Source organism: Oncorhynchus tshawytscha, linkage group LG03, assembly GCF_018296145.1.
Source record: "Oncorhynchus tshawytscha isolate Ot180627B linkage group LG03, Otsh_v2.0, whole genome shotgun sequence".
Lineage (NCBI taxonomy): Eukaryota > Metazoa > Chordata > Actinopteri > Salmoniformes > Salmonidae > Oncorhynchus > Oncorhynchus tshawytscha.
In genome coordinates, this window is record NC_056431.1 from 6,756,880 (window position 1) to 6,826,639 (window position 69,760).

The 69,760-nt window shown below is 44.5% G+C and overlaps 5 protein-coding genes across 11 annotated transcripts; 1 reads left to right on the top strand and 4 right to left on the bottom strand.

The window, feature by feature from the left end:
* Positions 1-1,545: 1,545 nt before the first annotated feature.
* On the bottom strand, positions 1,546-5,937 carry LOC112226001 (zinc finger protein 426). The gene is made up of 2 exons (XM_024390181.2): positions 5,569-5,937; positions 1,546-2,952 (listed from the first exon to the last, which is right to left on the bottom strand). Exons 1-2 carry the CDS (start codon positions 5,762-5,764, stop codon positions 1,934-1,936), a joined length of 1,215 nt encoding a protein of 404 aa, XP_024245949.2. The 5' UTR covers positions 5,765-5,937; the 3' UTR covers positions 1,546-1,933.
* A 473-nt stretch (positions 5,938-6,410) lies between these two features.
* Positions 6,411-8,557, bottom strand: LOC121841336 (zinc finger protein 227-like). Its single transcript, XM_042308765.1, has 2 exons — positions 8,268-8,557; positions 6,411-8,084 (listed from the first exon to the last, which is right to left on the bottom strand). The coding sequence occupies exons 1-2, from the start codon at positions 8,461-8,463 to the stop codon at positions 6,940-6,942; spliced, it is 1,341 nt and encodes a 446-aa protein (XP_042164699.1). The 5' UTR covers positions 8,464-8,557; the 3' UTR covers positions 6,411-6,939.
* A 462-nt stretch (positions 8,558-9,019) lies between these two features.
* On the bottom strand, positions 9,020-11,272 carry LOC112226009 (zinc finger protein 567). The gene is made up of 2 exons (XM_024390193.2): positions 10,984-11,272; positions 9,020-10,783 (listed from the first exon to the last, which is right to left on the bottom strand). The coding sequence occupies exons 1-2, from the start codon at positions 11,153-11,155 to the stop codon at positions 9,555-9,557; spliced, it is 1,401 nt and encodes a 466-aa protein (XP_024245961.1). The 5' UTR covers positions 11,156-11,272; the 3' UTR covers positions 9,020-9,554.
* A 3,144-nt stretch (positions 11,273-14,416) lies between these two features.
* dedd1 (death effector domain-containing 1) lies at positions 14,417-34,871 on the top strand. Of its 5 annotated transcripts, XR_002949669.2 has the most exons (8): positions 14,417-14,528; positions 14,695-14,825; positions 17,767-18,305; positions 18,470-18,598; positions 18,733-18,879; positions 32,090-32,477; positions 32,689-32,801; positions 32,917-34,871. XR_002949669.2 is itself a non-coding variant. In XM_024390225.2 (7 exons), exons 2-6 carry the CDS (start codon positions 17,819-17,821, stop codon positions 32,775-32,777), a joined length of 1,191 nt encoding a protein of 396 aa, XP_024245993.2. In that variant the 5' UTR covers positions 16,973-17,067; positions 17,767-17,818; the 3' UTR covers positions 32,778-32,801; positions 32,917-34,871. The 5 variants fall into 5 exon arrangements, 2 of the variants coding, with proteins under 2 accessions (XP_024245993.2, XP_024246002.2); XR_002949668.2 differs by lacking the exons at positions 14,417-14,528; positions 14,695-14,825 and adding an exon at positions 16,973-17,067; XM_024390225.2 differs by lacking the exons at positions 14,417-14,528; positions 14,695-14,825 and adding an exon at positions 16,973-17,067 and having other exon boundaries at positions 32,738-32,801.
* A 1,280-nt stretch (positions 34,872-36,151) lies between these two features.
* Positions 36,152-40,574, bottom strand: LOC112244824 (proteoglycan 4-like). Of its 3 annotated transcripts, XM_042320124.1 has the most exons (7): positions 40,364-40,525; positions 39,920-39,974; positions 38,217-38,360; positions 38,073-38,114; positions 37,807-37,989; positions 37,229-37,672; positions 36,153-37,082 (listed from the first exon to the last, which is right to left on the bottom strand). In XM_042320124.1, the coding sequence occupies exons 3-7, from the start codon at positions 38,297-38,299 to the stop codon at positions 36,455-36,457; spliced, it is 1,380 nt and encodes a 459-aa protein (XP_042176058.1). In that variant the 5' UTR covers positions 38,300-38,360; positions 39,920-39,974; positions 40,364-40,525; the 3' UTR covers positions 36,153-36,454. The 3 variants fall into 3 exon arrangements, with proteins under 3 accessions (XP_042176057.1, XP_042176058.1, XP_042176059.1); XM_042320123.1 differs by lacking the exon at positions 39,920-39,974 and having other exon boundaries at positions 36,152-37,082; positions 40,364-40,574; XM_042320125.1 differs by lacking the exons at positions 37,229-37,672; positions 39,920-39,974 and having other exon boundaries at positions 40,364-40,570.
* Positions 40,575-69,760: the final 29,186 nt, after the last annotated feature.

Consider the following 69,760-nt stretch of genomic DNA (forward strand, 5'->3'; position numbering starts at 1 on the left):
TGAGTCCCATCTGGTCCGTCAACATCTGGTCTGTCAAGTCTACAACAATACAAAGGACTCATGTAAAAGTCAGGATGGACATACACTTTTCATAAACCCTTAAAACACTGGAAATAACTTAAACTGTATTATTTTGCGTGAGTTGTAATACCAACATAAATCATCACACACACACACACAATAATGAGTTCTGGTTCCTCCAGAAAAGTCCTGTACCTCGGGCCTAAAAGAGTCCAGCCCGGTAAAGGAGTTCAGGGAACTCAAGTGACCTTAGTCACGCAATGTTTGTCCGTTCATACAAGTGTAGCGTAAACCCAGTATCAATCAAAATAACAATTTTACAACACCTATAAAACGTATCAAATCTTAAGTCCTTAACTACAACTAACTACATAAATCATCACGGTATACATCACACCAAAACAAATACCGTATACAAAAAGGTCGTGGTCAGTCAGACAATCCAATCCGACAACAGATCCCCCAGCGGAGAAAGGCCACGAAGAACAACGGAGAGGTGTAGTCCAACAGAAGCAAAGAGTGGATCCGATCCTGTGTAAACTTGCTAATAGGCTACAAAAGCACACTTTTAAAGGCAACAAAACAAACGGAAACGTAACTGAGGGTTGAACACATCCTCGTTCGTGTCTCCATCACAATCCCACTTTTGCGCAGCTGAGGCTGGCAATTTAATTAGTAATTAAAGGGGAAGGACCCTATTGGAAGGAGAAGCACTGAGACGGTTCAGACAAATTCAGGGCCGTCACAACCTGAGCTAAGGAGTGTGATTATGTCAATGAGATTTCTGTATTTCATTATCAATACATTTCTTAAAATATGTTTTCACTTTGTCATTATGGGGTATTGCGTGTAGATGGGTGTGAAAAAATTAATCAATTTTGAGTACAGGCAGTAAACCAACAAAATGTGTAATAAGTCCAGGGGTATGAATACTTTCTGAAGGCACTGTATTTTATAGAAATAAAGCCAGTAGATTGAGAGAACGACATGTTTTAATGCACCTCTTGTACGGTCTGAAACCCTCTCCCTACACAGGGGACAACTGCCATGTTGTCAGGAGGTTTTTCAGCGGGTTGTCATTATGGTTTCTCCCTCTGGTGAATGTTCTTAGACCTTCTAGGGGACTTCATCCATTTGAAGCATTTAGCAGCAATCAAATCAAATCAATTTTATTTTTGTGACACGCTTTGTAAGCAACAGGTGTAGACTAACAGTGAAACATAATTGCATTGTCTTACCCAGAGCAACTTACAGTCAGTACATTCAAAACAGGTAAAACAACCACATATTAACAGTCACTGCATGTAAAAACTTTCCTCAATAAAGCGGCTGAGTGAAACATGTATCACAAACCAGGTCTACAGTCAGTATTTTCTACACCAAAGTATTCTGTGCATTGTCATTATATGTCCTCCCAAACTTCCAGTCTATGCAAAGCCTCTGCCAGCCTTCTCTTCCATGTGAAATCTCATGCCAGGTTGACTGTGTCACGATCGTCGTCAGGGAAATGACCGGACCAAGGTGCAGCGTGGTGAGTGTACATTTATTTTTATTAAGAATGTATCCAACAAAAAATGACCATAACGCTGACTTGGGCTATACAGGCCACAAACATAGACAACTACCCACAACTAATGTGGCAAAAAAGGCTGCCTAAGTATGATTCCCAATCAGAGACAATGATAGACAGCTGTCCCTGATTGAGAACCATACCTGGCCAAAACATAGAAACAGAAAACATAGAAATAAAGAAACTAGAATGCCCACCCTAGTCACACCCGTGCCTAACCAAAATAGAGAATAAAAGCCTAGCACCCAGGGTGTGACAGACTGGGTCACGCCCTAGACTGGGTGCTAGTGCTGAAATACATGTCACAAAGATGGCAATGATATGGTTTTCCCAAGTGGATCTTCATGTGTAGTTTCCGGTGATAATTCTGCTTGAATCCTTGGCCACAATACTGCCCTTATATGCTTCCACTCCTGTATGAGTCCTGATGTGCACTGTAAGATCAGGGTTTCTGCTGAAACATTTGCCACAAACAGGGCAGCGATGTGGTTTCTCCCCAGAGTGGCTCTTCATATGCACAGCCAGGTTTCCACTCTGACTGAATCCTTTGCCACAATGATGACAGCGAAACGGCTTCTCCCCTGTATGACTCCTCAAATGCCTTTTCAGGAAAGCATCCCAAGCAAAATATTTACCGCAAACATGACAACACTTTGCTCCGATGTGAGTTTGTAGGTGATCTATCATATTTTCTGTGGACTGACAGAATTTTCCACACACACCACAAAGATGTTCTTTATCCTGTGTGTGGGTTTGCACATGATTTAATAAAGACGCCATGGAGTCAAATTGCTTTCCACATACCTTACAACTAGGAGCAGCATCCCAGCTTACACTGGGTCTCGAGTGTGATTTTAGATGGTTCAATTTCCTGTCCTTAACACTATGACAACTTTGTCCTTTTACTGTCTTTGTTCTCTTTGATTTGAGTGGCTTTAACATTAGACCTGACAGAGGTCCTCCACACTCCATCCTGTCAATATGTCCTCTGTTTTCACTCTGAGCTGCAGAACACTCTGTATCTACTGCCGAGAAGGGCTGTGGCTCTCTGGTTGGTTCTGATACACCATAGTCTTCTACATAAGGTTCTGTTTTGATCTGTTCAGTTGAGGTGCTGGGTAGAGAGTATCTCTCTCCATGTGAGGACTGAGTTGGGTCCTGATAATAGCTACTTGATACACAGCCGTAAGAATTGATAAACTCATTGAAATGATTCTCTTCCTCCTGACTGGTCCTTGGTTCATCCTGTTCATCTTTCATCCGTGTGGGTTCTGGGTCCTTCTGCCCCAGACTGGGGATCCACTCCTGCTGCTCAGGGGAAACCACCTCATCAGACACAGTGACAGGGAGCTGCTGTAGGTCTGGAGAGAGGGATGAAATAGAAAACTCAAGAGCTGACTTGACATACGCAGCTAACAACAAATGTTCCCACAACTTTATTTGAATATTTCCTTAAGCGTCTCATTCAGTCATTAACTAACGTTTTCTTAGGAATGTTCCCGGGATGTACAAGGCATGTTTCCAAGAGACCATTCCCTTAATGTCAAACAGAAAGTAATATAAATGCCATAGACATGTTTCATGGGAATGTTGCAAGAACATTCATGTCTCCAGTTTTTGCTGGTTAGGAGAATACTCCATCAACATCCCACCAAACATACACAGACCATGGTTGCCATGTTCTCAGAACATGAAATATTAATGCTCGAGACATGTTTAATAGGAATGTTGCAAAAACATTTATGTCCACAAAATAAAATGTTTTACACATCACGTCTTGTTACTGTTGCCCAGCCAATTAAGGCCCTGATTGGTGAACCACTGATTGATTGACAACTCTTTGGCTGTTGGCAAGGTTAGGGATACTCACACACACACAATGCTTTTAACATACTGTGTTTTCAACTTCCATATTTGACATACATGATTATATTGTGCATGTTCAATTAATCAGTAATTATTATTCAACATGTCCACACCTGGGATTTGAACTCTCAACCCCTTAATTCACAGTACTCCAATCTTCCTGCTACGCCATCATGTCTGTGTAAAGTAGGCTGTCTGTTAATCTGATTAGTCTCTTATCTTTGATTTTTTATTTACTTATTCCAGCAATTTAAGGGCTTTCTCTATAGTTGTCTAATATTGATGGGTCATATTAACCTGTTTAAATGATACTTCTGAATCACTATGATCAATAAAATATTTTCTTTAGTGTACTTTTAACAGAGATTTACTTCAAACACTGGTGTGTTGTAACTGTTGCCAAATAATGACTAACATATTGCTAAGAATGTGAGAGTAGGTTGCCTCTTCCTGCGGGTCTCAAACCAAGGCCACTAGCACCAATGAGGAACAACCTAACGACTGTCCCAATTAAGGTTATTTCTAGGACAGGGCTCTCCAACCCTGTTCCTGGAGAGCTACCCTCCTGTAGGTTCACTCCAACCCCAGTTGTCACCAGCCTGATTCAGTGTATCCACCAGCCAATTAGGATAAGTCGGTATGCTAGATTAGGGTTAGAGTGAAAATGGTAGCTCTCCAGGAAGAGTTGGACGGCCCTGCTCTAGGGCATGTGCTCATTGGGAAAGGGAGATACCTAGTCAGTTGTACAACTGAATGCCTTCAACTGAAATGTGTCTTCCGCATTTAACCCAATCCCTCTGAATCAGAGAGGTGCGGGGGGCTGCCTTAATCGACATCCACGTCTTCGGCGCCCGAGGAACAGTGGGTTAACTGCCTTGCTCAGGGGCAGAGCCACAGATTTTTACCTTGTCAGCTGGGGATTCGATCCAGCAACCTTTTGGTTACTGGCCCAACACAAACCAATAGTTAGGCCCTGTCAAGAAGAAACCCCAACCCTCCTCCCTAGACACTTGTGTAGACCTGAAACAACGTGATATGTGTAAGCAATAGGGTGAATGAACGTTTAAGTAACTCTCAGTTCTGTTAAAAGTACACTCAAGAAAAACATATTGATCCTAGTGATTGAGGAGTATCATTAAAACAGGTTAATATCCCCAGCAACACTACATAACAATATAGAAAGCCATTCAATTGTTGAAATAAGTCAATCAAATCAATGAGAGAATAGTCCAATTAACTGATAACTGACACGGGCATGGTGGTGTAGCAGGAATATCTGATTGCCGTGAACCAATGGGTTGTGAATTCAAATTCCAGGTGAGGAAATGTTGCATAATAATTGCTGTATAAATCAACATGCACAACGTGATGATGTACGTCAAATGTGGTAGTTGAAAACAGTGTGTTAAAAGCACTGTGGGTGTGTGAGTAACCTTAACTTTGCCAACAGACAAAGAGCTGTGAATGGATTACCAATCAGGGCCTTGATGGGCTTGGCAACAGAAACGTGATGTGCAATGATTTTTGGGGGGAGAACGTTTCTTTCTGGACAAATCAGGCGACTGCTGACAACTGACACACAGAAATGTTATTGCAATGTTCACATGAAACGTGTCTAGAACACGAATATCTTAAATTCCGAGAACTTGGCAACCATGTCCTGTGTATAATTTGTGGGACTTCGTTAGAATATTCCCCTAACCCTCAGAAAACCGGACACATAAATGTTTTTGCAACGTCCCATATAGCGCGTCTAGAACATGCATGTTATATATTCTGATAACATTGTAGCCACGTTCTTGATAAGATCTGTGTGACATTAAACATGGAATGTTCTAACTTTAACATCAAAACATGCTAACGGGTTCTCAAAATGGTTTTGCTAACATAGATATCATGTTTCCATAACTAACGGAAAACTGGACAAACAAACGTGGGACGATTACGGGTGACATCAAAATATATATAAATCCTCACCCTAGAATTGTTAGCCGGGTTTAAGATTGAGTATTCTTCTTACAGACATTGGAACTATCTACACTCTCAACATTTTATTACATTGATAGCTTATCGTCACTCATATTAAACGAATGTTGAAAATACAAACACACCTTCTTGTCTATGTAACTTGTTATCTGGCTTAGTAAGGATATCAAGCGTGATCAGTAGACGCCTGTTCTCCTCCTTTGTGCGAGAAACCTCTTCCTGGTACTCTGCTATCGTTTCTTCAACGACACCAAATATCTCATCAGCTGCCGCTATCAATCTCTGGTTTAGAAACACTCTCAATAACTCTATTTTAGACATTTGTACAGAAGGAACGTTTGCTAGATAGCTACTAAGTCGAAAAAATAAAGAGCGCTGATGCAAAGCCAGAGGGTTTCACTCTCCCCTAACTCTGTCCGAAACTAGGCCAACGCGTTTATATGGGCTTATTTTTGACCCAAGGTTGTCGCCTACCTTCCCACTGTAAGGGCGGAGACATGAGCATCTCTTCATTATGTAGTCTTTGTGCGTGCACGGCATAATACATTTTGCTCTATCGCCACCTGCTGGAGCGGAAAGCGCAGGTCGTGAAGCTCCTGCAGTTTGCACCAGAGTTGATTCTAATTTTAAGAAGGATACTGATTACTGGGCAAAATGAATTATTCTCTTGTCATTGATCAGATTGTTTAAGTATTTCCCAATCTATTCTCCAGTGTCTGTATATTGTTATTCTAGCCCAGCACATAGACCTACATGTAGTAGACTGCAGAGCTGGTGGCGCTGCTACAGCACTACTGGTGCAAATCTGAAGTTTAGATCAATCATTGCCTCCCTAGATCACTAAAGTACACCAAAAATAGAATACACCATACTGCTATCACTAATCCAACATTCTCATGTCTGCAATTAATTAAAGGAAGAGGAGAGGAGTGATGTATTTCAGAGGAATAAAGAACTTGGAGAACTACATGTTTAACACACTTCTTGTATTGTCTGAAAGACTCTCTCTACACAGGGGACAACTGCCATGTTGTCAGGAGGATTTTCATCAGGTTGTTATTTGTGTTTCTCCCTCTTGTGAATGTTCTCAGACCTTCTAGGGGACTTCATCCATTTGAATAACACAAGTATATGGCTTCTCTTCTGTGTTTAATTGGACTGTTGGAGTACTGTTCTTGCATTTACATTTTGGTCATTTAGTTGACACTCTTACCCAGAGTGACTTACAGTCAGTACATTCAAAACAGGTAAAACAACCACATATTAACAGTCACTGCATGTAAAAACTTTCCTCAATAAAGCGGCTGAGTGAAACATGTATCACAAACCAGGTCTACAGTCAGTATTTTCTACACTAAAGTATTCTGTGCATTGTCATTATATGTCCTCCCAAACTTCCGGTCTATGCAAAGCCTCTGCCAGACACTGCAGTGAAGTCTTCTCTTCCATGTGAAATCTCAAGCCCGGTTGACTGTGTGCTAGTGCTGATATACATGTCACAAAGATGGCAATGATATGGTTTTTCCCATGTGGATCTTCATGTGTAGTTTCAGGTTATAATTCTGCTTGAATTCTTGGCCACAGTACTGGCACTTATATGGTTTCACCCCTGTATGAGTCCTCATGTGGACTTTAAGATCAGGGTTTCTGCTGAAACATTTGCCACAAACAGGGCAGCGATGTGGTTTCTCCCCAGAGTGGCTCTTCATATGCACAGCCAGGTTTCCACTCTGACTGAATCCTTTGCCACAATCCTGGCATTGATGTGGTTTCTCCCCTGTGTGGCTCCTCATATGTAAGTTTAGGTGTCCACGCTGAGTAAATCCTTTGCCACAATCTTGACAGTGAAACGGCTTCTCCCCTGTATGACTCCTCAAATGCCTTTTCAGGAAAGTATCCCAAGCAAAATATTTACCACAAATATGACAACACTTTGCTCCAATGTGAGTTTGTAGGTGATCCATCATACTTTCTGTAGACTGACAGAATTTTCCACACACACCACAAAGATGTTCTTTATCCTGTGTGTGCGTTTGCACGTGATTTAATAAAGACGCCATGGAGTCAAATTGCTTTCCACATACCTTACAACTAGGAGCAGCATCCCAGCTTACACTGGGTCTCGAGTGTGATTTTAGATGGTTCAATTTCCTGTCCTTAACACTATGACAACTTTGTCCTTTTACTGTCTTTGTTCTCTTTGATTTGAGTGGCTTTAACATTAGACCTGACAGAGGTCCTCCACACTCCATCCTGTCAATATGTCCTCTGTTTTCACTCTGAGCTGCAGAACACTCTGTATCTACTGCAGAGAAGGGCTGTGGCTCTCTGGTTGGTTCTGATACACCATAGTCTTCTACATAAGGTTCTGTTTTGATCTGTTCAGTTGAGGTGCTGGGTAGAGAGTATCTCTCTCCATGTGAGGACTGAGTTGGGTCCTGATAATAGCCACTTGATACACAGCCGTAAGAATTGATAAACTCATTGAAATGATTCTCTTCCTCCTGACTGGTCCTTGGTTCATCCTGTTCCTCTTTCATCCGTGTGGGTTCTGGGTCCTTCTGCCCCAGACTGGGGATCCACTCCTGCTGCTCAGGGGAAACCACCTCATCAGACACGGTGACAGGGAGCTGCTGGAGGTCTGGAGAGAAGGATGAAATAGAAAACTCATGAGCTGACTTGACGTAGTTAGCGAGGCTTACAATAATAATCTTATTACAGACACTGGTTTTGTAACTAGCTAGCTACACTCTCAAAAAGTAAATACACATTGATAGCTTAACATATCTCATATTAAACGAATGTTGAAAAAACAAACACACACCTGCTCGTCTATGTAACTTGATCTGTGGCTTAGAACGAATATCCAGCATGCTCCGTAGACGCCTGTTCTCCTCCTTTGTGAGAGAAACCTCTTCCTGGTACTCTGCTATCGTTTCTTCAACTACACCAAATATCTCCTCAGCTGCCGCTATCAATTTCTGGTTGAGAAACACTCTCAAGTACTCTATTTTAGACATGTTTTTATAAGGAACGTTGTCTAACTAGCTAAGTTAGCCAGCTAGCTACCAACGTAAACTAAGTCAAGACAAAGAGCGCTGTCAGTCTCTGCGTGTACGGCATAATACGTGTTGCACTGTCGCCCCCTGCTGGAGCGGAAGACGCGGGTCGTGGCGTTCCTGCAGGTGGCGCCAGAGTCTGCTGCTTTTTTTCTTACCTTTATTTTACTAGGCAAGTCCGTTAAGAACAAATTCTTATTTTCAATGATGGCCTAGGAACAGTGGGTTAACTGCCTGTTCAAGGGCAGAACGACAGATTTTGTAGCTTGTCAGCTCGGGGATTTGAACTTGCAACCTTTCGGTTACTAGTCCAATGCTCTAACCACTAGGCTACACTGCCGCCACTGTCCTCTTTTGAGAAGAGGACATTGATTACTGGGCAAAATGAATTCATATCTCGTCCTTCATACTACTAATTACTGATCAGATTGAATAAGTATTTCCCAATCTATTCTCCAGTGTCTGAATATTTTTATATATTTCCTAGAAATAAAGAATGACAGTAGATTTAGTGTATGAGATGTTTTAATGCACTTCTTGTATTGTCTGAAAGACTCTCCCTACACGGGACGACTGTCACGTTGTCATTATGTTTTCTCCCTCTTTTGAATGTTCTTCTCGTATCTTCTAGGGGAGTTCATCCATTTTAAGCATTTAGCAGCAATCATTGCCTTATGTATGTTTTTTTATAAAACAATGACACGGTTTCTCTCCTGTGTCAATTTAATTTCTTGCATTTCCATTTTGGTCATTTAGTTGACACTCTTACCCAGAGTGACTTACAGTCAGTACATTCAAAACAGGTAAAACAACCACATATTAACAGTCACTGCATGTAAAAACTTTCCTCAATAAAGCGGCTGAGTGAAACATGTATCACAAACCAGGTCTACAGTCAGTATTTTCTACACTAAAGTATTCTGTGCATTGTCATTATATGTCCTCCCAAACTTCCGGTCTATGCAAAGCCTCTGCCAGACACTACAGTGAAGTCTTCTCTTCCATGTGAAATCTCAAGCCCGGTTGACTGTGTGCTAGTGCTGATATACATGTCACAAAGATGGCAATGATATGGTTTTTCCCATGTGGATCTTCATGTGTAGTTTCCGGTGATAATTCTGTTTGAAGCCTTGGCCACAGTACTGGCACTTATATGGTTTCACCCCTGTATGAGTCCTCATGTGGACTGTCAGATCAGGGTTTCTTATGAAACATTTTCCGCATAAACGACAGCAAAATGGCCTCTCCCCTGTGTGAATCTTCATGTGTGTGTTCATATAAGATTTACTGCTGAAACATTTCCCACAAACAGGGCAGCAATGCGGTTTCTCCCCAGAGTGGCTCTTCATATGCACAGCCAGGTTTCCACTCTGACTGAATCCTTTGCCACAAAACTGGCAGCGGTACGGTCTCTCCCCTGTATGAATCCTCTTGTGCGCTGTGAGATCTGGATTTTTTCTGAAACACTTGCCACAATCAGGACAGCGAAACGATTTCTCCCCTGGGTGAACCTTCATATGATCATTCAGCTCAGCACTCCCAGGAAAAAATGTACCACAAACATGACAAACTCTAGCTCCAACGTGGGTTTCTAGATGATCTAACATACTTTCTGTGGACTCTAAGTGTATTCCACACACACCACATAGACATTCTTTGTCCTGTGCATGCTTTCTTGCATGATTCACTAAAGAAGCTAAGTAGGAGAAATACATTCCACAAAATTTACAGTGGATATAGGCACTTTGTTTTCTTACTGTCTGTGATCTCTTTGATTTCAGTGGCTTTGAATCTGACAGAGGTCTACTCTCTTCCCCTTTGACACATTTTATGTTTTTACTCTGAGCTGCAGAAGACTCTGTATCTTCTGCAAAGAGGGGCTGAGACTCACGGGATGGTTCTGAAACTCCATTGTCTTCTGCATTAAGTTCTGGTTTGATCTGTATCATGTTCTGTTCAGTGGAGGTGCTGGGTAGAGAGTAGCTGCTCTGTTCAGTTAAGGTGCTGTGTAGAGAGTAGTTCCTCTGTGCAGTTGAGGTGCTGGGAAGACAGTACGTCTCTTCGTAGTCTTCACTTTGGGTTTCATAAAGAAGTGAGGACTGAGTCAGGTCTTGGTGGTTGGAGTCATTTTTCAAAGATGACTCTAGTTCCTCCGGTTCCTCTTTTATCTGTGTGTAATGTGGGTCTTCCTGCCCCAGCCTGGGGCTCCACTCCTGCTCACAGTGTTGCTGCTCAGGGAGAACCTCCTGTTCAGATACAGGGTGAGTGGGCTGTTGGATGTCTGGAGGGAAGGATAGAGAATTAAATAAAACATCTAAAACGTTAACATTACTTGTATTCTAGTTAGATAGATAACTATTTCGATAGATACTAACATAGCTAGCTAGCTACATTGGTTTTGGTTGATACAGCATGACATTGACCACTTGACACATGCAAAGAACGTTTCAAATATAACAGCTAGCAGCCTCAGTCACACACCTATTCTGTGTAATAGTATATCTGGTTTAATAACTACATCGAGCATGCTACGCAGACGGCTGTTCTCTTCCTGGTACTCTGCTATCGTTTCTTCAACGACGCCAAATATCTCCTCAGCTGCCATTGTCAATCTCTGGTTGAGAAACACTCTCAATAACTCTATTTTGGACATTTTTAGAGGAGAAAAGTTGTGTCAGCTTGCTAGCGGATAATCACAGGTACATTTATAACAACATAGCGTAGACACCGTATGCGTTAAACAAAGGAGGACGTTCCTTTGAGCACAGCGGCAAACACATTTTGCACTATCGCCACCTGCTGGAACGGAATGCGACTTCGGTCTTTCAAATTCTTGTATTTTTTTTCTCGTCCAAAAAGCTTATATGGGAAGGGGAAACATAGTCAGTTGTATGGGGTCAATTTCACGCATATGTATTGATTCTAAATAAAATAAAACATGAACATTTAAAATAAAGTTGAGAATGTAAACATTATATTTTCGAGGACGGGTGAAATAATGGATGTTGAAATCAAAAACCAAACAATTGAAAGCAAAATGTATATAATTATAAACACAAATAAGACATGGTTCGCCAAACACCTGCACCGAAAGTTGTCCAACAGGTAAACCTGTCTGTCATGTTCATTGATTAGGTTAAAACGAACCGTCGCTCCAAAACTAGCGGACCAATGGAGACTCATTGTCTAGGCCTCCCTCTAAACCACGCCCTTCAGGGAAAAATAATGCCAAAATTCGCAATCGAAAAGACTGGCAGTGAAAGCAATGTAACAGACATCGAAAGCAAATATACGAGTAGCGTAACCAAAAGGTAGGCAAGAGCGTAGGCAAAATGGATTCAATAGGGTTGGTTGCTGGGAAAGTTGAACCGAAAACGATTTTTTTCATTCGTTTTCAAATATATATATATTTTTATAATTTGTCATAGAGTTTTGCTCTCGCTTAAAAATTATTTGCTTACACGTTTTTGGGTTTTGCTTTTGATGTTTAAAATAATTCTATACATTTTGCTTTCAATTGTTTGGTTTTTGATTTCACCCGTCCTCGAAAATATAATGTCAAATTCTCAACTTTATTTTTCATGTTCACGATTTATTTTATTTTAAATTCAACACATATGGCGTGAAATTGACCCCATACAGTTGCACATTTGAACGCATAGAACCAAAATGTGAATTCCCCATTTAACCCAACACCTCTGAATAAGAGAGGTGCGAGGGGCTGCCTTAATCGACATCCACGTCATCGACACCCGGCCCTTACGAAAAAAGATTGCAGTCAGAGTGCAGTATACTGCAAATACTGCGTCCACAATAACAGCTTCTTTTTTTTTTACTGCAGAAATGTTGCCTGTAATTGCAGTTAGAGTGCTGTATAACTACAGTCCAACTGCAGTTATTCTGCATCCAAAATACCACAGTGAATTGCAGTTACTGCACTTTCAAAACTGCAATCATTTTTTGTAAGTGGGGAGCAGTTGTTGGGGGTTAATTGCCCTTCTCAAGGGCAGAACAGCATATTTTTCCACCTTTCTGGCTCAAGGATTCAAACCAGCAACCTTTTGGGTACTGGACCAACTGCTTAACAGCTAGGCTACCTTGTTTTTTCAATCAATGAGCTGTATAATGCTTCTTATTTTAATAGGTCTGTGTTGCCCCTGGATACTGCATTATTCCTTTTCTTAAATGTACACCCTTTTTCTCCCCAATTTCATGATATCCAATTGCGATCTTGTCTCATCGCTGCAACTCCCCAACTGGCCTGGGAGAGGCGTAGGTCGAGTCATGTATCCTCCGAAACATGACCTGCCAAACCGGGCTTTATAACACCACCCGCTTAACCCGGAAGCCACCCGCACCAATGTGTCGGAGGAAACACAGTTCAACTGACGACCGAAGTCAGCCTACAGGCGCCCGGCCCGCCACAAGGAGTTGCTAGAGCACGATGAGCCAAGTAAAGCCCCCCCGGTCAAACCCTCTCCCAACCCGGACAACACTGGGGCAATTGTGCGCCACTCTATGGGATTCCCGATCGAACCCGGGTCTGTAGTGACGCCTCAAGCCCCTGGATACTGCTATCAATCCTAACCATCTCAGGTCTATGATTACAGGAGGACACAATAGGCATATTCTTCATCACATCCTTATGGGCCTTGGCCATTCCAGAGCCATGTATTTAGAAAATCTAAATACATGGCTCTGGGCCTCACTATAACCTTAAAGGCAGCATATACTAAAACAATCTGCTGTACACTAATTGTTAACACTCACACTTTGTGTCCATCTCACCAGATTACACAGCTTCTATCAGTTGCACCTTACTGGCGGCATAATTTCAGCTTCTGAGGGACAACTACGACACCATCCTCACAGCCAAGAACCAGATCTGGATCCAAAATGATGCCTTGACTTCAACTCAAACTGAGCTACAGAAAATGAACAGCTATGAAGGCTGTGGTTAAGGACCAACTGGAGAGAGACTACATGTAACTTGTCGCGTCCAAGTACCAGTCAGAGAGGCAACACAGAGACCTTGCTGCTTCTCATAACCAATTAGAAAGAGAGTATGAAGGCCTACTGACATCCAACAACAAATTGAATTGCAAAAAAACTATAGACCTGACAGCATCTAAAAACAACTACAGAGAGAGATAAAAGATCTCACCTGAACCAGGGAACGGTCACAGAGACAACACCTGAACATCAGTGCAGCTTAACGCCTCGATCACACCAACGCGTCATTGCATTTTGGTACACCAGAAGTACATTAATTTCCAATGGAATGCTGCGTTTGCCTTCCAGCATTGTAGAGGCAGTTGTAGTGCGTTTTGTGTGGTGCATACGGTGGATTTATCCAATACATGCATCAAACTGTATGACTAGACGGCTCGACAGAAATGGTAGCAGAAGGTAAATGTTGAACTTTTGTTGCAAACATATCCAGATGATGCTGCGTACCATTTTGCACAAACACACTGTTGTTGTGATCAAAGCTTTATGACCAGTTGAGGTGAGAGCATGTGAGGGTCGCAGAAACTAAAAACCAACTTCAGTTAGATCTCATAAGTTTCTCTGAAACTGAGGAGATTTTGAACAGAGACTTTGTTGTCACGGTGAGGTATAGGGATCCCCTTCAGAAGATGCCTACAGAGCTGGTCAACTTCCTGCCTGTGGACCGACACTGTCCACTCAGAGACCAGCTCACCCAAGGTCAGCAGTGTCTTGATTTATCTGTCCTTCTTCTATTTCTATGCACTATATACTGTGTGTTTGTGCAATATGCATGAATATGTTCTTGTGTATGTGTGTTTCTGTATGTTTGAGCATGTGGGTGTGCAATGTGCATGAATGTGTTCTTATGTGTGTGTTTGTGTACATCATCGCCTCACACACCTTGTCTTAAGGCCTGGAAGATCCTCTCCTCCAGGTGTTACTTCTTCTCCACTGAGAGGAGGAGCTGGAGCAGCGGTCGGGTCGACTGTGTTCAACAGGGCGGAGACCTGGTGGTCATTAGTCCAGAGAAACAGGTGAGAGACATTGTATTGGAGATGCGCAGAGGTGGGTTAGATCTATGATGCAAGGTGGTTGGGCCCCAAGACAATCTTTACTCTAGTATTAATACAGGATATAAAACGCATAGATTATGGGCATTGGATGTGTAGAAAATCAGTGTATCTCTGTGGAATCCCCCAGGTAGAAAGAGTGCTGTGAGGGGAGAGAGTGTGTGCCTCCACCCTCAGAGAGACCAACCCTTCTCGGAGCTGGAGAGAAGAGACCTGCAGCATCATGTCTGGATGGATCTGTGAGAGCCCAGCGCTCATACGGTCAGAATTTTTTATTTTTTATTTTACCTTTATTTATTAGGTAAAATTAGGGAGGTAAGGCAATAAATAGTCCATTGTGGCAAAGTAATTACAATTTAGCAATTAAACACTGGAGTGATAGATGTGCAGAAGATGAATGTGCAAGTAGAGATACTGGGGTGCAAAGGAGCAAAAAAACAAACAAAAAACAATATGGGGATGAAGTAGTTGGATGGGCTATTTACAGATGGGCTATCTACAGGTGCAATGATCTGTGAGCTGCTCTGACAGCTGATGCTTAAAGTTAGTGAAGGAGATATGAGTCCCCAGCTTTAGTGATTTTTGCAATTCGTTCCAGTCATTGGCAGCAGAGAACTGGAAGGAAAGGCGGCCAAAGGAGGAATAGGCTTTGGGGGGTGACCAGTGAAATATACCTGCTGGAGCGTGTGCTATGGGTGGGTGCTGCTATGGTGACCAGTGAGCTGAGATAAGGCAGGGCTTTACCTAGCAGAGACTTGTAGATGACCTGGAGCCAGTGGGTTTGATGGCGAGTATGAAGCGAGGGCCAGCCAACGAGAGCATACAGGTTGCAGTGGTGGGTAGTATAGTTGGCTTTGGTGACAAAACGGATGGCACTGTAATAGACAGCCTCCAACACTCTACTCAGCAAATTGGATGCAATGTTACAAATGACATCGCAGAAGTCAAGGATCGGTAGGATAGTCAGTTTTACGAGGGTATGTTTGGCAGCATGAGTGAAGGATGCTTTGTTGCAAAATAGGAAGCCGATTCTAGATTTAATTTTGGATTGGAGATGCTTAATGTGAGTCTGGAAGGAGTGTTTATAGTATAACCAGACACCTAGGTATTTGTAGTTGTCCACATATTCTAAGTCAGAGCCGTCCAGAGTAGTGATGCTGGATGGGCGGGCAGGTGCGGGCAGCGATCGGTTGAAGAGCATGCATTTAGTTTTACTTGCATTTAAGAGCAGTTGGAAGCCACAGAAGGAGAGTTGTATGGCAGGTTAGTTAGGAGGTTAGTTAACACAGTGTCCAAAGAAGGGCCAGAAGTATACAGAATGGTGTCATCTGGGTAGAGGTGGAGCAGAGAATCACCAGCAGCAAGAGCGACATCATTGATGTATACAGACAAAAGAGTCACCCCGAGAATTGAACCCTGTGGCACACCCATAGAGACTGTCAGAGGTCCGGACAACAGGCCCTCTGATTTGATACACTGAACTCTATCTGAGAAGTAGTTGGTGAACTAGGCGAGGCAGTCATTTGAGAAACCAAGGCTGTTGAGTCTGCCGATAAGAATGTGGTGATTGACCGAGTCGAAAGCCTTGGCCAGGTCGATGAATACGGCTGCACAGTATTGTCTCTTATCGATGGCAGTTATGATATCTTTTAGGACCTTGAGCGTGGCTGAGTTGCACCCATGACCAGCTCGGAAACCAGATTGCATAGCTGAGAAGGTACAGTGGGATTTTAAATGGTTGGTGATCTGTTTGATATGTTGGCTTTCGAAGACCTTAGAAAGGCAGGGTAGGATAGATATAGGTCTGTAACAGTTTGGGTCTAGAGCATCTCCCCCTTTGAAGAGGGGGATGACAGCTGCAGCTTTTGCCATATAGACACACAGAACACATTTATATGTAGCCTTAAAATCCTCCAATAAAATAAAACATTAATTCTCGATGGGACGTGATTTCTTGTGGTAATAGCATAGCGGTGCTGGTCATAGTACAAAGTGAAAACAACAGGATATTTATTAGATATTCCGGGAAAATGATCTGATAGATCACTATACTGTCATCAGCAATACTGCCTCATTCACATTCTTCATGTATAAAATGAGTAGGTCTGACAACAGCATCTTCGTCTCTTCGCTACCTACCCACTGTTGTCCTCCTCATCATGGCGGTAGATCACTGCCAACATGTCTTAAAAAAGTAAGAAGTAAGTGCAGTGATTGGTTACTGCCTGTTGTTGTTCGACTGCCAACTCTGCGTGCGAGACGAGGCGTATTCATTAGTGGATTCAGTTGCAAAACGTTTTGCAACGAAAACGAGTTTCTATTGGATACATTTAAGCAGGTCCCTCCCCGCTTCGTTCCTGTTCCATTTTTTCTGTTTGCTTCCGTTTGGTTCCTAGAGCAAACGGTTTCCGTTTTGCAACAGACAACACGTTTTAGAACCAAATCTGACTAATGAATACACCCCAGCTGTGTTGACAACATTGACCATCTTCGAACAACGAAGGCGAGTTTCACAAAATAACACATTATTTAGCTTGTTGCAACGATTAACAATATTATATTGACAATGAATTACCGCCTTTAGTCTTTACATGTATTTGAACGTCTTGATTCATCTTCATGGTATAGTCAGCTGTTGTCGTTGCTAGCTAGCGATAATTTCGTAGCTAACGATGGCTATCTAGCTACCCAAATGGTTCTTCCAGCTGCAACTAATTATTTTGATGTTTCCATCTAGCTTGCTATCAACTCGAGAAATGTAGCTATGTATGAGGGACCATCTCTATTTTGGACCGTTTTCAAGGGCTGTCAATCTAAATGTAAAGTGCCGTTTTTTTTTCTTCTAGCAGTGGAACGTCTGTTACGTAACGTAATTTGTTGCACTGTCAACACAGTTTGAACTTGCAAGGCATGGTGGCTCGGCGAGATCTCGAGCTCTCTAACGTAGCTTCAACGAAAACGAAGTAGCTTTGTGGTTCACACCTCCACATCGGTTATTATTAGACAGTTGCTTGCATTTTCAAGCCTGTAACTGTCCATGTCAATATCGTATGGTCCATTCGCGTTGTGGCTGCTATCTGGCTTGTTATTTGATAACCTGATAAACCTAGCCAGTGGTTTATCCTGTTGTTTAGTTTGACATTTTGAGTCATTACTTCATTGCTACTCACATTGTCTAATTAACTTTATTCTTATCACATAGAAACGTCTGGCCAAGGTGCATTGGGAAAGGATAGCCAGCTATCTTGTTAACAATGGCAACCATGCGTCGTCCAAGGTACTCTCTCCGAGACTCTCTGTATTGGGATGAGACTGAGTGCCTGACGTACTATGGGATGCTCTCTCTACACGAGATGTTTGAAGTTGTCGGTTCTCAACTGACTGAGACAGACGTTGAGGTGCTGTCGTTCCTCTTGGATGAGACCTATCCGGCCGGAGGGCACCCCTTGGACCCAGCTGGCTGGACCAGCGAGCCCGGTGAGGAAGACCCTGAGGCCAGTAAAGGAGTCTCCCCCAGCCCAGTGCTCCTGGAGGCCTGGCGGCGGTTACAGCCCAAGGCTCCTGCTTTGGCCTGCCCTACCGCTGCCCGCCACAAGCCCAAGAGTGGGCTAGAACTGCTGCTGGAGCTGGAGAGACGTGGGTACCTCAGTGAGGGTAACCTGGAGCCCCTGTTGCAGCTGCTGCGAGTCCTGACGCGACACGACCTCCTGCCTTTGGTGTCCCGCAAGAAAAGGAGGACAGGTAATGGACTGTAACAGAGTGCTGTTCATAACTGGAAGCCAACATGCAGTAATAGAGACAATGTTGTCATAATCACCTGTAGGCCTACTCCTCCCAGCTGTGTGTTATCTGCCTGTCTGTCTACACTCTGCTGTGTCAGTGTCTGACCTTAATCTACCTCTCAGTATCACCAGAACGTTTCAGAGTGGACTACGGGACAGAGGACAAAAGACAGGTGTGCACATCTGGACTGACTGACCCCTGTGCACAGACAGAATCACATGACGAACACGCCACCCAGCAATGGAGGGGGGGTAAGCTACACTCCGGTACAATCTGTGCATGCCTGAACTTGTCTCTAAGAAATGTCAGTGACTGTTTCTGAAATTGTCTGGATTTGCACCAGTTAAGCATTGCTGATTGACTGTTTTTTGTGTCTGTCTAATAGGTGTTGACTCTGCCAGGCCAACGCCTGCCCCCCTACGGAAGAAGAGGGGTAAAGGCCGCCGTTGGACCAGCAAGCCCACCTCCCACAGAAGAAGAACGGGAATCCCTGAAACTCCTCCCCTACCTATACCTGAGAAAGTGACCTGCGGTAAGACCCGCCTCCATGTCTTTCTCTTTCTCTCTAGTTTCCCTTCCATCTCTCTTTCTCTATTTTCTTTCCATCTCTATCTTTAACCCACTTGCTCATTCACCACACTCTCTCTGGGTTCCTCTCTTGCCATCATACATGTGTCTGAGTCTCTCTCTCTCTGGCTTACATCCATTTTCTATCTCACTTCTAATGAGAAGCTGTAAGCACCATCACCCCAACAGCCCTTAATAACAGTGATGATACTAAACATCTCTGCCATATCAGAATGTCCCAGTCACCACCTTGTCTCACCAGTAAGTTTAAACTTAATGTCCCAGTCACCACCTTGTCTCACCAGTAAGTTTAAACTTAATGTCCCAGTCACCACCTTGTCTCACCAGTAAGTTTAAACTTAATGTCCATATCAAGCAACCTTGACTCCATGTCAGTCAGAGCCGTGTTCATGTCCTCACATAAGATAACGACTTCAGTTTGCTCCCTCTGCTCAGCTTATACCCTGACCATAAGTTGACCGTCCCACCGTTGCTGGTTTGAGAATGGTTTGCATGGGCCTCCTGGGAGATCAAAACTATCCTGCAGGCATGTTGGCCTGAGTGGGCTGTGCTGTAACAATACTGTCAGAGCAGAGCATGTGTGAATGAGTGACCGCTCATCAGTAAATACAACCCATACTGACTGGCTGTGTTTGACCTGACTTAACCCCTCAACCTGGTCATCATATGCTCTCTGTGGTGGTCAAACTGTCTCACACTCAAACATTATCACCAGGGTTTCAGACAGCGTTTTACACACTCCCGGGGACTTTGATTGTGTGCCCCCTGCTACACTAACAAAAATAACCAGAAACTGAATGAAATTAAATCTATCTGGTCTGTTATTTCGTGATGACCGTAGCACAGAGGGGAATTGGGTTGGCTTGCCTACAACTCCTATCTATTAAATATACTATGCCTATGTCAGCCATTGTCTTCACCATTACCCACTAGTGTCTCAAACTAAATAACCATCCAGCCTTAATACTTGCGCTTTACCTATCCTGGCCATTCAGATAATGGGGAGGAAACAATGGAAGGAAGCCTCTTGAGACTATTGAGATGCACCCTGAGAGGAATTCACACACCCAATGCACAGCAGTGTGAGTCGGAGTTTCTGTCTGAGCTCCGCACAGCACAACAGTGTGAGTCAGCGTTTCTGTCTGAGCTCCGCACAGCACAACAGTGTGAGTCAGCGTTTCTGTCTGAGCTCCGCACAGCACAACAGTGTGAGTCAGCGTTTCTGTATGAGCTCCGCACAGCACAACAGTGTGAGTCAGCGTTTCTGTCTGAGCTCCGCACAGCACAACAGTGTGAGTCAGCGTTTCTGTCTGAGCTCCGCACAGCACAACAGTGTGAGTCAGCGTTTCTGTCTGAGCTCCGCACAGCACAACAGTGTGAGTCAGCGTTTCTGTCTGAGCTCCGCACAGCACAACAGTGTGTGAGTCAGCGTTTCTGTCTGAGCTCCGCACAGCACAACAGTGTGAGTCAGCGTTTCTGTCTGTGAGTCAGCGTTTCTGTCTGAGCTCCGCACAGCACAACAGTGTGAGTCAGCGTTTCTGTCTGAGCTCCGCACAGCACAACAGTGTGAGTCAGCGTTTCTGTCTGAGCTCCGCACAGCACAACAGTGTGAGTCAGCGTTTCTGTCTGAGCTCCGCACAGCACAACAGTGTGAGTCAGCGTTTCTGTTTGAGCTCCGCACAGCACAGCAGTGTGAGTCAGCATTCTGTCTGAGCTCCGCACAGCACAACAGTGTGAGTCAGCGTTTCTGTCTGAGCTCCGCACAGCACAGCAGTGTGAGTCAGCGTTTCTGTCTGAGCTCCACACAGCACAGCAGTGTGAGTCAGCGTTTCTGTCTGAGCTCCACACGGCACAGCAGGCTTAGTGTAGTTGTAGGACATGGCATTTCAATGTGGCATTCAACCTTAGATTCACAAGCGTGTTATGTTTCAATGGGACATTTCGGCATCAACCCACAAGCTCCTTAAATGGAACAATTTAGTCTGTTCTGTGCAGACCAAAATAATGTGAGAGCTGCCTTGCTCTCTTGTGACAATACTTGTGGGAAAAATGTATGATTTCGACCTACATACTATAGCTGCCACGCATGGTTGGAATGCTGCCTCGTAATAACTAGCCTGTGGTCCAGACTGAGGCCCAGGGGAAGGACAGTTAGAGTGTAGAAGACAGTAAACCACCTGTCTTTCACTTATACGTCTGCTATACACTTGTCAGCCGAGCTTGTCTTTCTTCTTCATATAGCATAACTACTAGCCTGGTCCCAGATCTGTTTGTGTGATCATGCCACTGCTTGTCACTCATTTGGCATGACAACGAGTGGAATGGTATCTCAAACCGACTGGTACCCAGGCTACATAACTACTGCTTGTGCTATCCCTTTCTCCATTTTTCTTCTCTTACTTTTCATCACCCCCGACATATCTCCCTCTCTTTCACTTACCCAGTTTTTTTCAGCTCCTGTTCTTAAGAACCCTGCCTGGTAGGTCTCCTGTCTCTTATGTTGGTAGTACTGTCTGTCTTCTCCGATCCCTAACAAAGTTTAGAGAAAGTCCCACTGAATTTCTGAATGTGTACTGAACATAAGTTGAATTGATAGCCTCTCACTTGCTGACATCTTCCCAGACCAGGGTCCGGTTTCCCAAAAGCATCTTAAAGCTAAGTTTGTTAGAACCTTTGTAGGACCATTATTAAATCTCAGAGCTGTTTCCCAAAACCTTCGTTATTAACGTTACTCTTGTAATCTAACGCCTGTCTCAGACCACTCATAGAACAGCGAAGTGGTTCGTTAGATGCTTTTTTTGCCCTCCCGCGTCACTTTACACACAGAAGAGCTCCGCTAAACATAGAATCACATGGTCTATCTGCATCTGTGACCGCTGAAAACTTACCAACAAAGTGGACAACAAATACAAAATTGACAATGTCTTTGCAATTGATACAAACAAGCAGCTTGGTATAAATTTAAATATATATATTTCAATCATTTATGGAGTTCTATTTTGCTACTTGTAATTGTGTCTGTATATATTTCATGCCTAATATGTGCAATGATGTGGCAAATCTTGATTATCACATGTTTTATATAACTAGGCAAGTCAGTTAAGAACAAATTCTTATTTACAATGACTGCCTTGTTCAGGGGCAGAATGACAGATTTTTACCTTGTCATTTGTCATCTCTGGGATTCGATCCAGCAACCTTTCAGTTACTGGCCCAACTCTCTAACCACTAGGCTACCTGCCGCCCCTAATGTTAAGTTAAGATTTGAATGGAGAAAGCTGATCCGAGGGCAGCGTTGCCTTTCTTTCAATACTATCAGTATGGACACAAGCCTCAACGACCCACGTGGTGAACGTTCTCTCTGCGCGGTGTTTTTGGAAACATGTTACATCTTTGGCCGTTATAGGAAAGATGCATCGTTAAAACACTCTGAAGCCTAAGTTCAATCGCTATCAGGAAACCGGGCCCAGGTCAGTAGGCCCTTAGCCCTTCCAGTTCTGTTGCTGTATCTAGCCTACCTGACAGCCAACTAACCCCTCGTACTGTGGCTATCCCAGACACAGCCACTCCCACAGCCTGACACGTACTAATGAACGATACTGCTTATTTATCAACATGATCTGATTTTAACAACTTTTCGCAATCCATGAAGTCTCTTCTTCAGGGAGACAAATATGTTTATGATTTTCCACTGGCTTCGTAGCGCTCCAACATAACACTGCAACCCTTTCAAATGTGCCATTTTGTCCCCGTCGATCAGAACAGCCTTCTCTAAATCAACTGCACTAAGTGCCCAGTGATCAAACCCTAAACAATCTACCGAGGGATACCTGCCCCTTGCCCTCTGCAGTAGCCTTGCCCTCACAGTCCCAGCCATGTACCATACACAGTGTTGTTGCTTTGCCTCTGAACATGTTGCTGTCTTGACTCCGCATTTGATCCCCACCAGGTTGACTCAGGATTGTGACTCAGATCGAGTAACCTAGAGAGCGGACCTAGAGAGCGGAGAGAAAGGCTGGACAAAAAAAAAAAAAGTCTGGTCTGGCCTTTCACTCTGTCCGTACGATCTGCAGTGTGTGCTCACCTCAGTCGCTCTCTCTCGTCAGTCTGGCCCGATGCCCAAGGTAAAAGAGGCCCTCCCCCTTAGAACGAGGGGGGGCTGCCACTCTGCTCTGTGTTCAATGCCTGTGTATTATTCTAGCTATCCTGTTCCTCCTTACCCCATTCAGAAAAAACAGAATGCTCCCCACAAAGTGTTCTGGAATGTTCCATGATTTGTCTATTACTCTAAAGAGGGGTGTTGGCCTCAGTGTTTCACAGAACTGACCAAAGAGTCCTTGGAAATATGTGTAGAATATTCCAGAAGTTTCTTAATCACCGTAATGCGACCTTGAACCTGACCCCTCTTCTGAATACCATGCTCGGACTCTCCAAATGACTCAAAGCTCAAACTGACCTGAAAAAAAATGTTCTTAAAGGGGTAGTTCACTTCAAAGCTAAAGTTTGACAGATGTTTTCCTCAAAAGTGATAACTGAGTGCATATTCCACTCTGTCTAGTCTGGTGTATATCCCACTACATGCATATTGAAAACATCTGATTAACTTTAGTTTTGGGGTAAACTACTCTTCTAAAGCAGCCATCAAAATGGAGCCTTTTAACTGAGTCCCAGTGGTTCTTGTGGCATCAACTTCAGTAGATACCTCTGGTCAGTGATCACAAATACCTTTCTCAGAATTCAAACAACTCAACTGATTCTGGTTTACTAAAACAAAAAGAGGCTAAACTCATTCTGGAATCTCAATAAAAAAATGTCAAACTGGTCTCAGAGATCCATTGATCTCAGTCCTCTTGTCAGTCTTAACTCGAATTCTATCTTTATATGAACATAACATGGCCGCCGACAGCTTCTCTGGAACCTTTGCTTGAGCAGTTCTGAGGAAAATGACCCAACAGTGTTGTGTTAAGGGCTGTGTAACCGCATGCTGTATCTCATCTCTGACCCCTGAATGAGCTCCCAGTGTGGGGAGCAGAGATAGATGGGGCAGTCCAGTCCAATGCTGCCTCACAGCATTCAGACCAAACCCATTACTACCTCTACTATCTTACCAGTCAGTTTGTTTTCACATCAGTTCCTTTTCTCAGTTCAAGCGTTTCAGTTACAGTATTTCAGTTATTTGTGGTTACAATTTCTTATACCAAACTGTAACCTACGATTAGAAGCGACGTAAAACTGTCCACCTAAACCGTAATGTTAAACAGTGGACTTGGAGGCATCAAAAACAATTCAAACTCCAAGTGATTGCCTTTGAACCAGTGTTAAGCTTGCCTGCTTGATCTTGAGAAACAACCAAATTGACAGATATCCAATCCAACTGTGCTTGTCTCTTTCTCTCTCTTTCTCTCCTTTCTCTATGTTCGCAGTTCAAAACAGACCGACTCGTGTGTCAGGAAAAAACATCCTCTCACACACACTGAGAGGGAGAGAACGAACACTAAACGCTCAAACCACACAAACCAAAAAAAGAAAGAGCTTTGGTCAAAGGGGAATAGAGAGAGGTCTCTCTACCTGTCTCTCTCTACCTGTCTCTCTCTACCTGTCTCTCTCTGCCTGTCTCTCTCTGCCTGTCTCTCTCTACCTGTCTCTCTCTACCTGTCTCTCTCTACCTGTCTCTCTCTGCCTGTCTCTCTCTGCCTGTCTCTCTCTGCCTGTCTCTCTCTGCCTGTCTCTCTCTACCTGTCTCTCTCTGCCTGTCTCTCTCTACCTGTCTCTCTCTGCCTGTCTCTCTCTGCCTGTCTCTCTCTGCCTGTCTCTCTCTACCTGTCTCTCTCTACCTGTCTCTCTCTACCTGTCTCTCTCTACCTGTCTCTCTCTACCTGTCTCTCTCTGCCTGTCTCTCTCTGCCTGTCTCTCTCTACCTGTCTCTCTCTGCCTGTCTCTCTCTGCCTGTCTCTCTCTACCTGTCTCTCTCTACCTGTCTCTCTCTACCTGTCTCTCTCTGCCTGTCTCTCTCTACCTGTCTCTCTCTACCTGTCTCTCTCTACCTGTCTCTCTCTGCCTGTCTCTCTCTGCCTGTCTCTCTCTGCCTGTCTCTCTCTACCTGTCTCTCTCTGCCTGTCTCTCTCTACCTGTCTCTCTCTACCTGTCTCTCTCTACCTGTCTCTCTCTACCTGTCTCTCTCTGCCTGTCTCTCTCTACCTGTCTCTCTCTACCTGTCTCTCTCTACCTGTCTCTCTCTACCTGTCTCTCTCTACCTGTCTCTCTCTACCTGTCTCTCTCTACCTGTCTCTCTCTACCTGTCTCTCTCTACCTGTCTCTCTCTGCCTGTCTCTCTCTGCCTGTCTCTCTCTACCTGTCTCTCTCTACCTGTCTCTCTCTGCCTGTCTCTCTCTCTACCTGTCTCTCTCTGCCTGTCTCTCTCTGCCTGTCTCTCTCTGCCTGTCTCTCTCTGCCTGTCTCTCTCTGCCTGTCTCTCTCTGCCTGTCTCTCTCTGCCTGTCTCTCTCTGCCTGTCTCTCTCTACCTGTCTCTCTCTGCCTGTCTCTCTCTGCCTGTCTCTCTCTACCTGTCTCTCTCTGCCTGTCTCTCTCTGCCTGTCTCTCTCTACCTGTCTCTCTCTGCCTGTCTCTCTCTGCCTGTCTCTCTCTACCTGTCTCTCTCTGCCTGTCTCTCTCTACCTGTCTCTCTCTGCCTGTCTCTCTCTACCTGTCTCTCTCTACCTGTCTCTCTCTACCTGTCTCTCTCTACCTGTCTCTCTCTGCCTGTCTCTCTCTACCTGTCTCTCTCTGCCTGTCTCTCTCTACCTGTCTCTCTCTACCTGTCTCTCTCTGCCTGTCTCTCTCTACCTGTCTCTCTCTGCCTGTCTCTCTCTACCTGTCTCTCTCTGCCTGTCTCTCTCTACCTGTCTCTCTCTACCTGTCTCTCTCTACCTGTCTCTCTCTGCCTGTCTCTCTCTACCTGTCTCTCTCTACCTGTCTCTCTCTACCTGTCTCTCTCTGCCTGTCTCTCTCTACCTGTCTCTCTCTACCTGTCTCTCTCTACCTGTCTCTCTCTGCCTGTCTCTCTCTACCTGTCTCTCTCTGCCTGTCTCTCTCTACCTGTCTCTCTCTACCTGTCTCTCTCTACCTGTCTCTCTCTGCCTGTCTCTCTCTGCCTGTCTCTCTCTGCCTGTCTCTCTCTGCCTGTCTCTCTCTACCTGTCTCTCTCTACCTGTCTCTCTCTACCTGTCTCTCTCTGCCTGTCTCTCTCTACCTGTCTCTCTCTCCCTGTCTCTCTCTACCTGTCTCTCTCTGCCTGTCTCTCTCTACCTGTCTCTCTCTACCTGTCTCTCTCTGCCTGTCTCTCTCTGCCTGTCTCTCTCTGCCTGTCTCTCTCTGCCTGTCTCTCTCTGCCTGTCTCTCTCTCTGCCTGTCTCTCTCTACCTGTCTCTCTCTACCTGTCTCTCTCTGCCTGTCTCTCTCTGCCTGTCTCTCTCTGCCTGTCTCTCTCTACCTGTCTCTCTCTACCTGTCTCTCTCTACCTGTCTCTCTCTACCTGTCTCTCTCTACCTGTCTCTCTCTGCCTGTCTCTCTCTGCCTGTCTCTCTCTACCTGTCTCTCTCTACCTGTCTCTCTCTACCTGTCTCTCTCTACCTGTCTCTCTCTACCTGTCTCTCTCTGCCTGTCTCTCTGCCTGTCTCTCTGCCTGTCTCTCTCTGCCTGTCTCTCTCTGCCTGTCTCTCTCTGCCTGTCTCTCTCTGCCTGTCTCTCTCTACCTGTCTCTCTCTACCTGTCTCTCTCTACCTGTCTCTCTCTGCCTGTCTCTCTCTGCCTGTCTCTCTCTACCTGTCTCTCTCTACCTGTCTCTCTCTACCTGTCTCTCTCTACCTGTCTCTCTCTACCTGTCTCTCTCTACCTGTCTCTCTCTGCCTGTCTCTCTCTGCCTGTCTCTCTCTGCCTGTCTCTCTCTACCTGTCTCTCTCTGCCTGTCTCTCTCTACCTGTCTCTCTCTACCTGTCTCTCTCTACCTGTCTCTCTCTACCTGTCTCTCTCTACCTGTCTCTCTCTACCTGTCTCTCTCTACCTGTCTCTCTCTACCTGTCTCTCTCTACCTGTCTCTCTCTACCTGTCTCTCTCTACCTGTCTCTCTCTGCCTGTCTCTCTCTACCTGTCTCTCTCTACCTGTCTCTCTCTACCTGTCTCTCTCTACCTGTCTCTCTCTACCTGTCTCTCTCTACCTGTCTCTCTCTACCTGTCTCTCTCTACCTGTCTCTCTCTGCCTGTCTCTCTCTGCCTGTCTCTCTCTACCTGTCTCTCTCTACCTGTCTCTCTCTGCCTGTCTCTCTCTACCTGTCTCTCTCTACCTGTCTCTCTCTACCTGTCTCTCTCTACCTGTCTCTCTCTGCCTGTCTCTCTCTGCCTGTCTCTCTCTGCCTGTCTCTCTCTGCCTGTCTCTCTCTGCCTGTCTCTCTCTACCTGTCTCTCTCTGCCTGTCTCTCTCTACCTGTCTCTCTCTACCTGTCTCTCTCTACCTGTCTCTCTCTACCTGTCTCTCTCTACCTGTCTCTCTCTGCCTGTCTCTCTCTGCCTGTCTCTCTCTACCTGTCTCTCTCTACCTGTCTCTCTCTGCCTGTCTCTCTCTGCCTGTCTCTCTCTGCCTGTCTCTCTCTACCTGTCTCTCTCTACCTGTCTCTCTCTACCTGTCTCTCTCTACCTGTCTCTCTCTACCTGTCTCTCTCTGCCTGTCTCTCTCTGCCTGTCTCTCTCTGCCTGTCTCTCTCTGCCTGTCTCTCTCTACCTGTCTCTCTCTGCCTGTCTCTCTCTGCCTGTCTCTCTCTGCCTGTCTCTCTCTGCCTGTCTCTCTCTACCTGTCTCTCTCTACCTGTCTCTCTCTGCCTGTCTCTCTCTGCCTGTCTCTCTCTGCCTGTCTCTCTCTGCCTGTCTCTCTCTACCTGTCTCTCTCTGCCTGTCTCTCTCTACCTGTCTCTCTCTGCCTGTCTCTCTCTGCCTGTCTCTCTCTGCCTGTCTCTCTCTGCCTGTCTCTCTCTGCCTGTCTCTCTCTACCTGTCTCTCTCTACCTGTCTCTCTCTACCTGTCTCTCTCTACCTGTCTCTCTCTACCTGTCTCTCTCTGCCTGTCTCTCTCTGCCTGTCTCTCTCTGCCTGTCTCTCTCTACCTGTCTCTCTCTACCTGTCTCTCTCTGCCTGTCTCTCTCTACCTGTCTCTCTCTACCTGTCTCTCTCTACCTGTCTCTCTCTGCCTGTCTCTCTCTGCCTGTCTCTCTCTACCTGTCTCTCTCTACCTGTCTCTCTCTGCCTGTCTCTCTCTGCCTGTCTCTCTCTGCCTGTCTCTCTCTGCCTGTCTCTCTCTACCTGTCTCTCTCTACCTGTCTCTCTCTACCTGTCTCTCTCTGCCTGTCTCTCTCTACCTGTCTCTCTCTACCTGTCTCTCTCTACCTGTCTCTCTCTACCTGTCTCTCTCTACCCCTGTCTCTCTCCCTCCCTCCCTCTCTTGGTCTGTCGTTCAGCAGAAAAACGGATCGATAAAGAGTTGAAGCTCTTCGCACCAAGTGACTCCTCGTAAATGGGTACTTTTCTGTGGGGTGAATGGAGAATCTAACCAACTCCTTGTTTTAAAGGGAGAAAATGAAAGTTGTGCCTCCTATTGTTCTGTCTAAATGGATCTATCTGTCTCTGATGAAGCGTAAAGGACTCTGTAACCTTAACAAAATCACTATGTTCCCATTGTTTTTAAGGGCCTTCCTTTCCTGGTGCTCTCAGCAAGTCCATTTTTCACAAGTAGGTAGGAAGGAGCAGTCATTTAGAAGTATGGGGACATTGTGTAGTAGGTGTTGACATCACAGTCCCCACACAGTATATGACCCATGTCGCTAGACTTGTACATTGCAAAATTGCACAATTGTTACAGTTTTACTCAGTTTATTATTTATCTGACATGTTTTACCATATTGACAATTGACAGGGGTATTATGCAGTCCTGGTAACTTTCAGATGTTATTAGCTTGAAGCTGACTTTCAGGTTCCTCTCAGAGCAGTGCTGTGCCTTGTCAGCTGCACATCCTGTTTTAGCTGATTTGACACCCTGCTGGCAGGGAGAGATAAATGTATCCCCTAGAGCAGGGTTTCCCAAACTGGGTCCTGGGGCCCCCCCTGGGTGCACATGTAGGTTTCTGCCCTAGCACTACACAGCTGATTCAAATAATCAGCTAATCATTCAGTTTTGATTATTTGTGTCTGCTGTATAGTGCTTGGTCAAAAACCAAAACGTGCACCCCTTAGGGTCCCCTGGATCGAGTTTGGAAACACTGCCTTAGGGACAAACTATGTATTTTCTGATACAAAATGCCCCCAAATTGACAATGTATTTCCTGAAATGGTCCATGATTTTACATGCAGAAACATCTCCCCAGAGTAACAATGTGGAGATGTTGGTGAGACATTGGAGTAGTGATGAGGGAAGGCAACTCTTCAATTATTTTTCACAACATGTCAGATTATGGGGCTGTGTGCATTTAGTCTTATTTTCGGGACTGTTTTCGTCTTACTGTTGTCTATCAACCTCATTGACAAATGTCCTAAGAGCTGCTGTATCAATAGAGACAGAAATGTTCCTTGTACCATAACTTTGCCTCCTGGAAGAAAAAAAAAAAAATTCCAAACACCTTCTGTATCCGATTTCTTTGTGTGCAAACTAACAGTTGACCTTCATGAAATATGATCATGATTATCATATTTGGCCTGATGTGATATAACACATATTTTAGCTATCTACAAATCTACTTGCAGTTGATCTTAAGATACATTTTTGATAAATCAGAGCATGTTTTCAATGTTGGCAGTACATGTAGGAGATCTGTCTAACCTCCCCGATGGTCCAAGTAGTACGTGTTTGTATTGCCTCCTCATTGCAACCTTATAAAGCAAAGAAAGAAGGAACCAGTGTTTGGTTTTCTCTCTGACAAATGTTAAGAAATTCATAATCAATTCAACATTTGCATTTCTAATGTTGGCATTTTCCAAAGCTGGCCCCTCCAGAGGCTGTCCCCCATGGGCCTGAACAATAATGTGGATGGAGACAAAGAACTGAAATGAATCACATATTCTAAGGCACAGTCATGTCCCTGGTTCATTTGGTACAACATTCCAGTTTAAATGGTCTGGTTCTATTTCTTGTGTCCTCGTTAGAGGAAGCAACTATTTGTCAGTTTCTCCTTTACCCAAACCTGTCTCGGTGTCTTCAGAGACCAAGGTATGTGTAGGTACCCGGTTCCCTGTGTATGGTACTACACATAGCTGTCCCTCTTATTCACATCCACAGGTGTTTTGAGAGAGAAGACTGTGGTCTAATTTTCAATGTGAGTTTTTGGACCTCTGGTCCCCCTTTCCGTTCCATATTCCTTCTCTCTCTTTTTAAATCCAGTTCTTCTCTTTGTCGTTCCTCCATTTTCTGTTACATGAAGTTGGGGAGGGCAAGGTGGGTGGGGTAAATCCAGATACACCATTTGACAAACTATCCTCCATGTTGGCAACAGACATTCTTTGACAAGAATATTCTAATTTGAATAATTGTTTTCTTGGAATGTTTGGTGCTAACATGTTTCCGTGAAAGTAGTCTCAAACAAAGTTTGCCAATCTATTTACATCTCTCTGGTGGGGTAGTGTGGGACTGGGAAGGTTTGGATTTTTTGTTGCAGCAAAGTCGGAAGGACGCTGGTTCTGCTGGGCGCTTGGTGAATAATGGCAGTAGAGGAGGATGAGACAGAGGTCTGCTTGCCTTTGCTCAGTACAGTATGTATCTCCTGACCCTTCTCACTGTGCTGTTGCTGCATGACTGCTAATTATCCTGTTGCTGAAACAGAACAAAAACATGTCACTGAAAGGTTGCTATCCATCCCAAGGGCTGTTTACAGTGTTAAAGAGTGACCTAACAAAATCCTACAACCCTCACAACAAGTAGCATTTTATTTCTGCCTGTTTTGTGCCACCTATAACTCATTATTACTGTAAGTACAGTGTAACAAGCTTTGTGATTACTCAGAGAAATGGATTACATAGTTATAGCTCTAGCTTTCAGTGTGTAGAGCTTTTGTGTAGATTACAGTGCCTGGCTGAAATCTCTTGGGTGAATAATGATGGGGGGTGGACTATTAGAACTGTACAGTGGTGTGGTGGTGTTCTTCCCTTGATGAATATGCTTGTTATCCATCCTCTGATTTCAGTACTACAACAACAGCTTTTGGTAGTGGGTGTTGTGAAAAATAGATCTGTTTAGTCATACTGTAAATCCTGAGTAATGCTCTTCTGGACCCGAACAGGTCATATTTGTTCCCACTGTCAGGTTAGTGATGGTAGACGGTCTGGTTGGTATTACATTCACCTCTGTGCTCCACAGCTGTCTTCAGTTCTGCCTCACCTGTATCACTCTTAAAGACAGACTTTTGTTATCAACTGTAGTTAATAACACAGCAGTGTCCTACACCAAATCAAGCTTTATGTGTCACATGTACCAAATACAACAAGTGTAGACTTTACCATGAAATGCTTACTTACAAAACCGTAACCAACAGTGCAGTTCAAGAAGAGTTAAGAAAATATAATACCAGTAAGTATTTCTATGTGGTATCTTACTCTAATCACTAGTTTAATGTCAGATACAGTCCTGTTGAATGTAGTAGGCTCCCCTTAAATATTCTTTACTTTGGCACTTGTCTATCAACCCTCCCATAGCCTGTTCTTGACCATTTTTCAGATAATATTCTGTGATTACGGCTTTATTTAAAAGTTTTCTTATCATTTTCTTTTGTGTTTTTGTCTCTCCACCTCTCTTCCTTTTGTTCTGACTCAATGATCCCACCCTCCTTCTCATATTTGATTTTCACTCTCACGTGTACATGATATATCTCACCCCGCTCAATCTCCTGCTTCTACCATTTCCCTCTGTCCCTTTTTGAATATGTCTGACCTATTTGCACCCTAAAAATCACCTCTCCTGTCCCTCCTCTACATCTACCCCTCCTCTTCTCTCCTCCCCTACACCTTCCCCTCCACCACTCTCCCTCCCTCTTCTACCCATTCCTCCCTTCTCTCTCTCCTTTCCTCCCTTCACTCTTCCCCTATCTCCCTCCATCTCCTCACCCTCCCCCTCCCCCTCCTTGCAGACATTCGTCTGCGTGTGCGAGCAGAATACTGGGAGCATGAGTCGGCTCTGCGCGGCGGCGTCTCCTCGGACAAGCAGCAGCCCCTGGAGCGGCAGTTTGAGCTGTTCAGTCGTGCCACCTCCGTGCTGCGCGCCCGCGACCTGGGCTCCATCATCTGTGACATCAAGTTCTCTGAGCTGGACAACCTGGAGGCCTTCTGGGGGGACTATCTGAGTGGAGCGCTGCTAGAGGCCCTGAAGGGGGTGTTCATCACAGACTCTCTGCGGAGGGCGGCGGGGAGAGAGGGGGTCCGGCTGCTAATCAGTGTGGACCAGGATGACTACGAGGAGGGTCGCAGACTGCTGCTGGACGCACAGGAACAACAGGCCGGCTGCTGGGGACGAGACAGGTGAGCCTCACTGCTCTCTCTATTCTGGTTCTGTTATACTGTGTTAGTAAGCTGGTTGATTAAAGTACTTATCTACTCTGTGGTATGTATTGGGGCCATGGTGACCACTACAGGGGGTGGGGGTCATAGATGTGGACTTGACTGGTGGTCATGAATTGGAATAGCTATGTAATGCCACCAATAACCACTAGATGGCAAACTTTGCCCACAGGCATCAGAGCCATATACACTACCTGGTCTCACGTTGTCATACTCCCTAGACCCAACCTGAGAAAGCTGGTTATGGACGTTCGGCTCTGACAGACAGACAGGCAGCTGTGCGAGGTTGTGTTAATCATTTCCGGCTCACGTCAGTTCACACAACAGTTCTAGAATCCTCAGAGACGATGAATAATAGTTGTAAATCTAACCACCATCCTCCACTATGTTCCCTCTGCAGGTCATGAGCCCAAGGATAGAGGAATGAAAAGGAGAATAAAATATGAAGAGGAACATTTTTCTTTTTTCTCTCCTTTTTAAGTTTCTCATGCTGAGAATAGAGGATACAGCCACTCCTAGGTCAGGGGAATGAATAGTCCCCAGGGAAAACAGCCAAACTTGAAGTGAAGGCAAACTGGACTAAAAGACTTGACACACTGTTCTGTTTGGAATTGATAACACAAGTTGCACTGAGCCTAGATGCCCTCACGGCACTGAGGAAGAGACTGCCTCTGACACACACACACACACACACACACACAGAGAAACTAAACTTCCGCTGTAACACACACAAACTACCACTGTATCTAACATACACGCTCTGTAAAATCATCCACACGATGAACCATCAGCGCTGCCTGTAAGACTCATTGAAGCCAAGAGACATTTCTTGCTAACAGTGACAGCCCAGATACCAACTAGACTGTGCGCTAATGCTGAGCATCTCTGGTTATGTTTGAGGAGCGTGTGAGATGCCCTGCAAGGCGAACTTCACCCACCTAAATATTAGTTTGCGTTTCCATTGAAATGTATGATTTTGAAAAGATGACCGAGACTGCAGCTCTCAGACACCGAGGGAGAGATGATGGGGAAATGACTAAAGCATGAGATTATGTTTTTACCTTTTGGGAGAGAATTTGAAATAGATGGCGAAGTGAAGACTACCCGAGGACAGTGTAGTGGACAAATCGCTGGTCCTTCGAGAACTCATCCACACACACACACACACACATCATGATCACAAGCCACTGGTAGTCCAATCACTGTGCCATGCTAACCCAGGGCCTGATAGCTGTGGTCAGTGGCCATCTCATCTCAGATGATTGGAGTGATTACCTCTCATCCTCAGCCAACCATGGAGAACTCATCACATCACCACAAGTTGTTGAACAGCAGCTGGGATCACACACTAGGCTGTGCTCACCCTGGCTTCCAGCAAGGCAAGGCCACTGCCTTTCCCATTGGAACTGAAGCACAAGACAGTGCTTCAGTCAATAAAACTGATGTGGAGGAGATCAAAATCAGAAGGATGCATCCTAGTTCCACTCAGCCCTGACTTGTAGGCCCCACTGGTGGCTCACAGAGCGCTGTCTGTCTCTAGTCTAGTCACCCTGGTGGAACTAATGCCTGAACTCCTCTGAGTGGGATCAATAACCCCCTCTGTCACTCCACCACCACCATGGGAGGAGAAGGAGTAAGGGGGAGAAGGGGAAAGAGAGGAAGAGGGAGAAGGATCCCCACCTCCATCCCGCCTTTCAGCTCCTGGACAGCCGCCTCATCCTCTGGAGGATAAGTCCCCTGATACAACCAGGCTGCCTGGCCTGCTACAGCACTGTGTCTGGTTCACACAGCCCTATGGGACCAGAGATGGAGGACTAGGGAGGCACTCAGGAAAACCTTAGTAGTGTTTTGCTTTTTCCGTGTTTTGGTATATGGATTCGTTAGTGTAGCTTTGTATGGTTCATAAGAGAAAATAACAAAAATACTGTGTGTTCTAGTTCATTAACTTAGGGTGAACTTTTGTTTAAGTATCTGGATATTTTTATTTAGGCACTGCAAAAGTGCTGTATATTAGTTCAATATATCAGTGGAAAGTTGGAATTATTTCAAATAAAAATAAATGATTTATCAAAGGTTTATTGCGTCTATGATGTACCCGTGCCTTCAGAACATATTCACACCCCTTGACTTTTCCCATATTTTGTTCTTACAACCTGAATTTTACATGTATTAAATTGAGATGTGTCACTGGCCTACACACAATACCCCATAATGTCAAAGTGGGATAATGTTTTTACAAATGTATTAAAAATGAAAAGCGGAAATGTCTTGTCCATAAGTAATCAACCCCTTTTTATTATGGCAGACCTACATAAGTTCAGGAGTTAAACAATAAAAGATAATTATGCAATTGAACATGTTTAACATGACTTTTGAATGACTACCTCATCTCTGCACCACACACATACAATTATCTGTAAGGTTCCTCAGTCGAGCAGAGATCAACCACAAAAACCAGGGAGGTTTTCCAATTGGTAGATGGGTTAAAATAAAAGGCAGACATTGAATATCCCTTTGAGCATGATGAATTTATTAATTACACTTTGGACGGTGTATCAATACACCCAGTCACTACAAAGATACGTGTTCTTCCTAACTCAGTTGCCAGAGAGTAAGGAAACTGCTCAGGGATTTCACCATGATGCCAATGTTGACATTAAAACAGTTACATAGTTTAATTGCTGTGATAGGAGAACGGTGAATTGCTCAACAACATTGTAGTTACTTCACAATACTAACCTAAATTACAGAGTGTAAAGAAGGAAGCCAGAATACAAATATCCCAAAACATGCATCCTGTTTGCAAATAAGGGACTAAAGTAAAAATGGCAACACAATTAACTTTGTCCTGAATAGAAAGTGTTATGTTTGGGGCAAATCCAACACACCACAGAGTAGCATTTATCATATTTTCAAGCATGGTGGTGGCTGCATCATGTTATGGGTATTCTTTTCATCAGGAAGAGCTAGCAAGTTTTACTTATAAAAATAAACTGAATAGAGTGAAGCACATGCAAAATGAGAGAGGAAAACCTGGTTTGGTCTGCTTTCCAACAGACACTGGAAGACAAATTCACCTTTCAGCAGGACAATAACTTTAAACACCAGGCCAAATATACACTGGAGTTGCTTACCAGACAACATTGAATGATCCTGAGTGGCCTCGTTAGTTTTAACTTAAATCAGCTTGAAAATCTATGGCAAGATTGAAATGGCTGTCTAGCCATGATCAACAATCAACCTAACAGAGCTTGAATAATGTTTTAAAGAATAATGTGCAAATATTGTACAATCCACATGTGCAAAGCTCTTAGACTTACCCAGAATATCTCACAGCTGTAATCGCTGGCAAAGGTGATTCTAACATGTATTGACTCAGGTGTGAATACTTACCGGTATATACATTTATTTAACCAGGCAAGTCCGTTAAGAACAACATTTTCCCTTCGTCATTATGGGGCATTGTGTGTAGATGGGTGAGAAAAATCGATTTTTATACGTTTTGAATTCAGGCTGTAACAAAATGTGGAATAAGTCAAGGGCTATGAATACTTAAGGCACTGTGCATGGTTGTTTTATGAGTTCATCTGTCTTTGTAGCATTGAAAGATACTGTTTGGATCACGGTTAGTTGTAAGAACAAGAACTGTAAAGTAATGTACAAAGTGCACACATTTGAAAGAGGCATATTTGTTTTTTAACAATGTATTTAATATGTCAACTTAAACAACATGAGGAAAAGGGCTTTTAAGAAAATGTAGCAAACTTTTCAAACTTCCTTTTTTTGCAAAAACACCCACAAAGGAAATATTTCTTATTTAATGTATGTATGCCTGAATTATACTAAAACCGTATGAACTAGGAACTGAATGTGGGCTTTTTGACCACAAACCATTAATATCTCATGCTGAGGCTCCAGACCCACATATTTGACAACATTTAAGAAAACAGACTGAAGATTACTTCCTCGTTCCACTTGTGAGTCTTGTGCCAGGTCCTGAAGCAGTTTCTGCCCGGTATGAGACAGAGGGCCACCTGACAGGCCTCACACTGCCAGATGGTCTTCATCCACTCTTTCTCCTGTTTACACCACACACAGGCCTTCCTGCCCTGGGTGGCCCTCTGCGACTGACAGACAGACAAGGGGTTGTTCAACGGGACAGGGCAGCACCTCGCCCTTTTCTTCATCTTCCTCTCAGGGGGGGTGGGAACGGCCGCACCACTGCACCTGGCCCTCTTCCTGTTCTTCTTCCTCATCTTCTTCCTCTCAGGGGATGTGGAAAAGGCTTCACCACTAGATGGGGATGTGACTACACCTGACTTCAAGGTAGGGCTTGTCGCTACCTTCGATCTCAAGGTAAATGTAGTTACACCTATCTCACAGGTAGGAGGTCTGGCTGTAGGTGTCCTACGTCTAATCTCCACTAGGTTAGGGGTCCAGGGGCTGGGAGGACATCTGGATCTCTTCACTTGCTGACTGGCAGGTGGGCCAGGGATTATTTTCTTCTTCTTTGACTTTCTGGTGTCTGGAGGTTCAGAGAGAGGGGCTGGAGTTGGCTCCAACTTCCTAAGGTAGAACATGATAGAACAGACACAAATTAAACAGAAATCTTAGAACAAAAAACAATGTGGACAATAGAATCTGAAAAAAAGAAATTGAGATTCAACTGACTACATAATAGTGTGACTATAATATGAGAACTAGAGAGTGACCTGGTCCTCTTCAGTCTCTTTGTGGCAGGTGGACCTGGGATCTCCATTTCCTTTGACTTCATGCTCTCTGGTGGCTCAGAGAGAAGGCCTGGGGCTGGCTCAGAGAGAAGGCCTGGGGCTGGCTCAGAGAGAAGGCCTGGGGCTGGCTCAGAGAGAAGGCCTGGGGCTGGCTCAGAGAGAAGGCCTGGGGCTGGCTCAGAGAGAAGGCCTGGGGCTGGCTCAGAGAGAAGGCCTGGGGCTGGCTCAGAGAGAAGGCCTGGGGCTGGCTCAGAGAGAAGGCCTGGGGCTGGCTCAGAGAGAAGGCCTGGGGCTGGCTCAGAGAGAGGGACTGGGGCTGGCTCAGAGAGAAGGCCTGGGGCTGGCTCAGAGAGAAGGCCTGGGGCTGGCTCAGAGAGAGGGACTGGGGCTGGCTCAGAGAGAGGGACTGGGGCTGGCTCCAACTTTCTGAGGTAGAATTGACACAAAAGAAAATCTTAGAACAGAAAACAATATTGACAATGTGGAATTAGAAATTGCGATTCAACTAACTAATGGTGTGAATATAGTATGAAATAACTATGACTAAAGTGTAACCTAACCTGGTCCTCTTCAGTCGCTTTGTGGCAGGTGGGTTGAAGATTCCTGCCTTCTGCTGGGGCTCGCTGGTCTCTGCTGGATCAGAGAGAGGTACTGGGTCTGGCTCAGAGAGAGGGACTGGGTCTGGCTCAGAGAGAGGCACTGGGTCTGGCTCAGAGAGAGGCACTGGGTCTGGCTCAGACATCCTGAAGGAGGTGGTCAAATGCGCAGTCACACTCACAAATCATGAATTGTTCATTTAATTTAATTGTGTAACTCTGTTACTCACAGGGTTGGGAAAAGGCACCTTCTCTTTGGGATGGTATTGGTGCTAAAACAATGGAAATGAGTTTAGATGCATGTCAGGTGAGTTAATTCGATTTTTTTTATAACAAAATACGAGAACTGAGCATTTAGAATGTTTGAGACTTGCCTACTGGTGTTAGTTGGGCCATCATGAAACTTCTCTGCATCCTGTGTGACAGGTGGTCTGGGGAAAGTCTTCTTCTTTGACATCCTGGTCTCTGGTGGTTCTCTGGTGGCGTCAGACACAGGGACCGGAGCTGCATCCTCCTCCCTGAGAGAGGAAATGTATTACAAAAACTGAGTTAAAGGTAGACTCAGCGATATGATGTAGATGCAGAAAGTAAACAGCATAGTGGGTCAATTTCCACAACAACTAAGCGTTGAAGTGCAAGGCTCAACTTCTTCTGCTGTTTTGGTCCCCTGGCTACCACGCTGTAACAGTGTGAAGCAAACCTATGCACATGCGCAGATACTGTGTGAGTGTGAAGCCAAGTGCTCTGCTGGCCAGCTACTGCATAGCAACCTAGCGGTGCCAAAACCCCTGGTCTGCCTTAGAAAGCCTATATAAAGTATGATAGCTAGAATGGCCAAACAATTTGTTTTAAACAGCTGGTTTTGGCTCTAAAATTGGTTTACAATGATCAAGTTCGATCCCACAGTGAATTATTTTAAAATTCGCTACAAATCGATATATGAAATTAAGTACCGATCCATTTTGACTACTAGTCCTCACTATGGACCATGTTTAAATAAATAAACAATATTTAACTAGGCAAGTCAGTAAAGAACTAATTCTTATTTACAATGACGGCCTACCCCAGACAAACCTGGACAACGCTGTGCCAATTGTGCACCACCCTATGGGACTCCCAATCACGGCGGTTGTGATACAGCCTGGATTCAAACCAGGGTGTCTGTAGTGACGCCTCTAGCACTGAAATGCAGTGCATTAGACCGCTGCACCACTTGGGAGCCCGACACAGACCAGACCAATGTACTGACACAGACTAATCACAGACCGGCAGGCTACGGAGAGGCGTGCGCCCTCATGCACGGTCTTTGCACGTGTCTCTCAGGCAGGATGAAAACCACTACATCGAACATGATCCTTTGCTAATTCTGGCCACTTTCTCGATGATCCTTAGCAATGTTGGTGCCGTTCAGCCCAATGGGGCGGCAGGTAGCCTAGTGGTTAGAGGGTTCGGCCAGTAACTGAAAGGTTGTTGGATTGAATCCCTGACCTGACAAGGTAAATATGTTGTTCTGCCCCTGAACAAGGCAGTTAACCCACTGTTCCCTGGTAGGCCGTCATTGTAAATAACAATTTGTTCATAACTGACTTGCCTAGTTAAATAGAGGTTACATATAGGAAGGTCATGACTAGAAGGGATACAGCTTTTGACAAATTAACATCAGATTCGACTTCGTAGCAGGTTAGGAAAAATTACAAAGCAGGTTAGGATAATTAACAGCTGGTTAGGATAATTAGGTTAAAGTAAGGTTAGGAAACGGTTAGAGTTATCTAAAATCCAAAAATATTCAACTTTTGATGTTAATTTGACAAAAGCTGGATACCATCTAGCCTTGACCCATTCAGCAATATGGGGCGTTTCAAATTCAAATATTTCCGATTTCATGAGCCATCGGGATTTTTCCATAGGGATACGAGGATGACGTCGGTGCTATCGAATGGTTTTAATGTCTATGGGGAGGAAAGTCTTGCATCTGGCTCATCTCAATATCTGTGGTGCTGCTTGTGGCAAGGTCATTTCGCTTTTATATAGAAAACAGTACAGTACAGGCACGTGTAGCCTATTAATTCACACTTACAAGTCAAGAGGTGGGAAAAGCCAAACACCTTTTCAGTCTTCTGGTGACTATTGGACTAAAACAAAGTAAATAGATTTAGATACATGTGTAGAGTATACCTAAAGGTGAAGGTCTTTAATCATAACTAATTTAGTTAAAACAGAAACTATTTAGTGCCAAGGCATCCACTGTTTGATGAGATATCGTCAGAGGATCCAGAGCACCTGTGTCCAAACGTCTTCTTAAAAAACAGATGTGCTTAAAACATGAATGTTGGTTGCAATTTCCTACAAACTCGGCATTTTCTAAATTCCAATTTCATACCCAACCTTTTGCTCTTTTGTTTAATCAGTTCTGGGCATGTTTGGTCCGAGCCGAGACGCATGCAAATTGGAGCTAACAGGTTTACAATGCATAAAAAAGGATAAGCTAAACATAAATGTATATGTATATTTCATAACTCACCTCTTGAACTTATTCTGTACATTATTCTTGGTCTGTCTACTCTGGTTCTCGCTTTTCATCTCCAGAAAGGACGTGGGCTTTTTCAGCCCGCGCTCACAATGGTTGGGGTCTAGGTTTTCAACTGGTGCCAGCAGGAATAATATCAGGTGTCCAACGATACAATTAATCCGCGCGGACTCACTGATGTTGGTCAATTAGTTCCACGGTGTTTCTAATGTTCAACATAGGCTACTATCTAAAGTTAGAAAGACTAAAATAATATTGCAGCATTCTTAACTCAAAGTACTGAAATCTATATTATGCACTGTTCAAATATAAACAACCAAGGTTCAAATATAATCTACCCATCTCTTCCAGGTGGGCCTGTGGTCATTGTGCGAGTGACTAGTGAATTTGAAAAGGTAGGAAGATCCATCCATTCTGTGTGTACATTTTCTGTACAAAATATATGTGGTGTAAATTTGGTTACATATAAATAGAGACCCAAAGCTCCTGATTTAGCCTAAAACCACCTTTCTATGTGCCTGTTCCAAAGTAGCATTTAGTTATATTATGATGCTACGAAAATAGCCTAGGCTACCACATTAACATTTATTCTGGCAATTTGGGTAACAGGTAGGCTATGTTGTGTGTGTTCTGCAGCGGTGAAAACATGAATTATTTTCCTATTCTCTCAATTTCCGCCATGACGGTATAAGTCTTAGAACCGTGAAACACATTATTACGTTTTTCGCGGTTCACAGTTATGATGAATACCTTGTTTTAATGTGGATCACAACGTTGATGTAACAATGTTATATGTAATAATGTTGAGTTCTGACCACACCCACCCTTAATAAAGCCTAGGAATTTTCAAATGTCTTCATAGTTTGATCAGCAGACATGGAGAACAGCAAGGGGGACCAACCCCCAGAGAAAAATCTGATTGGACCTTCACTGTCTTTCTCAGAGGCGGTATTATTCGATGGCCAGCCAGACTGCCAGAGGAATCCCTTGATGAGCAGAGAAATGTTTGGAGGCCTGTCCTTCTCAACACCAAGCCAGGAACCAGGGACACCCAGGCTCATGCGCACCAACTCTGACTTCTGCAGAGAACTGGACGGTCAACTGAAAGGCTGCTTCGATGGTCCAGCTCTGAGCAGTGACTTCCTCAATGAAGACCCTGTCTCTCTAAAAAAACATTTTTTCAAAGAGTTAGGAGATCTAGGCCTGGAGAACTCTGGGGCAACATGTTCAACCATGGAGGAGCCCCAGCCTGCTGTGACCAACACCATGCTCCTGGAGACCACCACCAATGGGCCTGACTCTCCAAGCCAACCGCCAACTGTCTTCCCTGTGGACCTGGACGCTGAGACTGCTCCTTCCCTTCAGGAGCTCTTCCAGCCACAGATGTTCCCTGAAGTGTTCGGACCAGGCTGTGGTATAAGTAGCACTGACCTGCTGCTGCCTACCAGCACACCCCCTCCTGATTACTCACCAGCCTGTGGATCCACCCAGGGTGATGATGGACCCAATAGGGGCTCTATGAACAACCTCAGTCTGGACCCGAACTCAGCCCCGACAACACCGCTACTATCCCAGCATGCCCTGCCACAGGTGGAACAGGCTCAGCGCTCTCAGCTCTGCAGTGACTCCATCTTTGAGCCAGGGTTTAGCCCAGCCCACCCCTGGTCCCAGGTGGTGAAGTTTGATGCTACCCCCCAGGCTCCCACCACCGCGCATCTTTCTGACCCCATGGAACCCACTGACACCACCACTCTGCTCTCCCAGCCCAGCAGCCCTCTGCCAATGAGCACTAGGGACGCCGGCCAGATCCACATCCATGTCACTGGGGTCAATGAGGTGGTTGTCATGGTGACAGAGGTGGAAGGAGAGGAGGTGGAGGAGCTTCAGAGCCTGATGACCATAGTGCCCCAGTCATCGTGCTGCCAGCTGGTGATGGAACAGCCAGAGAATGCAGTGAGAGAGGAAGAGGGGGGTAATAAGAAGGAGAAGCCTGGACGCTGTTGGAGTGGAGGGTGCTGTTTCTTCTCTTGCATGTCGAGCAAAACAGAGCAATGAATAAAAAGCAGTATTCATTTTTTAAATTACATTTCTATCTGTTGTGTGTTTTTATACTGTATGATTTACACTGAGTGTACAGAACATTAGGAACACCTTCCTAATATTGAGTGGCACCCCCTTTTGCCCTCAGAACAGCCTCAATTCGCCAGGGCATGGACTCTACAAGGTGTCGAAAGCATTCCACAGGGATGCTGGCCCATGTTGACTCGAATGCTTGCCAAACTTGTGTCAAGTTGGCTAGATGTCCTTTGGGTGGTGGACCATTCTTGTTACATACGGAAAACTGTTGAGCGGGAAAAGCCCAGCAGCGTTGCAGTTGGTTACACAACCCGGTGTGTCTGGCACCTACTACCATATCCTGTGTTCAAAGGCACTTCAATATTTTGTCTTGCCCATTCACCCTCTGAATGGCACACACACACAATCCATGTCTCAGTTGTCCGAAGGCTTAACAATTATTCTTTAATCTGTCACCTCCCCTTCATCTACACTGATTGAAGTGGATTTAACAGGTTACATCAATAAAGGATCATAGCTTTCACCTGGATTCACCTGGTCAGTCTATGTCATGGAACGAGCAGGTGTTCCTAATGTTTTGTATGCTCAATGTACTGAGACAGTTGACTGTATACTGTATCTCCATGATCCATGGAGATCGAGTTCATTCTTAAAAATATTATTTACTTATCAATTTTTTGTATTGTATTTGTTGACTCATTGGTAAATTGGTTTTAAAGAATTATATTTTGTTTGTATAGACCTTTTATTGAATTGTGCAAGTTACAAACAATCACAAAAGGTCTGTTTGATGAGACATTGTCGGCATCATCAAAGGATCCAGAGCACCCGGGTCCAAACATCTTCATAAAAAGCAGACATGCTTAAAAACATGAATGTGGGCTACAATTTCCTAAAACTTGGCATTTTCGTAGTTCTATGTAATTTCATACGAGGCAACCTTGAACTGAAATGGAAGCATTGCTCTGTTCTTTCATCAGTTCTGGACATGTTTGGTCTGAGCCTAGATGCATGCAAATTGGAGCCAACAGGCCTGGTAGCTACCTCCACCTTAGGCTTACAATGCTTAAAAAAGGATAAGCTCAACATAAACATACATTTATATGCATATTTCACAACTGACCTCTTGGTCTTATTCTGGACATTATGCTTTGTCTGTCCACCCTGGTCCCCGCTTTTCATCTCCGGAAAGGACAGGTGTGCTTTTTCACACTGCGCTCACAATTGTTGGGGGCTAGGTCTTTGACGGTCTAAAGATAATAGAGCTGGAGCTCTCTGGGGAAGGGATTACTGTATGTCCACCTGAAGCAGGCTAGGCTGTCTCCCATCCAGTTGGGAGGTCAATTCTGCTGTGTCTATGTTCATGCACACAGATGTCTACCATTATTATCAAGGAATATTTTACAAAAATAAGTAAATCCACCAAAAACAAGGTGCTCATTCATTCTTTTTTTCTGATAAATAACGCTGTTTCTGGCCTGCAGATGGCAGCATGAGGTGAATAGTCCATTTGAAGAGAGCTGCATAGAGAGAAAGCCCCACTGAATATCCAGAGTTAAGCCTATATGTCCGGTATTGGAACTGTGGATCTAACTTCTGTTCCAGGTCATTGCGTTTTAGGAATTGATGGACCATGAATATTGACAATTTAATGTTAATTGATTGCTAGGCTATTAATAGGCTATTGTCTATGAATTAATCAGCTTTTAAGAGCCACTGGCCCTTCAAAATGATCTGTGACAACAAATGTGTCACCTCTCATAAGCATGTTAGGACACCTTTTTCGTATACCTGTTATTTTATATGCCTTCTTTATACTGTATGAAATCATACTATTCTGCAGAATACAGCCAACACTGATTATTTTACTGTGTGTTATAATATCTCTGGGGAAGGGATTACTGTATGTCCACCAGAAGCAGGCATATTATGAAATGTTCATTTTGAATTAGATTTCTTAGAAATGTCGAAATCTGTCCTCACACACTCTTAAATGACAATCTCTGCCTCTCTCTCACACACACACTATTCCTCTTGCTCTCCCGGTCTCACATGCACGCGCCTCTTTCTCCTCAGCAGCAGCACCACAAACACCACGTCGCCATGGAAACCGCTGAGAGACGTCGAGAGTGAAAGATGGGAAGGGAACGCGAGCTGTGGAGAGAGAGGAGAGCAGAGGAGAGAGGGGAACACAATTAGGACAGCAAGGGAGACATGAAAGGTTAGGGTGTTACCTACCATACAGGGCGGGCGCGTGCTCCCAACCCCCGCACCCCAAAACCCAGCCTTCACCTCTAACCTACACCCAATTTCTAATTCACAGCCCCCACCCCAGATTGTGTTCCCCTTATGCCCTTCCTTCTTCCCCTTTTCCCTGGCCCCCCATACACACACCTCTCCCCATCTCTGCACTCCATCCCTCTTGTGTTCAGACAGGCAGCTCGCATGGCGGGGATAGAGACGTTCACCGATGGAAGCACTGGTAAATTTTCACCTCCAAAAAAAGATAAAGATTTCATATAAGGGCTCAACTTTGCATAGTGATAACTTATCTTTGCATTCTGCTTCCCATGTATCCCCCTGCCTCTTCCATCCTCTCTAAACCCTCCACCTTCTTATCAAGTATATTGCTTTTCTGTTTCAATTCACAACCAGAAAGACTTTAGTCAAATTTCGAGGCCAACTTGCCTGTGTCATAGAGAGGGAGAGAGAGAAGGAGATGGACAGAGAAATAACGGCCTTAATGATTTCTTGCGCGGGCAGGGATTTTCTTTTTATTGATTAGAACATACATCAATTCATGTGGGCAACCCTTTCTCTCTGTCCCTCTCATACCACCGCGTTCATTCTCTCGGTGGGCGAATCGCGCTGTCATTCACCTGCTCTGCATGCTGTATTTCTGGTTGTGAATCGCGCGAATATTTGATTTTGAATATGAGTTCGCTCTACATTATGTATGCACGTGCATCATGCGTCAGTCTGCGCTTGCATTGGTTGAATGGGAACATTACACACAGAATGTTTCCTCTTATCGTTTATTGATATGATATGCTGTGTGTTGTGATTATAATGTCATATGTCTATTTACATAGCAAGAGTACTTGACTGGGGTTTGCGATGAGTCATTTGATTCAGATGTCTAGCCGGAACATCTGAAAGTCGTTTTTTAAATAGGCTACAACCCGAATTCAGTGGAATCCCTTGATGGCGCTATGAGCCTTTTGTTGTTTAATGTTTAATTGCGTATAGTCTTCTAATATCTGCCATGAGAGAAAAGCCTATATGTTCACCCACTCAGTGGACACGAATAGGCTATTATTTGCCCTTGACTGTGACAGTATAAAGACTATGTGTATTTAGTGTTATTGGGTGGGATTGTTAATCAATTTGGTCGATATTTGTTCGGCAGCTTGCCCGATCGCCGCAGATAATAGGCTACCTTCCACAATAACACGGCCCCTACACGGCCAGTAGGAGTGTTAGTGCCGTTGTAGGGCAGATAGGCCGCAGAAGGGAAATCGATGGACAGAGTGAGTTAATTATGAGAAAATCAATTAAGAGGAGGGGATTGGGCCTTTATAAGGCCGAGCACTGAGACAGAGCACCCGCAGAGGGGGAGAGCTGGGGACAGGCGGACACACTCATCCTGCAGGGCTGGCGGAGGTTCATCCTCTGTCCGTCCGGCTCTGCTCTTCCATCTCACTCCTGACTCAAGCAAACTGAGCGTTCCATGTGATGTCATTGAACAAAGGCAATGTGATCTTATCTCTTTTAACCAAAATCTATTCATGAAATACTGTGTTGAAATGATGATTGTCACGTAGGCTAGTTGTGTTTTGTGTTTTTATGTAATGTAATGTAATATTGCATCAACTTGGGAATCGTTGCTATTTGAAACACATTATTCTCACACATAACAGCAACTGGGCAGCAGTGTGTGCCTCCAACACACACCACACCTCTGCTTTCCAGTTGCTATGTGTGTGCGTGTATGTGCAAGTGTCCATATATTACTGGTGTTGGGCCGCTAACATTCGGAGACCCTATTGCCATTTAGAGGTCATTATGTGGCTCCACGTGCAGTGGTTGATTCAAGGACCACGCGCGGTGTAAATAGAGGGACCAAGAACTTGGAGCGACAGACAGACAGGCACGAGAAGAAAAGGCACAGGAAGACACGATACACAAAATATGCCCCCGAAGACATGATACACGAAAAATGCCCCCGGGAGCCCCCCAAACCGTAGTCCACTGGTTAATGAGCAACAGACACTGGTCATTGGTCAGATATAGATGTTTCAGACAGGGTTTGAGCTGAGACAGAGAGAATCATTAGAATAGGCCTAATTGTCAACCACGCATCCACACGTTTAATCAGATATTGGGTGATAGTTTGTTAGCTGGATAATAATGTTTAAATATGAACGATCTTGCTTCTATGGGCTATATTTCGGTAAAATCCACACAACACACAGGTGTACAGTCCAGTGTAGGCTATTTTACAATTATGGGCTTACATCTCATATTGCCTACACAGGCCTCCAATATGATCTAATAATGTGGTTTAAAATATATACAATGTTCGTGTGTAGTGCCGTGCGTATTAGTTATTTGGTAAAAACGGAGAAAGAATTGTGTGCACCTAAAATATTCAAATTTGATTTAATACATTCCACATAAAGTAGGCCTATACTGTATAGCTCTCTCATTTTTAAAATCTCAGAGTCGTGATGGTGATGAGTTTTAAAAGTGTTCAGTTAGCCTCCAGATACATAGGCTATTTATTCAATAAGCATATGAAGCAAGTCTGGTTAGCTTTTCCCCCCAATCTCTTTCAAGTTCGGTAAAGGGAAAGCCCACTCTGCTCTGTTCTTAATCCAGTCAATTGACTAACGATGATAATTCGAGGGTTGGTTGTTTGATTAGGCTATACATCTCTCTTTAACTAGTATGAATACAATATGTAAAGTTTAAACGTCAAGTGAAAAACGGTGGTGTGTGTGTGTGTGTGTGTGTGTGTGTGTGTGTGTGTGTGTGTGTGTGTGTGTGTGTGTGTGTGTGTGTGTGTGTGTGTGTGTGTGTGTGTGTGTGTGTTAAAGCACTTAAATATGTGCACCGGAATGCAAATAAACACGATTTGCTGAATATGGTTATGTAATAGCATATTCATATTTGCATTCAAAATTATATTCATATTTGCATTTTTTTTTAAACGAAAGGAAAGTCTTACAATTGCACTACCCTATAATAATAATAATAATAATAATTTAATGCAGAATGTAATGCTCTTAATACGATAGGCATGTTTGAACGCAAATGAGAGATAAGACAAGGAAAGTCATTGAATGTAATATAGTTTCAAGAACCCCCAGAATTTTCAGAATGTTCATATTATTGTGGTTTTAGGAAAGTCATAGGAACAAAGTAGGCCTCTCTAAAATGACGACCTAACCCTAAACCAGAGAACGTTAGGATTTCCTCATCATGCTTTTATAACAGGCTGTATTTCCTAATGAAGACATGTAAAATGCCCATGTATCAGTGAATATGGAACGATATTGCGCTTGAAAAAGCCCTCATTTTCGCTGGAAAACTAAATGTTCCACATAGCTTGTCTTCAAATGCTTAGGCAATGTGATTCAATTCCCTGATTCCAACCACAGTAGGGATGTTCTGAGTTTCAGTGTTTATTATGCCTATATCTGGAATATTTAAAAACCATGAAACAAGGCTTTAACGATGTTATTTCTGTCAGGTGAAATATATATTCCTTAGCATTAGCTATGTAGGCCTATATTCATTTTCTATATTTATATGTATTTCTTCTTGTGCACTGGGCTACATTACGTTTCATTCTGCTTATTCATTTACGTTTTGTAACTTTGACACTATTTGCAAGGTGTTTTGCACCATGTGTTTGTTGGTGTGCGGTCTTTCGCACGCGTTCAAAGACATTGGACTTCTCTTTAAAAAAGCAGATTGTTCACATAGGCTTCCCTATAATTATTAAGTTTAGCCTGCACGACGTAAATTATTGCATGAAGCTCAGATGCTGCAAAAAGCCTATAACGTGTGAAAAAGCCTATAGCATATCGGAAGGAATCTGCATTAGTTTAGCATAATGACACAGGATAGATATTTCAAAGAAAACATTTTTGGAGGATGAATGGAGAATTGTTCATACATAATATTCAAATCTACATATATATATATATATATTTGAAATGCTTTCATTGTATATTGCCCACTTGCAAATTCATGGGGACATTTACACAGGCTGTACTAATTTATTGTTGCTCGAATATCAAGATATACACCATGCATAACGGGACAAAGTTTAACCACTTTGCAATGAAACTTGCATATAAAATGTAAAAAATAAAATAAAATAAAAAACATTCAAGAAGGAATATCAGAGAGTCTTCATTCTCTTAGTCAATCGATCTAAACATAGTTTTAAATTAAACACAAACTCCCTATACCTCAAATATTAACTACAATGTGTTGATACGTCGTTTACAATAGATGCTATCGGACCAAATGTCTTTGAACTTGAACTAATGATCAGAATGAAATAAACTACGATATTATAATTACAATAATCAAAAACTGTGTAGCCTACAAGTCTACTTCGCTATACATACCATACGACATGAAATATTCAATCAAACTGATGTGAAACAAACTGTTGTTAATCTATTTTTCTGGCCTGTTCTTTTGTAAATATGTTCTCTAGGCTTACTGTCTGTCAGAGAATGCTTCGGCTACCTATCCAAGTATAGGGTAAACGTAGCCTGTTGTGTAAGAGGTTACACATGTTTTTAGAACGGTCTTTCAATTGTATAGTCATAAGTTATTTTTGATGTTGCTAAACGAAACCCTCAATTGATCTAAAATGGTGGATATGGTTGGTGAGTAGCCTAAAAGGATTGGGCTATGCAATGAAGCCTAATATCTGAAACCAAGTCCGAAATCCTTTCTTGGGACCTTCACAAATCCTCACAGGTTTATTGCACCAACTATTTTCAGTGTCTCAACTTTACAAGTCATAGGCTAAGATGCCTTATAAAACGAGGATACATTGTCTATAGATTTTTCGTTATAGTTCCAATCATTATTAGCACCACAGGCCGTTTAAAATGAATCCATTTTCTGCGCACGATTCTCCCCCCAAATGGTGTTGGGTCTCTCCGCGGCCCGGAGCACAATGCAGTAATGACCCGCGGGTCAAAGGCCGCTTGGCCAGTCCCTCAATTAAAGCGGAAAAATTGCAATTGCACGTTGCAGCCTTTCTGCAACAAGAAGGGACCGTATTTCGGGATGTGCCCTTTTGCTATACGTTTTTTTTCCACCATACTTCTCCACATTGTTCGACTTAAAAATGCATTATAACACTGGTTAAATCAATTCATTTTGTTGGATTGTATTTAACATATAGAGCCCATATTCTACAATAAAGTAATTTAGCAATATAAAATGTCTGCAGTAGGCCTATTTAGAGAGGCATATATATATTTTAGAAGTTGTAGGCTATGCCTTTATAAAAGCTGCTACATACCCTAGTCAGTTGGCTATCGTTGTTTTTAGTTGGACATATTTTTCGGGAAATATTAAATAGGTAAAGTGCATGAATGAATGACAGTGGAAATATTACGCACATGTTTGGGGGGAATGTAAGCTATATGCCTATTGTAATGTATGCTAATGTGTTGCTCATGGAGCTTTTGTTTTTGTGATAATTTGATGCTGTGGTTGTTTAAGATATCGCTTGTCATGTTTCTACTCCCCACCACATGATAGAAATGTCATGAACCCTCTAGCGTCAGTGGCTATTGAATAGTATCCGATTCCTAGCAAATTCATAACTAAATCACGATCATTGCTCGATCGATTGGCTTGATTGGCTTGATAAATCCTTGTAATCACCCGAAATGTTCACATTGGCAAAAGCGTTGACTTTCTTGCCAAACGAGCTTTATCAGCCAATAGGTTTTCAGTAAGTGACAGGAAAGAAGTGATAAATTGATCAACAATGACCACAATGAAAAGGCTCTTGTGAGGACACACATGCCCTTTCTGTGAGTGTGTCTGTGGTCTGTGTGTGGTTAGAATATGATCAAGCCTGGGGTCAGAGTTCAGGATCATCCCAGACAGAGTGACCTCTGCGTTTAAACTGGGGTGGGGGAGGAGAGAGAGGATAACCGGCAAGGAGAGAGACAGGGGAAGGGAGAGAGGAGAGAGGGGAAGAAGGAGTGAGTTAGGGACTGAAAGGTGGCGAGAGGGGGAGGAAGAAGCGAGATGGGGAGTTGAAGGGGAGAGGTGAGAGAGAGAGACAGACAGATCCACCCACAGGGATGATCATTGAATATAACTTGGTTTGTCCATGTATGTTCCAGCAGCGGTCTGGTCTGGATGTGGTCCCTCCTGCTCCTGCTGCTAGATGCAGTGAATTAACACCTGACCCTGGATTCTGACCCCACTCCCCTTCCCACTGCTACCCCCAGCAGCAGCAGCAAATGTGTGTTATCTAGCCTGGACACACACACACACACACACACACACACACACACACACACACACACACACACACACACACACACACACACACACACACACACACACACACACACACTTACAAGCACACAGTGTAGTGAATTATATAGTGAATATATGAGGAAGTGGATTGAGAAGATGTTCTCTTTACACACAACCCCCGATCCTGCCTTCTAATCCCACAGTCACAAACCCCCGATCCTGCCTTCTAATCCCACAGTCACAACCGCCAGATTCTGTCTTCTAATCCCACAGTCACAACCCCCTGATCCTGCCATGTTATCCCACAGTCACAACCCCCTGATCCTGCCTTCTTATCCCACAGTCACAACTGCCAGATTCTGTCTTCTAATCCCACAGTCACAACCCACTGATCCTGCCTTCTTATCCCACAGTCACAACCCCCTGATCCTGCCTTCTAATCCCACAGTCACAACCCCCTGATCCTGCCTTCTAATCCCACAGTCACAACCCCCTGATCCTGCTTTCTCATCCCACAGTCACAAACGCCAGATCCTGCCTTCTAATCCCACAGTCACAACCGCCAGATCCTGCCTTCTAATCCCACAGTCACAACCGCCAGATCCTGCCTTCTAATCCCACAGTCACAACCGCCAAATTCTGCCTTCTAATCCCACAGTCACAACCCCCTGATCCTGCCTTCTAATCCCACAGTCACAACCCCCTGATCCTGCCTTCTAATCCCACAGTCACAACCCCCTGATCCTGCTTTCTCATCCCACAGTCACAAACGCCAGATCCTGCCTTCTAATCCCACAGTCACAACCGCCAGATCCTGCCTTCTAATCCCACAGTCACAACCGCCAGATCCTGCTTTCTAATCCCACAGTCACAATCCTGAGAGATCTCAGTGTCACTGCCTTAGACCATAATGACCATGAAATAATAGTCTTATCTCCACGCAACTCCACCAAGTCCCGTCCCTTGCTCTAGCCCTGGGTCCAATATGCCCTTGCTCCAACCCCAGCCCCAGTCCAGTCTCCTAACCTCATTGTCTTCTGCTGGATGGATGGTTACACTGTGTGAGAAACGGTCCAATGGTCCCTCGGTCATTACATAGTGTAGTACCGGCCTCTGACCTGTGAGTGGCAGTAGAGAGCAGGTGGTCTGGCTCGTTTAGGTTTCCTAACGATCTTCCCAGTTAGACAGAGAAGGGAGTAAAGAGGTAGGGAGCAACACAGAGGAGAGGAAGGAAAATAGATGAAGCAGAAAAATACCTATTTTTATCCCTGCCCTCTCTGTCAAAGCTCTTTGTCTGCCTTTTCATTCACTCCTCCTCTCACTTTGTCCTTCTCTCTCCCACTCCCCTAATCCTCGTCCTTTTCCACGCACTTGTTTCTTAATCCCAAATATATCTCTCCCACCACCCCTGTCTCAATTGTTCTGATTCTACCTCTCTCTACTCCTCCTCTATCACTCCCAAACATGCCACCTCTCAGTATAACCCCTTTTAAACACTTCAGATATAGTGATGCTGATGATTGTATAGTACAAGTACTGCATATATGTTATTATGATGTTTTTTGTGTGGTAGTTGTACTAGTAGTGTAGCAGCAGTTAATGTTGCTGTACTAAACTAATTAGTCTATTTTTTCCACATTTCTTTATTTTTCTTTCTGTCTCTCTTCTACTGTCTACTACTTTCAGTCTTTTTCATTTTCTTCTTTGTCATCATCCATCCATACTGTTTTGGTCTCTTCTCATCTGCTGCTTACCTCTCGTATTCTTCTGTTTCTCCATGTGTAGTTCTTATTACTCTGTTAGGCTGTGACAAATTGCCACAATCACCATTGACTCTGTTGCTATTTAAGTGAATTAAATCATACCAATTATAACATTTATAAATGATTATAGAGTTTGTTACCACAGTCTGAAGCTCATTCTCTTCAGTGTACCTGCTAGGGGAGAGTGTTCTTATCTTGGCCTGGCAATATCGAGCTCACACCCATTTTAGATTCTGCAGCCATTTTGTAGGATTTGTTACATTTTCTGTGATTTGGCTGTAGTCGTCAGTCTCTCCAGTTAGCCTGTGTTTCTCTCTATTGTGTTTGGATTCTGTTGTGGTACAAAGATATGTAACTATTGTTTTTACAGTGTTCTTACCTTTATATAATCAATTATGTGAACGTAAGAGATGTATCATTGGGATTAAATATCTATACTCTTCTAAATGGCCACTTCAAAAGGGTTAGGGTTATGGTTAGTGCCAATACACTGTATTTAAACATATACCTCAGCTCTTTTTAAATTGATTCGGTGGGATTGTTGGCTCTGTCAGTCGGTTATCATATCAAATGGAATGTTGTTTTTAAAACCTGTCAGTGGTTTCAATAGTGCAGCATTTTATTGTGTAAAGCAAGCAATGAAAGACTCGAGACGAAAGAGCTTCGGAGAAAGACGCTTAAGGGGAAAATATCTCTGAGAGGGATGAGAGAGCCAAATACTGAGTCTGGATCATTTCCCCATATCCTCCTACTTTGTATGGTGCAGATACTGGACCAGATACTGGACCAGATACTGGACCAGATACTGGACCTAATGCGAGACATTTGGATTCCGTTTCCTTATAATGGCAACATGTGTCTGTCAGACTGAAATAGGTCTGTTATACGGAACCAATGCATCCAGACTACTCTACCCTTCCTCTCAGTAGGCCCTTTTTCCATCTCTCTCTTTCTCTCCATTCCTCTGCCTCCCCACCATTTCTCCCTCTCCCTCTCTCCCCTGCCTGTCTCCTTTCTCTCTCTCTCTCCTTCTTCCCTTTCCCCTGACGTCTCCTTCCCCATCATAGCCATGGCAGCGTAGAGGGAAGGGTTATGATTAGGCTGTAAAGCAGAATCATGTTTGTTATGCCCTAGCTGCATGCTGTCCATGATGGACCTATGCTGGATAGACAACACCATGGAAGTATATCTGACTGGAAAATAAATCCAGTTCAATTCATACGCCTCACTTTCATTTTCCCTGTGTGTTAAACGTGTGAAAAGGGATTGGTGAAAAGGATGTCAGAAAGAAAAAAAGAGAGAGAGTTCTGTTGGGTGCTTTGCCTGAGCTGTCACAGTCCAATGTGTATGGATGATTATCAAATTCCAAACACAAATGCACGGATCCTATTGCGTTTTGGAGATATCATGTTTTAATATGATTTATGTATGTCTTTATCATGAATATCAATATGATTTGACGGATCTGTAGAAAATCTATTTCCAAACATGCATGAATCCTACTTAGCTTTGAAGATATGACTTGTATGATGCATATCATGCAGTACATTGAAACTAATTCATACATGAACCCTGTTTATCTGGAGATAGCTAGCCCTTTGAACACCAAGCATATGAATATGATTGAGCTTTTTTAATGTAATGCTGATTAATTTTGAGCGTTTTAAATATCATGTATATGAGTTTGATTTTGGGCTGTGCTGTTAGATGTAGCCTGTAACTGTCTGTCAGAGCGATCCCACTGATGTACTGCGGCTAGCTGCTGTGTTTGTTGTAACTCTTCCTGTTCTCAGCCTTTCATTTTTTACACAAGGGGAAAATGAGGAAGAGAACAAAAGCAACATATGAAGACTAAAACATGACAGAGAGAGAGAGAGAGAGAGAGGAGAGGGAGGAGAGGAAGGAGGAGGGAGGAGAGGGAGGAGAGGGAGGAGAGGGAGAAGAGGGAGGAGAGGAAGGAGAGGGAGGAGAGGAAGGAGAGGGAGGAGAGGGAAAAGAGGGAGAAGAGGGAGGAGAGGGAGGAGAGGAAGGAGAGGGAGGAGAGGGAGGAGAGGAAGAGGAACAGAGGAAGGAGAGGCAATCTATAAAAACAACAGGGCTTTCAAAAGTAAAGGATGAAAGCTAGTCCGGCTTTTTGACAAATGATCCTTGTGTGGTGCAGCCCTAAAGAGACAGGTAGTGGTACATAATGTTTTGCTTCTTGAGAAGACTGTGGCTAGTTTTGGCTGAAGACTGAATAACACAGTGGAAACAAATTTGAAACATGCTATTTTTCCAGTTTTGCAGAGCAATTTGTATGTCATGACCATCATTTCTATCAGTTTGATTAAAATATAGGTCTATGTGGTATGATGGTCAATGACATTGTCTAAATGGTAAACGTAGTCTATGTGAAATACCATTTATAGAGTTACTACCATAGAAATATAACCCATGGATATCTATTTATGAGAAGAAATTTACAGTCCACTCTCACTAATGCAGACCATTGCACCAATCGGAGACACCGGCATTAGAGTGAAACTGCCATCTACTCACAGCCATTTTGAGTCCCCTCTCTGACCCTGCGGTCTAGCTCCAGAGGTAACATCCACGCTATCCTGTTTCTGACTAGAGAGACAATGAGGCCTGAATACAGAGCACAGCTGTGTGTGTGTGGGGGGGGGGTTGGAGACATACACTGGATTTACTTAAACATCTCAGTCATTTAGCAGACGCTCTTCTCCAGAACAAGGTGCAGTAGTGAGTGCATACATTTTCTTACCCCCCCCCATACTGGTCCCCTGTGGGAATCAAACCCACGACACTGGTGCTGTAAACACCAAGCTCTACCAACTGAGCCACATGGGACCTGTATTAAAGATGCACTCCAGCTATTTTGGAACTTTTCTTGTTGAAAAACAATATATCACGTGTCAATACAGAAATGTACACTCATCTAGGGGTGAAAAATAGTGTTGAGCTAAGAAAGTGGTAACTTTATGGATTAGGCCATTCGAGGAGCTTGTCTGATGAAGCCCTCTGATGTCATCAGCCTCCCCCTTTCTTGAGGAATAATAGAGGAGCAATATAGAACAAGAGAGTAAAGCCCCCCACTTGTACCATGTCATTACTTACCTGGACCACCTATTGAGATGTGCCTTTTGTTAATAAGAAGATCAGGTGTTAAATGAGCTGAAAAGGAGACTGGAGTGCCACTTTAAACTAAACGGTAGTATGAAGTTCTCTTACAGGGCATCAGAGTCTGACAGAATGTCAATCTGTGGTGGAATGCGTGTGTCAGTGTTGGCGCATCTGTGTATTTTCAACTGGTGTCTCCTGGCGTATCAATAGGTTAATAGCCGTGGTGTCAGTTTCACAGACTGCCTGATTAGTTGTGTGCTCACTAATCTAGACCCAGCCTGGGAACTATTGGCTTCCCTATTGATTTTAGCACGGTGAGCAGCCACAAGATAGAGGGAGGCCAGCTCTATTGATTGACCCCAAATTACCCCCCACCCCCCATCAACGTCTCCTCGCTCAATTCCTGCCTCCTTATTGGATGTCTGGCCTGAAAAACACTCAATCTGATTGGATGGTTCAGTGAGGTAGAGTTTCTTGGTTGGATCTTCCAGATTTGTAAAGAGTTGGTTGTTTTTAGAGGTGAGTCAGGTGTTGTTGGTGGATCTTGTCATGGGGTTCAGTGTGTTGTTGTGTTGGATTAAAGACAGTGGGAATTTCTGGATTTCCTGGAAGATAGACTCAACTGAATGAAGGTCAGAATTGTCTGTATGTCAGAATCCAACCAGTCGTGTGTGCTGTTGCCTTCCTCCACTCTGACTGTATTTGATGACTTGGGGGATCAGGTTGTGATCTGATTTAGGAATCAAACCATTTGATAAGAGAATGATCTCATTGATGACACTGTGGAGCACTGTGCTTGGTTCTGACTACACCACAGTTGTGGGTTTGTGTCTGACATTGACCACATACAGTAATCTGGATATTTGATTTGGCTTAAAGCATCAGCTTTTATGATCATATTTTTATTGTTTGGTTTCCTCTAGAATTACACTAGAATTAGAAAAAGCCAAGAAGATACATTTAACATGAATTCATGGTCAAAGACTGATACTTGATGCAGGCCAGAACCCAGTTGTCTTTAGTGTGACCACCTCATCTGTTCCCTGTTGACTTCTGTTTACTTCCATTCCCATCCCTCACTCCTCCCAGCCTCGCTCCACCCATCCCTCTCTCCTCTCTTCCCCCAGACTAAGCTTGGGGCTCTCCCTCCTGATCCTTTCCTTCCCATCTATCACTTCATCTCATCCCTCTCTTCTCTCCATCCCTCTCTTCCCACCATCCCTCTCTTCCATCCATCCCTCTCTTACTTCCATCCCTCTCTTCTCTCCATCCCTCTCTTCCCTCCATCCCTCTCTTCCTTCCATCCCTCTCTTCCCCCATCCCTCTCTTCCCTCCTTCCCTCTCTTCCCTCCACCCCTCTCTTCCTGCCTCTGATATCCCCACCCCTCTTCCCCCATCCCTCTCTTCCTGCCTCTGATATCCCCCTCCCTCTCTTCCTGCCTCTGATATCCCCCTCCCTCTCTTCCTGCCTCTGATATCCCCCTCCCTCTCTTCCCTCCATCCCTGTCTTCCTGCCTCTGATATCCCCCTCCCTCTCTTCCCTCCATCCCTCTCTTCCTGCCTCTGATATCCCCATCCCTCTCTTCCTGCCTCTGATATCCCCATCCCTCTCTTCCTGCCTCTGATATCCCCATCCCTCTCTTCCTGCCTCTGATATCCCCATCCCTCTCTTCCTGCCTCTGTGTGTAAGCAAGAGAGAGGAGGATGTTAAACATTTTTCTTCCCCCTAATTGTTTTGACTGGGCTGATTGGCATCCCGATTAGTCCCATTGATTTCCTGGCACTAAGTGCATTGATTTTACATTTCTTATTGATCCCCGCTCTAAATCTCCCACACACAGCCTAGCTGCTCGCAGAGGGAATGAGGGAGTGAAGAAGAGAGGAGAGAGGGGAAGAGAGAGAGGGTTAGGTAAACACACTGGCCAGAGACACTACAGTGCATTAAAAGTGAGAGAAACAGAGAGAGAGAATATGAGGATGAACTGGGAAATGAGAGAAAATGAGAGAGATTCCATTTAACCTAGAGACCGACATTTCATGGGTGGGCACAACTATATGATAGATAGATAGATGGATTATATTACATGGATATTACTGTGTCATTGTTAGTGAAGGTGGTGCTACTAATCAGCCGTGTGCGTGTGTCTGCGTGTGTCTGCGTGTGTGTGCGTGCATCTGCGTGTGTGCGTCTGTGTGTGTCTGCGTGTGTGTGCGTGTGTGTGTGCGTGTGTGTGTGTGCGTCTGTGTGTGTGCGTGTGTGTGTGTCTGCGTGTGTGTGCGTGTGTGTGTGTCTGCGTGTGTGTGCGTGTGTGTGTGTGTCTGCGTGTGTGTGTCTGCGTGTGTGTGTGTGTGTGTGTGTCTGCGTGTGTGTGTGTGTCTGTGTGTGTGTGTCTGCGTGTGTGTGCGTGTCTGCGTGTGTGTGCGTGTGTGTGTCTGCGTGTGTGTGTGTGTGTGTCTGTGCGTGTGTGTGTGTGTCTGCGTGTGTCTGCGTGTGTGTGTGTGTGTGTGTCTGTGCGTGTGTGACATTTGCTTGGCTTTTGGACCTGGGCACAAATCCTTCAGTTGATAGTTTCTTTATATAGCTACAGTTACAGTACTAGACCAAAATTGTGGTAACCTTTTCCTAAAGTAATTTGCTGCTTTTCACATGGTGAAGTCTGTCCTGCATGGACCTGAAAAACATGTATGGTATGGAAGCAGGCTGTCTTTGTGGTATGGAGTCAGTCTGTCTTTATGGAATCAGTCTGTCTTTATGGCATGGAGTCAGTCTGTCTTTGTGGCATGGAGTCCATCTGTCTTTATGGCATGGAGTCAGTCTTTCTTTGTGGCATGGAGTCTGTCTTTCTTTGTGGAATGGAGTCAGTCTGTCTTTATGGACTCAGTCTGTCTTTATGACATGGAGTCAGTATGTCTTCTTGGCATGGAGTCAGTATGTCTTTGTGGTATGGTGTCAGTATGTCTGTGTTATTGAGTCAGTCTTTCTTTATGGCATGGAGTCAGTCTGTCTTTATGGCATGGAGTCAGTCTGTCTTTATGGAGTCAGTCTGTCTTTATGGAGTCAGTCTGTCTTTATGACATGGAGTCAGTCTGTCTTTGTGGTATGGAGTCAGTCTGTCTTTATGGCATGGAGTCAGTATGTCTTTGTGGCATGGAGTCAGTCTGTCTTTGTGTTATGGAGTCAGTCTGTCTTTGTGGTATGGAGTCAGTATGTCTTTATGGAATCAGTCTGTCTTTATGGCATGGAGTCAGTCTGTCTTTGTGGTATGGAGTCAGTCTGTCTTTATGGCATGGAGTCAGTCTTTCTTTGTGGCATGGAGTCCGTCTTTCATTGTGGCATGGAGTCAGTCTACCTTTATGGAGTCAGTCTGTCTTTATGACATGGAGTCAGACTGTCTTTCTGGCATGGCGTCAGTATGTCTTCTTGGCATGGAGTCAGTATGTCTTTGTGGTATGGAGTCAGTATGTCTGTGTTATTGAGTCAGTCTGTCTTTATGGCATGGAGTCAGTCTTTCTTTATGGCATGGAGTCAGTCTGTCTTTATGGCATGGAGTCAGTCTGTCTTTATGGAGTCAGTCTGTCTTTATGGAGTCAGTCTGTCTTTATGGCATGGAGTCAGTATGTCTTTGTGGCATGGAGTCAGTCTGTCTTTGTGGTATGGAGTCAGTATGTCTTTATGGCATGGCGTCAGTATGTCTTTATGGCATGGAGTCAGTCTGTCTTTATGGCATGGCGTCAGTATGTCTTTATGGCATGGCGTCAGTATGTCTTTATGGCATGGCGTCAGTATGTCTTTATGGCATGGTGTCAGTCTGTCTTTATGGCATGGAGTCAGTCTGTCTTTATGGCATGGAGTCAGTCTGTCTTTATGGCATGGAGTCAGTCTGTCTTTATGGTATGGAGTCAGTCTGTCTTTATGGCATGGAGTCAGTCTGTCTTTATGGTATGGAGTCAGTCTGTCTTTATCGCATGGAGTCAGTCTGTCTTTATGCAGTCAGTATGTCTTTGTGTTATGGAGTCAGTCTGTCTTTATGGCATGGAGTCAGTATGTCTTTGTGGTATGGAGTCAGTCTGTCTTTATGGCATGGAGTCAGTATGTCTTTGTGGTATGGAGTCAGTATGTCTTTGTGGTATGGAGTCAGTCTGTCTTTATGGCATGGAGTCAGTATGTCTTTATGGCATGGAGTCAGTCTGTCTTCATGGAGTCAGTATGTCTTTGTGTTATGGAGTCATTCTGTCTTTGTGGAGTCATTCTGTCTTTATGGAGTCAGTCTGTCTTTATGGTATGGAGTCAGTCTGTCTTTATGTCATGGAGTCAGTCTGTCTTTATGGTATGGAGTCAGTCTGTCTTTATGGCTTGGAGTCAGTCTGTCTTTATGGCATGGAGTCAGTCTGTCTTTATGGAGTCAGTATGTCTTTGTGTTATGGAGTCAGTCTGTCTTTATGGCATGGAGTCAGTATGTCTTTGTGTTATGGAGTCAGTATGTCTTTGTGTTATGGAGTCAGTCTGTCTTTATGGCATGGAGTCAGTCTGTCTTTATGGCATGGAGTCAGTCTGTCTTTATGGCATGGCGTCAGTATGTCTTCTTGGCATGGAGTCAGTCTGTCTTTATGGCATGGAGTCAGTCTGTCTTTGTGGTATGGAGTCAGTATGTCTGTGTTATTGAGTCAGTCTGTCTTTATGGCATGGAGTCAGTATTTCTTTGTGTTATGGAGTCATTCTGTCTTTGTTGAGTCATTCTGTCTTTATGGCATGGAGTCAGTATGTCTTTGTGGTATGGAGTCAGTCTGTCTTTATGGCATGGAGTCAGTATGTCTTTATGGTATGGAGTCAGTCTGTCTTTATGTAATGGAGTCAGTCTGTCTTTATGGTATGGAGTCAGTCTGTCTTTATGGCTTGGAGTCAGTCTGTCTTTATGGTATGGAGTCAGTCTGTCTTTATCGCATGGAGTCAGTCTGTCTTTATGCAGTCAGTATGTCTTTGTGTTATGGAGTCAGTCTGTCTTTATGGCATGGAGTCAGTATGTCTTTGTGGTATGGAGTCAGTCTGTCTTTATGGCATGGAGTCAGTATGTCTTTGTGGTATGGAGTCAGTATGTCTTTGTGGTATGGAGTCAGTCTGTCTTTGTGGAGTCATTCTGTCTTTATGGAGTCAGTCTGTCTTTATGGCATGGAGTCAGTCTGTCTTTATGGTATGGAGTCAGTCTGTCTTTATGTAATGGAGTCAGTCTGTCTTTATGGTATGGAGTCAGTCTGTCTTTATGGCTTGGAGTCAGTCTGTCTTCATGGCAAGGAGTCAGTCTGTCTTTATGGAGTCAGTATGTCTTTGTGTTATGGAGTCAGTCTGTCTTTATGACATGGAGTCAGTATGTCTTTGTGTTATGGAGTCAGTATGTCTTTATGGCATGGATTCAGTCTGTCTTTATGGCATGGAGTCAGTCTGTCTTTATGGCATGGCGTCAGTATGTCTTCTTGGCATGGAGTCAGCATGTCTTTGTGGTATGGAGTCAGTATGTCTGTGTTATTGAGTCAGTCTGTCTTTATGGCATGGAGTCAGTCTTTCTTTGTGGTATGGAGTCAGTCTGTCTTTATGGCATGGAGTCAGTCTGTCTTTATGGCATGGAGTCAGTATGTCTTTGTGTTATGGAGTCAGTCTGTCTTTATGGGATGGAGTCAGTATGTCTTTGTGGTATGGAGTCAGTCTGTCTTTATGGCATGGAGTCAGTATGTCTTTATGGCATGGAGTCAGTCTGTCTTTATGGAGTCAGTATGTCTTTGTGTTATGGAGTCAGTCTGTCTTCATGGCATGGAGTCAGTATGTCTTTGTGTTATGGAGTCAGTATGTCTTTGTGTTATGGAGTCATTCTGTCTTTATGGCATGGAGTCAGTCTGTCTTTATGGCATGGCGTCAGTATGTCTTCTTGGCATGGAGTCAGTATGTCTTTGTGGTATGGAGTCAGTATGTCTGTGTTATGGAGTCAGTCTGTCTTTATGGCATGGAGTCAGTCTGTCTTTATGGCATGGAGTCAGTCTGTCTTTATGGCATGGCGTCAGTCTGTCTTCTTGGCATGGAGTCCGTCTGTCTTTATGGCATGGAGTCAGTCTGTCTTTATGGAGTCAGTCTGTCTTTATGACATGGAGTCATCTGTCTTTGTGGTATGGAGTCAGTCTGTCTTTATGGCATGGAGTCAGTATATCTTTGTGGCATGGAGTCAGTCTGTCTTTGTGTTATGGAGTCAGTCTGTCTTTGTGGTATGGAGTCAGTATGTCTTTATGGCATGGCGTCAGTATGTCTTTATGGCATGGAGTCAGTCTGTCTTTATGGCATGGAGTCAGTCTGTCTTTATGGCATGGCAGTCATGGAGTCAGTCAGTATGTCTTTATGGCATGGCGTCAGTATGTCTTTATGGAGTCATTCTGTCTTTATGGAGTCAGTCTGTCTTTATGGCATGGAGTCAGTCTGTCTTTGTGTTATGGAGTCAGTCTGTCTTTGTGGTATGGAGTCAGTATGTCTTTATGGCATGGCGTCAGTCTGTCTTTATGGCATGGCGTCAGTCTGTCTTTATGGCATGGAGTCGGTCTGTCTTTATGGCATTGTGTTGGTCTGTCTTTATAGCATGGAGTCAGTCTGTCTTTATGGTATGGAGTCAGTCTGTGTTTATGGCTTGGAGCCAGTCTGTCTTTATTGCATGGAGTCAGTCTGTCTTTATGGTATGGAGTCAGTCTGTCTTTATGGTATGGAGTCAGTCTGTGTTTATGGCTTGGAGCCAGTCTGTCTTTATGGAGTCAGTCTGTCTTTATGGCATGGAGTCAGTCTGTCTTTATGGCATGGAGTCAGTCTGTCTTTATGGAGTCAGTCTGTCTTTATGGTATGGAGTCAGTCTGTCTTTATGGAGTCATGGCAGTGTCTTTATGGCATGGAGTCAGTCTGTCTTTATGGCATGGAGTCAGTCTGTCTTTATGGCATGGAGTCAGTCTGTCTTTATGGCATGGAGTCAGTCTGTCTTTATGGCATGGAGTCAGTCTGTCTTTATGGCATGTCTTTGGTTATGGAGTCAGTCTGTCTTTATGGCATGGAGTCAGTCTGTCTTTATGGCATGGAGTCAGTCTGTCTTTATGGCATGGAGTCAGTCTGTCTTTATGGCTGGAGTCAGTCTGTCTTTGTGTTATGGAGTCAGTCTGTCTTTATGGCATGGTCTGTCTTTATGGCATGGAGTCAGTCTGTCTTTGTGGCATGGAGTCAGTCTGTCTTTATGGCATGGAGTCAGTCTGTCTTTGTGGTATGGAGTCAGTCTGTCTTTATGGCATGGAGCCAGTCTGTCTTTGTGGAGTCAGTCTGTTTTATGACATGGAGTCAGTCTGTCTTTGTGGAGTCAGTCTGTCTTTATGGCATGGAGTCAGTCTGTCTTTGTGGTATGAAGTCAGTCTGTCTTTATGGAGTCATTCTGTCTTTATGGAGTCAGTCTGTCTTTGTGGAGGCAGTCTGTCTTTATGTAGTCAGTCTGTCTTTGTGGAGGCAGTCTGTCTTTATGTAGTCAGTCTGTCTTTGTGGAGTCAGTCTGTCTTTGTGGTATGGAGTCAGTCTGTCTTTATGGAGTCAGTCTGTCTTTATGGAGTCAGTCTGTCTTTGTGGCATGGAGTCCGTCTTTCTTTATGGCATTTATATTATCAGAGGTGTGTAGAATGCTGTAGCTGCGTTTCACATTGTGGTGATGGTGACAGGACTTACCTGTCTTTGCATATATGCACTTACATGCAGCACAATATGTTTTCATTCTGTGTAATTAAGTAATAAGGCATCTCTGGGGTTTGAAGTATATGGCCGATATACCAAGGTTAAGGGCTGTTCTTATGCAGGAAGCAGCGTGGAGTGCCTGGATACAGCCCTTAGCTGTGGTATACTGGCCATATACCACAAACCCCTGAGATGCCTTATTGCTATTATAAACTGGTTACAAATATAATTAGAACAGTAAAAATAAATGTTTTATATTCCCGTGGTATACGGTCTCTTATACCATGTCTTTCAGCCAATCAGCATTCAGGGCTCAAACCAGCCAGTTTATAATTATGTGTATACAACTGCAAGACAAGCAGTTATACATTTCCCAAGACAAATCTGTCGCCCTGAACTCTAGTGTCGTATTCTGATCATTTCCACAATTTCTCCTGCAACCCGGGGCAGATTTTTTATTTTGTTGCTTCTGATTGTTTCTATCCCTGTAAAACGCTGGTTGCTTTGCTGAAATACTGCAGTGTTTATTATGGCTCCCCCTCTCTCCTCCTCTCTCCTCTCTCCCCCTCGTCTCTCACCCATTTTGTGTCCTCTCTTTCCCCATCTCTCTCTTTTTTCCCCTCTCTCCCCCTCTCGATTTTGTCCAACAACACTGCCCTCTCATCTCCCATCTCCTCCTCCTCCCTCTCCCATTCCCTGGTTCCCGTGTGGATAGGTTAGGTTAGGGGGGGCTGGCTGGCTGGAGCAGCAGCCTGGACCAATGACGTGGTGCGACATGTAACCATGGCGCTGGAGAGGAAATCAATAACTGAAACGATGAGGGGCGCTGGGCTGGGCTGGATTAACGTCAGGGGGCCAAGCAGGCCAGGGGGTTTGGGGGATGGGACGGGGGGTGCTTTGGGGGCCTTGGACTGGAGATTTGAGGTTGGGCTACCTAAGGTATGGGGAGGGGGGAGACAAATTGGGCAAGATGTACAGTCCTCAGACCAGGTCCCATTGTACACTGTTCCTCTCTCTGTCTTTCCTTTAGTTGTTCAAATGTGTATCGCTTCCAGGACCAACTACACAGATGAACTGCTGGTCCCAAATAGGCCAATATAGAAGTGTTAAAGAAAAATGCCTCTGTATATGGTTAGGATAGAAACAGCTAGTGAACTACGAATATCTCCCTGCCTTCTCTGTCTAACTTTGCCCCAGAGAGGAGAGTGTGTGTGTGGAGTCTGAGAGGAGAGATTGTGTTGAGTCAGAGAGGAGAGATTGTGTGTGGAGTCAGAGAGGAGAATGTGTATGGAGTCAGAGAGGAGAGTGTGTGTAGAGTCTGAGAGAGAGTGTGTGTGTGGAGTCAGAGAGGAGAGTGTGTGTGGAGTCAGAGAGGAGAATGTGTGTGGAGTCAGAGAGGAGAGTGTGTGTGGAGTCAGAGAGGAGAGAGTGTGGTGTCAGTGAGGAGAGAGTGTGTGGAGTCAGAGAGGAGAGAGTGTGTGGAGTCAGAGAGGAGAGTGTGTGGAGTCAGAGAGGAGAGTGTGTGTGGAGTCAGAGAGGAGAGAGTGTGGTGTCAGTGAGGAGAGAGTGTGTGGAGTCAGAGAGGAGAGAGTGTGTGGAGTCAGTGAGGAGAGAGTGTGTGGAGTCAGAGAGGAGAGTGTGTGGAGTCAGTGAGGAGAGAGTGTGTGGAGTCAGTGAGGAGAGAGTGTGTGGAGTCAGAGAGGAGAGTGTGTGTGTGGAGTCAGAGAGGAGAGTGTGTGGAGTCAGAGAGGAGAGTGTGTGTGTGGAGTCAGAGAGGAGAGTGTGTGGAGTCAGAGAGGAGAGAGTGTGTGTGGAGTCAGAGAGGAGAGAGTGTGTGGAGTCAGAGAGGAGAGTGTGTGTAGAGTCTGAGAGAGAGTGTGTGTGTGGGAGTCAGAGAGGAGAATGTGAGTGGAGTCAGAGAGGAGAGTGTGTGGAGTCAGAGATGAGAATGTGTGTGGAGTCAGAGAGGAGGGAGAGTGTGTGGAGTCAGAGAGGAGAATGTGTGTAGAGTCTGAGAGAGAGTGTGTGTGTGTGTGTGTGGAGTCAGAGAGGAGAGTGTGTGTGGAACCAGAGAGGAGAGTGTGTGGAGTCAGAGAGGAGAGTGTGTGGAGTCAGAGAGGAGAGTGTGTGGAGTCAGAGAGGCGAGAGTGTGTGGAGTCAGAGAGGAGAGTGTGTGGAGTCAGAGAGGAGAGTGTGTGTGGAGTCAGAGAGGAGAGTGTGGGGAGTCAGTGAGGAGAGTGTGGAGTCAGAGAGGAGAATGTGTGTGGAGTCAGAGAGGAGAGTGTGTGGAGTCAGAGGAGAGTGTGTGGAGTCAGAGAGGAGAGTGTGTGTGGAGTCAGAGAGGAGAGTGTGGGGAGTCAGTGAGGAGAGTGTGGAGTCAGAGAGGAGAATGTGTGGAGTCAGAAAGGAGAGTGTGTGGAGTCAGAGAGGAGAGAGTGTGTAGAGTCTGAGAGAGAGAGTGTGTGTGTGTGTGGAGTCAGAGAGGAGAGTGTGTGTAGAGTCTGAGAGAGAGTGTGTGTGTGGAGTCAGAGAGGAGAATGTGTGTGGAGTCAGAGAGGAGGGAGAGTGTGTGGAGTCAGAGAGGAGAATGTGTATGGAGTCAGAGAGGAGAGTGTGTGTAGAGTCTGAGAGAGAGTGTGTGTGTTTGGAGTCAGAGAGGAGAGTGTATGTGGAGTCAGAGAAGAGAATGTGTGTGGAGTCAGAGAGGAGAGTGTGTGGAGTCAGAGGAGAGTGTGTGGAGTCAGAGAGGAGAGTGTGTGTGGAGTCAGAGAGGAGAGTGTGGGGAGTCAGTGAGGAGAGTGTGGAGTCAGAGAGGAGAATGTGTGGAGTCAGAGAGGAGAGTGTGTGGAGTCAGAGAGGAGAGAGTGTGTGGAGTCAGAGAGGAGAGAGTGTGTAGAGTCTGAGAGAGAGTGTGTGTGTGTGTGGAGTCAGAGAGGAGAGTGTGTGTAGAGTCTGAGAGAGAGTGTGTGTGTGGAGTCAGAGAGGAGAATGTGTATGGAGTCAGAGAGGAGAGTGTGTGTAGAGTCTGAGAGAGAGTGTGTGTGTTTGGAGTCAGAGAGGAGAGAGTGTGTGGAGTCAGAGAGGAGAGTGTGTGTGTGGAGTCAGAGAGGAGAGTGTGTGGAGTCAGAGAGGAGAGTGTGTGGAGTCAGAGAGGAGAGTGTGTGTGTGGAGTCAGAGAGGAGAGTGTGTGGAGTCAGAGAGGAGAGTGTGTGTGTGGAGTCAGAGAGGAGAGTGTGTGTGTGGAGTCAGAGGAGAGAGTGTGTGGAGTCAGAGAGGAGAGAGTGTGTGGAGTCAGAGAGGAGAGAGTGTGTGGAGTCAGAGAGGAGAGAGTGTGGGGAGTCAGAGAGGAGAGAGTGTGAGTATGTAAGTCAGCAGCAGGGTGTGGCCCTCAGTACTGTCAAGATCCAGATAATAAATATCTGTAATAAATATCATTATTATTGGGCCAATCTCCACCAATAACGCAGCCTCAGTGAAAGATGACACTGGGGACTTGGCTGGATATTGGCAATATATCAGCATTGATTATTGAAAGTGCTGACAGAGAGGGGGAGGCAAAGTTAATAAAAACTAATAAAAAAAGACAAGAAATACAGGAAGAACAAGGTCTTAAGATGGACTGGCTGCTTATTCACTATAGAAGGAGGAGGGGAGACAGAGATGGGGATCAGGTGTGTGTGTGTGTGTGTGTGTGTGTGTGTGTGTGTGTGTGTGTGTGTGTGTGTGTGTGTGTGTGTGTGTGTGTGTGTGTGTGTGTGTGTGTGTACTTTCATGCTTGTGTGTGTCTACATGGAGTATGTAAGTCTGCTGTATGCTCACACATTTTTTATTTCCCAGTGTTTGCTTTGTGTCTTCAGATCTGCATAGTACACTAACGCTAGATACTGTAGATCAACACATGGACTCAACCTACGCACACACACACACACATAAATCTATACATCAGGTCAGCATATGGATTTGTGTGAATTTTGCATCTTCTCTCTGTTATTGTACCTCTGTTATTATTATTAATAATAATACGCGTAACAATAACAACAATATTTTAGTTCTCAGTGTTTATTATGATTTTAGTGGCAAAGCAGAATAAAGATCTCAATATGAGGTAAACTCCCAGCAGCCCCCAAGTCCAATGGGTATATCCTCTGGCGTGTTGATGTTGATGTTCTCCGTATCCGTACATACATACATATTCTCCGTACATACCAAGATGGCATAGCAGTCAGACAGGCGTCCTTCGTCCTCGTCTTGTCGTGTCCCATGGATATATATATATTTACATCTTTCTTCGCATATCTTTTATATATTTTATTTTCCAAAAACTCAACTTCAGAACACTCTCCTGCAACCCGCCTCACCAATTAAAAAAAAAAGTATTATTTGCCTCAAATCTCTTCTGGTTAGCCAGAAGCTAACAAGAAGCTAGCCAGAGGCTAACCAGAAGCTAGCCAGAGGCTAACCAGAAGCTAGCCAGAAGTTAACCAGAAGCTAGCCAGAAGCTGACCAGAAGCTAGCCAGAAGCTAACCAGAAGCTGGCCAGAAGCTAGCCAGTTTGCTGGCTAACGTTAGTATTCAGCTAACCACGGTTTGTGGTCATCAGCTATCCTTTAGCTCGAAAAGCTATCACCAGTTTTGTACGGCGCGACTCAGACCAGAACATACCGGACCTATTTTTCTCTCGGATTTCAACTGCAAACTCTGGACATTTACACCTGGATCTCGCAGCTAGCTAGCTGCTATCCGTGTGACTATTGGCTTGCGCTGATCCCGGAGCAAACATAGATTATTCCGGTGCTGGCCAGCTGGGGAGTTCCATCGGCGACTCCTGGGCTGCGGTCACCTATCCGGACCCGTTTTACTGCCGATGCGGAGCCCCACCGGGCCTTCACGACTGGACTACTGGACTACCGACGTTATCTGCCCGAGGGATTTATCTAACTGGCCCCTCCGTCGCGACGTTACCTGAACGCACATCTGCGGCCCGCTAATCGTTGGCTGTCTTATCGGCTGCTATCTGAGTGGGTCTATCGGACAATTTAGCCAATTGGATTGATCCCCTCTGCCACGCGGAGCCCCACTGATCTACCGACCTAGGCGCACGAGGTGGCTGAAAACAGACCTCCATCCTATGCTAGCTTGCTACCAATGGCCCGGCTAGCTGTCTGAATCGCCGTTACTCCAACCAACCTCACTTCCTCTTGCTGTTCTGGTTAGTGTTTATTGGCTTATTTCACTGTAGAGCCTCTAGCCCTGCTCATTAGACCTTATCCAACCTTTCAGTTCCACCACCCACGCATGCGATGACATCACCTGGTTTCAATGTTTCTAGAGACAACATCTTTCTCATCATCACTCAATACCTAGGTTTACCTCCACTGTATTCACATCCTACCATACCTTTGTCTGTACATTATACCTTGAAGCTATTTTATCGCCCCCAGAAACCTCCTGTTTCGGACATTCTAGACGACCAATTCTCATAGCTTTTAGCCGTACCCTTATCCTACTCCTCCTCTGTTCCTCTGGTGATGTAGAGGTGAATCCAGGCCCTGCAGTGCCTAGCTCCACTCCTATTCCCCAGGCGCTCTCTTTTGATGACTTCTGTAACCGTAATAGCCTTGGTTTCATGCATGTTAACATTAGAAGCCTCCTCCCTAAGTGTGTTTTATTCACTGCTTTAGCACACTCTGCCAACCCGGATGTTCTAGCCGTTTCTGAATCCTGGCTTAGGAAGACCACCAAAAATTCTGAAATCTAACTACAACATTTTCAGACAAGATAGAACGGCCAAAGGGGTCGGTGTTGCAATCTACTGCAAAGATAGCCTGCAGAGTTCTGTCCTACTATCCAGGTCTCTACCCAAACAATTTGAACTTCTACTTTTAAAAATCCACCTCTCTAAAAACAAGTCTCTCACTGTTGCCGCCTGCTATACACCACCCTCTGCCCCCAGCTGTGCTCTGGACACCATATGTGAACTGATTGTCCCCCATCTATCTTCAGAGCTTGTGCTGCTAGGCGACCTAACCTGGAACATGCTTAACATCCCAACCACCCTACAATCTCAGCTTGATGCCCTCAATCTCACACAAATTATCAATGAACCAACCAGGTACCACCCCAAAGCCGTAAACACGGGCACCCTTATAGATATCATCCTAA

Bases quoted from the DNA above. Each gene is read 5' to 3' on its own strand.
- LOC112226001 (XM_024390181.2), bottom strand. From the start codon at position 5,764: ATGTCTAAAATAGAGTTATTGAGAGTGTTTCTAAACCAGAGATTGATA. The intron at 2,953-5,568 runs GTGTGTTTGTAT...CCCTCTCTCCAG, and splicing joins CAAGTTACATAGACAAGAAG to ACCTACAGCAGCTCCCTGTC.
- LOC121841336 (XM_042308765.1), bottom strand. From the start codon at position 8,463: ATGTCTAAAATAGAGTACTTGAGAGTGTTTCTCAACCAGAAATTGATA. The intron at 8,085-8,267 runs GTGTGTGTTTGT...CCTTCTCTCCAG, and splicing joins CAAGTTACATAGACGAGCAG to ACCTCCAGCAGCTCCCTGTC.
- LOC112226009 (XM_024390193.2), bottom strand. From the start codon at position 11,155: ATGTCCAAAATAGAGTTATTGAGAGTGTTTCTCAACCAGAGATTGACA. The intron at 10,784-10,983 runs GTGTGTGACTGA...CCTTCCCTCCAG, and splicing joins TATACTATTACACAGAATAG to ACATCCAACAGCCCACTCAC.
- dedd1 (XM_024390225.2), top strand. From the start codon at position 17,819: ATGGCAACCATGCGTCGTCCAAGGTACTCTCTCCGAGACTCTCTGTAT. The intron at 18,880-32,089 runs GTAAGACCCGCC...CCCTCCTTGCAG, and splicing joins ACCTGAGAAAGTGACCTGCG to ACATTCGTCTGCGTGTGCGA. The intron at 32,478-32,737 runs GTGAGCCTCACT...CATACTCCCTAG, and splicing joins GGCTGCTGGGGACGAGACAG to ACCCAACCTGAGAAAGCTGG.
- LOC112244824 (XM_042320123.1), bottom strand. From the start codon at position 40,422: ATGAAAAGCGAGAACCAGAGTAGACAGACCAAGAATAATGTACAGAAT. The intron at 38,115-38,216 runs GCAAGTCTCAAA...CCATTGTTTTAG, and splicing joins GGCCCAACTAACACCAGTAG to CACCAATACCATCCCAAAGA. The intron at 37,673-37,806 runs GTTAGGTTACAC...ATTCTACCTCAG, and splicing joins AAGCGACTGAAGAGGACCAG to AAAGTTGGAGCCAGCCCCAG.